This window comes from Felis catus, chromosome B1 (assembly GCF_018350175.1).
Source record: "Felis catus isolate Fca126 chromosome B1, F.catus_Fca126_mat1.0, whole genome shotgun sequence".
NCBI lineage: Eukaryota > Metazoa > Chordata > Mammalia > Carnivora > Felidae > Felis > Felis catus.
This window is the reverse complement of record NC_058371.1, coordinates 194,184,069-194,256,157: the sequence shown is the minus strand read 5'-3', so window position 1 is coordinate 194,256,157 and position 72,089 is coordinate 194,184,069. Positions and strand designations below refer to the sequence as shown.

Genomic DNA, 72,089 nt, shown 5'->3' with positions numbered 1-72,089 from the left:
AGCATCCAACTTCAGCTCCGGTCATGATCTCATGGTTTGTGAGTTTGAGTCCAACACTGGGCTCTCTGATGTCAGCACAGAGCCTGCTTTGGATCCTCTATCCCTCTCTCTATCTGCCCCTCCCCTGCTCATGCTATCTCTCTCTCAAAAATAAATAAACATTAAAAAAAATTAAGAGATAGGTGAGAAGAAACTTGTTTTCTTCTGGACAAACTTGTGTGAGAAGTGGGGGGCTAGCATTACAGCAGCCATCTTGATATCACGAGGGGACATGTCTTGGATGAATGCCAACAGGTTGCAGATGGCAAAGGGAAGTGATGGGAACATCTATGTTCCTGTTGATGACACCTTGCACCATTGGAATAGCTAAACTGGAAACTCCTACCTTCTAACTCTTCTTTATGATGTATTATAAAGCTTTATCAATGTTTAAACTACTCTAATTTGATTTTTGTTTACTTTATAGCTGAAAGTATCCTAATTCATACACGATTATGAAGCACTGTTTCCTTAAAGAAGAATATAACACACTGCACATACAGAAGAGAATACAAGGATAAAATGATGTTGTAGTAGAAGTAAAGAGGATGAACTGAGTATTCTAAGCAGATATAAGATGAAGCATCTTACTCTAATAGCGAAGATCCAGAGGGTTTCATTATATAATATTTAATAATATAACTGACATTTCTTTAAGGTTTTATATACAGCATTATCTCATGTATTCCTCATGCCTATCCCACAGAGAAGGTGCTATTATTATCCCCACTCATTAGAGGAAGAAACTAAGGTTCCTGAGGATAAAGTCACAAGACAGCCAGTGGCAGAGCCAGGACTCTAAAAATGTCTCTCTGGCCCTCAAGACACTTCAGCTCTAGGCTACACACTGTTTCCAATCATGTCCTCCCAAATGAACAGAGAACAAATGGAGATTAAGAAATGGTTCTCTTGTTCTTCTATATTATTTTTGGCAATAGCACAATATTCTTCTCATATGATGGATTGATGGAGAAAGGAAATTTTAAAAAGAAGGGAGGAAGTAAGAAAGGATGAATAAAGGGTAGCAAAATGGGGTGCCTGTGTGGCTCAGTCAATTAAGTGTCCGACTTTTGATATGGGCTCAGGTCATGATCTCACAGTTCATGGGATCGTGCCCTGCATCAGGGTCTAGCTGGCAGCACAGAGTCTGCTTCGGATTCCCTCTCTCTGCCTTTCCCTGGCTTCTTGTACTCTCTCCTCTCTCTCCCTCTCTCTCCCTCTCTTTCTCTCTCTCAAAATAAATACACATTTTTTAAAAGGTAGAAAAACAGAGAGAGGGAGAGATGGAAGAAAGAGGAGAGGAAGAAACGAGGTAGAGAAGAAGGAAGAGAGGGAAGGCAAAAAGGAAGGAATGGAAGAGGAAAAGAAGGATGAAAGATATGGGTAAAGGGGTGGAGAGAAGTTAAGAAGTAGGACAAGAGAACAGAAAAGGAGAGGAAACACGAAACAAGAAAAATAAAACCCAATCCAGAGACTCATTAACCTATGAAGTCAATGCAATCTCAAGTGCATCACACTTCAGAGGGGTCAGGTATTATTAGGCCTATTTTAAAATTTCATGTTTAGGGGCGCCTGGGTGGCGCAGTCGGTTAAGCGTCTGACTTCAGCCAGGTCACGATCTCGCGGTCCGTGAGTTCGAGCCCCGCGTCGGGCTCTGGGCTGATGGCTCAGAGCCTGGAGCCTGTTTCCGATTCTGTGTCTCCCTCTCTCTCTGCCCCTCCCCCGTTCATGCTTTGTCTCTCTCTGCCCCAAAAATAAATAAACGTTGAAAAAAAAATTTAAAAAAAAAATAAAATTTCATGTTTAGAATTAAAACCAAGAAAATATTTTCATTCCATCTTTTTCTTTTTTTTTTTTAATTTTTTTTTTCAACATTTATTTATTTTTGGGACAGAGAGAGACAGAGCATGAGCGGGGGAGGGGCAGAGAGAGAGGGAGACACAGAATCGGAAACAGGCTCCAGGCTCTGAGCCATCAGCCCAGAGTCTGACGCGGGGCTCGAACTCACGGACCGCGAGATCGTGACCTGGTTGAAGTCGGACGCTTAACCGACTGCGCCACCCAGGCGCCCCTCCATCTTTTTCTTTAGACATTCTCTTAACCTATCCTTCCTTCTCTTTCTCTCCTGTGTTGCTCTTCACAATTTATAAACATTCAAGAGTTCTCTTTTTTTTTTTTCACTTGGCCTCACTTCTTTCCTCTTTGCATCTACTCTCTCTTCCTGTCTTCCTTGTCCCTCTTTCATTCTTCCCTATGCCACTTTTTTCTATACTTCTTCTGTTCCCATGGCTTAAAATATTAAATACCCCTTAATGGAGAGTTCCGGGAAAAAAGTTTAAAAACCACCAGGTGTGATGTATGCATTTGGTGAAAATATTTGACCACATATTTGACTACAAAGAGGTGGTTAGGCAAAGTTGAATCAATTTCAGTCACTATTTACTAATGAAGAGGCCACAAGTTTGGGTTAGAAAACACGTGGAACTCCCGTCAGCTCTCTGACCCTTTCCTCATGCTGACATTACGAATCAATCATGGTATTCCATGTCCATTTGGCACTATAGTCAGCCTTGAGATCCTTCTCTCCACAGTTCTGTAAGTAACCACTAATAGCCAATATGGTATATTGGAATGAAGTCTAATTGACCATTCTGAACCCAAAGCCTGGGGTAGGTTCAAGCTGCAAATGGTATGCATTAATATGAGAGTCAACAACTGGGTTGAGATGATAAAGGGATTGTCCGTCTAATTATACACTTGCTTACCCATCCTACAAATTTTTGTCAAATATTCTGTGTTAGACACTGTCATGAATAAGACAGTCTTTCTAGGAACACGTGGGCTAGTTATCAAGGTATATAAGTTAACAAAAAAATCGCAATCCAGAATTATAAATCTTTTGCTAGAGCTAACCCATGGGGGCTGTGGAAGCACCCAATGGACACCACAAACCCAGCCTTAATAGAGTACCTTCTGGTGTAAGGCAATCCAGAAACTCTGACTCGTGGTCCTGCACTGTTCCATTTTATAAAAAGGTACTGAGTGACTGTCTACTTCTGTCTGCCGCTATTGGTGACACACTACCTAGGGGTTCTCTTTGTCCATCTTGTGCACATTTCATTGTATGAGCTCCATTAGTTTCTTTTGTACCTGTTATTCATTCAGTAATTCAACCATTCAGTTAATCGTTCTGAAATACTTATTGAGCTTCCGTTAGGTGTCGGATACTGTGCTGGGCACTGAGAGTTTCTTGCTGAACATGACAAGGCCTCTGGCATCATGGCATTTATATTTTATTAAGAGGAGACAAATGACAACCAAATAAATCAACAAGAAAAGTATCACATTGTGATGAGTTCTGGGGTGTGAGTAAAACAGAGTGATGCGAGAGATAGTGAGCCTGCAAAGCGGAGAGGTTAGCAAAGTCCGCTCTGAGGAGATAACATTTTGGGAAAGGCCTGAAGGATGAGAAAGAGCCAGAAATGTAAAGGCCTGGAAGAAGAGTGTCCCAAGCAACAGAAACAATAAACACAAGAGCCCTGAGTCCTTTCTGTGCAGCTTCTACATCTAGTCTCAAGGTTGTACTGTCTCCTCGGCCAACCTGTTTAGAAGGACAGACCTCAGACTACCCAGTGATTTCAAGAACAGTACCAAGGTCACCTTGTGTATTAGGGTTCTACAGAGAAACAGAACAAATAGGATTTATATGTACAGGAAGATATTTATTAGAGGAATTGATGCATGTGATAATGAAGTCCTGAGATCTGCCATCTGCAAGCTGGAGACCCAGGAAAGATAGAGGTGTCATTCTAGTCCAAGTCCAAAGCCCTGAGAATCAGAGAAGTCAATGGTATTAATCCCAGTCTGAGTGCAGGAGAAAACTGATATCCCAGCTCAAGTAGGCAGACAAAGGGGCAAATTCCTTCTTCCTCTGCCTTTTTTGCTCTATTCAGGACCTCAGTGGATTGGATGATGCCCAGCCACACTGGGGAGGGCAATCTACTTTACTGAGTCCACTGATCTAAATGCTACTGTCATCTAGAAACACCCTCACAGACACACCCATAAATAACGTTTAATCTGGGCACCCTTGGCCCAATAAAGTTGACACATAAAATGAGTCATCACACCTGTCTTCTTTGTCATACATTCTCCATCACATGGCATTTTAGTCATATTATGAGGACTAATATAGCAACACTGGCCATGGATGCATTAGTCTCATGACCTTCACCTATCCAAGGTCATACTTACTTTTCTCTTGTTCTTAGTCCTAGTTGCTCTCTCAGCTATTCAATAGGTGGAAATTTTTACCTTTCCCTGGGGTTTTGGTTGAAAGAGAAGCTAGCATCCTGGCAGTTTTCCTCTAAGAAGATCAACCTATCAATATAATAAGGCCTCGTTCTCCTCATTGCTTGACTTCCCACCTCTTCTTGGATACTGAATGTTAGCCAAGCATCAAAATCATGCTTTAATGAAGAACCACTAGTCATCTCAGTCTCTGATGTGGAAATAAGGGTAAGAGAATTTTCAGCTCTTTATCGCAGTTTGCCCACTAGGTAAGGCTTTTATTCTCCCTGTGGTCCATGGTACCCTATATTAAGCTATGGACAGGAGAGCATGTTTGAGGCATGGATTTTCCAACATGTTATCTGGTTGTGTTGCACAAGGTGTCAATAAGTGTTCTAAACAGGGGCGCCTGGGTGGCGCAGCCGGTTAAGCGTCCGACTTCAGCCAGGTCACGATCTCGCGGTCCGTGAGTTCGAGCCCCGCGTGGGGCTCTGGACTGATGGCTCGGAGCCTGGAGCCTGTTTCCGATTCTGTGTCTCCCTCTCTCTCTGCCCCTCCCCCGTTCATGCTCTGTCTCTCTCTGTCCCAAAAATAAATAAACATTGAAAAAAAATTTAAAAAAATAAGTGTTCTAAACAAAAATGAGAAAAGTAGAAATGAGGAGTTTCTATTGTGCATTGTTCTATACACTTGGAAAATCTTCCACAGGTTTCTTTACTTCCATATTTACTTGCCTCTAGATATACCAGTGACTCTAATAAGACAGTAATATGTCAACATATGTAAAAAACTATGAAAGGTATCTACCTCAGTAAATGTTATCGATTTTATCAGTAAGGATCAGATTATGCATCTGCAACAAACAAGCCCAAAATCTCAATGGCTTAGAATAATGAAAAATTACTTTGTGTTTATTCTACACGTCCATCATAAGTTGGTGTTGGAATAGGGAGTCATCTTCATTGAGGGAATGCCATAAAGACAGGGAGAAAAGTAAATTGTAGAAGTGAGCACTAGCAACTACACACGTCACCGCTACTCACATTTCATTGGCCCAAGCAAGTCACGTGTCTGCACTTAACTTCAATAGCAGGAGATATTCATTCTTTCAGTACACCCAGAAGTGAAGGAAGATAGGGGGACTGGTGAGTAGCAATAAGGCTTATGGCAGGAATCATCTATATGTCTATTGTTTATTACTATCATTATTTTTATTATTTCTACCAATATATAATAACATTACATATTTTCGAAGCTACTCAACAAAACAAACGTTTTCTCTTAGAACACCAATTGATAAGGAACATACCTTGGAAAATGCTTTTCTCTGTAATCACTCAAAATTCCTTTCACACTACTCTACCCCTCCAATGTTTTGCTTATACTTATATCACCCACTTGGCCGTGAATCCTTTGTTCTTTGCCCTGACTTTAGACCTCTAATTTAGAAGTCGCCTAGTCTCCTCTTGGTACCCTGAGTCTTTGTCCACCCATCGATTTCCAACCTCTCCTTTTGTTCCACCTCAGCACTCATCCTGCTCGCTGGTCCCACTGCCATCTCCCGTGTGCACCCCTCAGACACCCCACACATGCATCCCCACATTGACGGGCCCTGTGTCCAACTTCAATGAAAGAAAAAAGAGCAATTTGGATGACCAGCGAGCAGCAAAGCTTTTGTTGCTACGTGTACCAATTGAGGATCACACAAAGAGAATCCAATGTATCTTCAAAAATCTTTCAGCTTCCTGCGATTTCCTGAAATAATAATTGGTTCTCCAGGGGGTGGGAGAAGGGAGAATTTGTGGCCCTCATTACCCCCTCTGCGGTTGGCTATTCTGGGTGGAAAAGTTAGAGGAAACGACTATAACGACACGATGCTGGCCCACTTAAAACTTCTATTATGAAACTGCGTTGCATAAGCTGTAAGGAAATAAGTTATATTCTCAGGAACAAATTCTAGTGAATCAGCTCATTTTAGCCTCACATCTTCATCTGTCTCTGAAGAGGCTTATTTAAATTTTAATAGAAAACGTTCAATGTGGGGCTCAAATGGAGGGAATGAAAATAACACTGTTTATCCCCAAGATAAAATTGTGTCGGGAGTTAAAAAAAAAAAGAGAAAAATACAATGCTAATTTCTTGAAAACAAACCTCCTATGTCCCACTTTGTAGGGACTGGACAAAGCAATATAAAGTCTATTGTACTGAACAAAAGCAACGATGGTACATTTAGAGACTCACTGTCCCTTTCTATTTGGCTTTTTAAAAAATCATTCAAAGAAGAAAAGTGTCCTTGGGGGAAAGTGAGAAAAGCTTTCAAAACAAAGTTTTGCTACCATCCTGGAGTAGTTGCCGAGGGCAAAGGAAGAGAAACAGCATGGGTAACAGGAAAATCTTTAATGGGACTGGAAGTAAAAGATCTGAGTTCAAATACTGTCTTTGCCATTTCCCAGCTGTATGGCACTGGATAAGTGAATTAAAATTAACAGTGCCAAAGTGTAGACTATTTTCTCTAATGAGGAGAATAACAACAGATACTTCGTGGTGCTTCATGAAAAGGAAATGAAATGATGTAAGAAATTATTTGGGGCACCTGGATGTCTCAGTGGGTTAAGAGTCCAACTTAGGCTCAAGTCATGATCTCATGGCTTGTGGGTTTGAGCCCTATGACGGTTTCTATGCTGACAGCTCAGAGCCTGGAGCCTGCTTCGGATTCAGTGTCTCCCTCTCTCTCTGCCCATCCCCCCTCCTCTCTTTCTCAAAAATAAAAAATAAGCATAAAAGAAAAAGAAATTATTTGTCTTGTCCATTCTCTTCCGGCATACCACATCTCAGTGACCTTCACACCCTTTGGACCAGGAGTTGATTAACCATGGCCAAAGGCTAACTCTGGCCTGCTTCCTGTGTTTAAATAAGGTCTCATGGAAACAGAGCCATGACCATTTGCTTATGGTTGCTTTTGGAGAACAATATGAGTAGTTGCAAGAGACCATATAGTCCACAAATCCTAGAATATTTATTATCTGGCCTTTTGCTGAGAAAGTTTGCCAACCCTTGCTCCAGTCATGAAATTTTGGAGTCATCTCAGGCAGATCTGTTTTCTTCAGTCCCCACAACCAATCAGTCATCATATCATATGGAATCTATCTCCAAAATGTCTCTTGTATCTTCGTACCACTCCATCTCCACAGCCACCACCCAAATTCAAGCCACCATCACGACTTCATTATTCTCCCAAGAGGGCTCCCAGCAGCCACTCTTGCTCTCCTTTCCTGCCCATGCCACCACGCAAGCACACACACACACACACACACACACACACACACACTATTCTTCAAATAGTAGCCTGAGTTTTGGAAAATATATTTCATGCCAACTCTCTGCTTAGAACCATTCAGAGGATCCCCATTTCCCATTATCCTTAGGATAAAAATCAAAATCCTGAGAGGCCCTGCAAGTAAGCACCTCCTCACCACCTTTGACCTGAGGGAGACTCTTCTAACACTGTCCTAACCAGCCTTCCTTCTGCTTATCTATGAATAAGAGACTTACTCCTTTTTTGCCTTAAGACTTACACAAAGGATGATTCCTAGTGCAAGAACAGACTTCCCCTCACATCTTCCATCTCTTTACCTGAACAATTCCTGCTCATCCTACAGGCCGCAGAACAACGGTCATCTGCTCATGTATACCTGTCCTGACCTTCAGTGCCATTCCCACTCCAGACTATGTCAGAGCCCCCTGATTTATACTTAACTTTGTACCTAGTGATGTTCAAGACCTCTTCTAAGAATGTATGTTCTTGAGAGCAGAGTAAAATCAGGCCCATGGCCACCTCTCTATTTCTGGCATGTGACATACCCTTGTGCATATAGCAGTATAGTGTCATGGTTAAGAGCAGACATCACTGCTAGGCTACCTGATTTGAAATCCCTCCACTGCTTACCAGCTGTGTGACCAACCATTTAACCTCTTTATGTCTTCATCTTTGTATATGTAAAATGGAAATGACCAGGTATAGTAGGGCAGTATATCCAGTGTGTTGTGAGGATGAGATTATTTAATACATGAAGAACACTTAGAACAGAACCAAGTACATGTTAAGCCCTCTACGAGTGTTTTCTATTCTGACTAGAGAAGGCTGTCATTATAAACAGAATGGAGGAATAGCTAATTTTTTCTGGGGGAGAATGTGTTTAGAGTTTGCTATTTAATTTGAAGTTCACATTCCTGCTCCAATAACCCCAGATACTTGACTTTCCCAAATGCCATCTGTATCGCACCCCCATATGCTTTTGCACATGCTCTTCTCTCGTATCCCCAGTCTGTTCCTCGTTGATTACAGTTCTTTGCAAACCCTACGTTCACCCTAAACCAATTGTTCCTCCCACTCCCAGATCAAGAGACATTAACCTCCTTTTCCTCTGTGGTATAATGAGATAGATGGATGGATAGATGGATGGATGGATGATGGATAGATAGATAGATATCAGATAGGTAGATTTTAGATACATAGATACATAGATAGATGATAGATAGATAGATGTCAGATAGATAGATAGATAGATAGATGATAGAATGATACATTGCTCTTCTTCACAGCTTATATATATGAGATCTTTGGCTCCCCTTCCATTTTTACGTCATTCTCGTGCTATGTACATTCTAGATTCTCTGTTTTTCTCCAGTAGAGAAACCCCAAGGAGAACTGATCAGTGTTTGCAGATATCAAACCACAACATACAAAAATCTTGATAGAGAAACTGTTGAATTATACTGATGATATTACTGAAGGAATGCCCAAGAAGTGGTGTATTAAGGTCAGATTACTTACAACACCCAGGAAATCAGTCCGAAAACAAAGACCTGATTCACTAAGATGAGACATTTTTTTTAAATTTTACATCTATTAAATCCTAGTACTTCTCCCACTAGTTATTGATTTGAGGGAGTGAAGATTTGGGGGAGCCCTGGCAGTGTCTGTTCAGCATGTGAACACCCTCCCTTTCCTAAGAATACCAGGAGGAGTAAGATCAGGGCAGTGTCTCCAGGAACAGAAGCCAAAGGAAGACAGATACTCCTGCCATTCTTTAGTACGGAGGGCACCAGTATAAGACCACCTACATGTGACTGGATGGATGCTTACAGCCTCCACCTTCTAAGACGCTGAACCTCAGAGTGATTTAGAGGCACAGGGGCCACTGAAAATTATTTGTCAAATAGGCTGATTAAAGAACCCAGTGGTGAGGTGGGAAGTGTCCATTTCAGAGATGTTAGAGTGAGCATCCTAGCCCAATGGGTCTGTGGTGGGCTGGTGGCTGGGCATTGCCTCCTTTGGTCCCTGCTTATTCTCCAAAGCTTCACATCACAAGTAGTCTTCCATTGAGTTTATTTTCTAATTAAATAAGCCAGAAATTCTTTTTGTTCTTTGCAAACCAGGAACATGAAAAAGAAATAAGTTCCTGCAATGTACAATTAACTATATTAACTGCTATGTACCTGCTATGTACAATTAGCTGTATTAACTGTATTTCCAATAGAAATATTCTATTTGTTAGAACAACTCTATTGTTTAGATGCGTATGGATTCTAAATGTTATAAGCATCTAAACAATAAAGTTGTTCTAACAAATAGGATTTGTAATGATCATCCATCTATTAAATCATTTCTAATAATGCATGAGTTTGCCATGGGTCATCATGCATGGGAATAATGTGACCCAATGGACTGAAATAATGTGAGCCCAATGGGCTGTCTGATGTATGGGTGGCATCCTGTGTGCACACCATTAGGGTTCCTGGTCACTTATGTGTTTTGGGACAGATAAAATCTATTCTGAGGCTTTGAATTATAGTTGTGTAATACACACCCAATTTCTAAATCTCCATGATAATAGAATTTTTAAAAAGCCAAGAAAAAGTCCCAACAGAATGTACCCAGAAAATATTGAGGCTGGATCAAGCCAATCTCTCTCTCTGTTATTATCTACTCTTTTAGGGTTGACAAACCTATACTTCAGAAACAGTCCTATAATGAAATGCACCAAATCCCAGACATTCTGGATAAATGGCCTCCTTCATTTCTACTTTACATCTGAGGAACCTGAGGATAAGATGGGTTGTATAAATTATGTTTGAGACACTACACTACACTAGTAAATTTGAGACATGGTGCTCCCATTTATGTTTCCTATCTCTTTGTCTCTCTAAAGATAATTTGTCTAACTTCTAATTCGCTCCCTTTTTCTTCAGGTGTATTTGCAAAGAGCTTAGAAGAACACTGAGCATACAACAAGTAATATATACCTCTCAACTGTCAGATCATCATTGTGACACATCCCTTTTTTAACCCATCCAATGGATTTTAACCTCAATCATTGCATTTTTCTCGCCAGCTTTCATTCTTTTACCAAACCTGCTTGGTCATGATTGATAGTCTCTTTTTTTCTTGCTGTATTTATTACATATTTTACTTCTTCAAACATGATATTCTTAGGTAGTATATCTTCTGTATCTGAGGATTCCAATATCTGAAGACCTCTAGAGTCGAAACCTGCTGGTAATTGTTTCTGCTGAGTATTATTTATGATGGCCTGCTTCCATGCATATCTGGTCATTTTCAATAAGAGTTTTTGTATTTGGCTGAAGTTAACCTATGGGCGTCCTGAAGGCTCTGAGATGAAGATGCCAACCCCTTAAGAGAATTTGCATGTGGTGTTTCTGGACACCAGGGACTGCTGTCAAGAAAGGACCACTTTAATTTCTTGGTTTTATTTTTCCTGATGCCATGGATGGTGCAAAATAACCCTAAGTTCACTTGAGAAGATGCCTGGATCAGATCTAGCCATCTCCAGACAGGCACGGTCATTAATTGAATTCTATCCAGAGTCACAGCAGAAACAAACATAATTTCTTGTCAGTTGCAGAAAGATATCTTCTTATACCAGCTATTCGCTAATCATACAGATGCTTTGAGAGTCATAGTTTGTGACGTCTTAAGCCCAGTATCTTCCCTGTTGCATACACCCCAGATCCATTTCTCATAGTCTGTGTGATCAATAATCCTCAAAACTTCGGGTACCTGGTTGGGTCATTTTACCCAAGGTTATTCTGTTTTATGATTACTCATCTCTCTGGTTTCAGTTCATGGTGTGTTGGCTTTAAGAAATTCCTTAGTGGGGCGCCTGGGTGGCTCAGTCGGTTAAGCAGCCGACCTCGGCTCAGGTCATGATCTCACAGTCCGTGAGTTCGAGCCCCGCATTGGGCTCTGTGCTGACAGCTCAGAGCCTGGAGCCTGTTTCCGATTCTGTGTCTCCCTCTCTCTGACCCTCCCCCGTTCATGCTCTGTCTCTCTCTGTCTCAAAAATAAATAAACGTTAGAAAAAAAATTAAAAAAAAAAAAAAAAAAAGAAATTCCTTAGTGCTTGTGGGCTCAGTCACACACTGGCAAGTGTGTATTTGTATTCTTTTGTTCTTTCTTTCTTTCTTTTGTAATTTATTCAACGCATATGCATCCCATGGCAGAAGAGCTCTTCAGGCCATCTTGTCCACACATAGCGGGAGGAGGAAATTCACGCAAAACACAGGGATGACTGCAGTGATAATGACTGTGTTCTAGCCAAAAGCAGCCTGGGAGAAAGAGGACCGTACACAGAATTTCATCCCTCTTGCTCCCACCCCTTTCAAATGCACCCACAGGAGTCCTGCCAGGCCCTAGAAGGGTGTCTCCTAAGCACTCTGTGAATTACCTGACTTTTAGCTTTTTCTCTTGTCCTCTCTGGATCATGATGCTGCTATTACCAGTCACAAAAGACACCAAAGTGGCCACTCTGCCCCTTCCCTTGTCAAACGAGGGGCCTTTTGCTCCTGCTGCTCCTGCTGAAAGCCAGGACACCGACTTCAGGACCAAGAATGTGAATGCCAAGGGTCACAACACCATCCCACTCACCCAAGCGGGTTCACCCCTGTGACCAAGGCTACCATGTCAAGGCTATTGGCATCTTGGTCCTCAACCCCTACAGTAATCATAGAAAGATCACTTGAATAATTTTTTTAGCAGTGAGGATCAGGGTCAAAGTATTCATTATCCTTGGGAGTAGCATCTGCTGAGCACGCTAGGCCCTGTGTTATTTCTCTGTATACATTATCTCATTCATTCCATGACAATCCTACTGTCTCCAAACAGGATCTGCCGATCCAACCAAGTGTCTCCTACTTCTTTCAAATGAGCGTCTAATTCACATCATAGCTAAGAACGCTGGCTTTGGAGCCTCACTGTGTAGGTTTGAATTCCTGTTCTGCCACTTGCTAGATGTGTGTCTTTGAACACACTGTGTCACCTCTCTCATGGGCTCAGTCTTCCTGTCTGTGAAATGGAGTGGATCAGAGGACATGCCCCCATAAAGTTGCCATAAGAATAAGAAAATCGCCATAAATGTTTGACTCCATGCCCGGCACATCCTAAGTGCCAGATGCACGTTAGCCATTTTTTTAAATGTTTATTTATTGTTTGAGAGAGAGCACGCAAGCGGGGGAGGGGCAGAGAGAGAGGGGGACAGAGGATCCGAAGCTCTGCGCTGAGGGCAGAGAGCCCGATGTGGGGCTCAAACCCATAAACCATTAGACACAAAACATGAGATCACAACCTGAGCTGAAGTCAGATGCTCAACCAACTGAGCCACCCAAGAACCCCCTACACCTTAACCATTTTTAATGCCTTGCTATTATTGTGTACATCAATATAAGAGTTAGTGAACTCAGGATAAATTTTGCTCTTTGTGACTTTTTCATTGAATGGATACTAAAAGCGCAGTTAATGTGATCATTTTAGCACTATAAGAGGGACCATGGATTCAAAGGACTATAAACTCCCAGCCTAAGGAGACCCATTCCTACCACACAGGGCTGTGGTAAGAATTAACAGAAAAATGGAACTGGGTTATGGTAGATAGGGAGGGGTCATACCCACCTGTGCCCTCGATGAGAGCAAAGCCTCACCGGGGGTGAGTGGGTTGGGCTCTGGAATAAGAGCAGGTTCCATGACAGAGATGGGTCAGGGACTATGCAAAATCCCTTTCCACATTCCTGATCAGAGATTCGAGAAACCCCACCTGTGTGTTAGCATTCTAAAACTGTCGGGAGAGATTATAACACCCAAAGTCAAATTTTCTAAGCCCAGGATCTCACAGTGGGTGACAGGAAAATGGATTCAGGAATCTCTTATTGTCTGATGATTTTTTAAAGGATATATATGAGAATAACACAGAAGAGAAGAACAAAGGGAAGTCAAATGAATGGCTCAGACTTGAAGATACAACAGGGATGTTATATTTATATCTACATTGATACCCACATCTACACCCTATCTATATTTATATCTGTGCTTTTATCACCAATCTCATCTTCCTCATGCAATTAGGAGTCATCTTCTGCCGACTTGGCAAGCAACATGAGATTCAAGGATGGCCCAGAAATATAAAAACCCACAGCGATAATTGCTTATTTTCCATCTCTCTCTCTGTGCATGCTGCTTGGCTTTTCTCTTTCTTGGGACACGGAGTCCTCATTTATACTCATTAAAATGTGTTAATGAGAACTTTGCAGAGTGAAAAATGAGGAAAGTAAGAAGGGGAAAGAGAAAAAAAAGACACATCGAGGGATTTTAGCTTCTAGTTAATAAGCAAGACAGAGCAAAGTCGAACAAACCCAAAGTTGTATTTTTGGCCATGAGCATACTGTTTGCTCAGTAAAGATGCTTATTACTCCTCCCCTAGTTTTTATGAATCCATGGAACACTCTTCAGTGGCACGAGCTGGTTTTCAATTCAGCAAACCTATGTTGAATACCTACTGGGCAGAAGGCACACAGCTGGATGAGTTGGAAAACCCAAAGCTCAAAAACATGTCTCTTTCCTTTATACTCATGTCTACTCAGGTCAACCATAATCACCCTGCAAGGCTCCCATGGGCATCCTCTGGTACACAGGGCTTGCCATATGGTAGCTATTCAATCAATGTTTGCTTAGTGAATAAATAAATTGGTCTACCTGGACACCCAAACACAATCAAGGCACACCACAGTCCCAGCGGGCAGGACCACGACTCTTTCTTTAAAAAGAGCTCACGCCAACCCATACATCACTGTTCACATGAAAACTTGTGTCTCCTTCCTTTGAAATACCATCATTTGGGGATTTCTCTTACCTCAACCCTCTTGGTAGCTGTTTATCCCCACCTCAGCCCCCCACTCCAGTTCTGGTCCCTTCCACCACTGCATGCTATTAGCACAACTCTTCAAACCACTGTCAATTGATTCTGACCTTGCTGTAGTATTTCCCATCAGATCTTTTGGCCTGGGGCTGAGGTGAGCTGTCAGCCGTTCGGAAAGGAACCTCGGGCACATGCGAGGTTTTGGTCCCACTCAGGCCTGCCTTTCCGCTGGACCCCTTTCAGTTTTCAAAGGCGGTGTTGACGTGGTCAGAGCTGTGTGCTTCGGGGAGAATTACCCCAAAGGAAATGGGGGATTAAAGGGAAATTAGACTGGAGGCCGAAAGTTAAGAATCGATCCAGTCTTCCAAGTGAGAAGAAATGAATGTCTGAACTAAGGTGGTGATGGGAGAGGGTGATGGGACAAGGAGGACATGAGAGCTACATTAGGGGAGGCAAATGGCCCGGAAAAGTGATTGGATGAGATTCAGGCTCAGCAGCCTACGGTGAACTGGTGATTGTGAAGCATGTGCTGTATCAGAGAAAACAGCCTTCGTGGGTACAAGCTGTCTGGGAAGGTGGCTTAGAAATGATGAAATGGGAGCGAGTCCTCAATGACAAAGAATTTACACAGCGGCACAGGAGTGAGGAGGATGGGACAAATGGCCTTGGACCCTGCAGTGTCCTTAGCACTAAGACTAACCCATAATAAAGGTACCGTGGACAGCTGTTGTTGGCCCACTACTCGTGGAGCGCAACATCACCGTGAATCAGGGATAGTTGACCACCCCCTCACTCTGACTACCAAGCGAACAAATAACTCAGACCTACCTAATGCGAGGATTCTATCACCCCGGCCTCGGTGATTTGTTCAAGTTTGGACCACTGACCACAAAAGATCCAATAAGAATTACTCAAAAGATTAAGATGACATATTCTGGGGCATCAGGATTAATTAAGGTTTCTTTTTTCTATCTCGAGTGTGAATGTACTCTACTTTTAGCACTCCTCCACCCTACACGCCCACTGTGGCCGGCACAGTGATCTTTCAGTGGCATGTAATAAAAGCCCAATGCCAACTAGCTTAAGAGCTTAAGCCAAAAAAAAAAAGTATATATACACACATATATATATATTAAAAAAAGTATATATATACACATATATATATACATATATATATGTATATATATATATATATGAACACACAGTGCTTGGCATATGGTAGCTATTCAAGTATATATATAATTATCCTGGTTCCCAGGCTAATTTTCCTTCCACTCTACCCTACTATCTTCATTACCCTTGTAGAGACTCGGGCAGAGTTGTGTAATGGAAACATTTATCCCTTCTGAGAAAAGAGATTTGTTCTAATTACACAACTGTCCTCTCAACATTTCTGCTGTTACCTCTTCACACAATTTTTTAAAGATAGGATAAAAGATAGTGTTACTTTACAGTATACACACATACACCCATGCCTTTGAAAAGTGCTACTAGCTTTTATATGTGGCTGTATGGCTGTTTTTATCATTCTCGTTCTTTTCTCGTGCTGGGCTTCTGGAGGCAAATTCAACTTAGAACTGGGCAGAGGTCAGGGATGAACCAGTAGAGCATTGAGTAAATACCCATGTTTTCTGCACTAAAGACACGGGGCTGTGCTAGACCCCCGAGTTTACAGAATGACTGAGAATTGGTCCGTACCTACTAGGTACTTTTAAAGGACCTAAGCCTGTCTTGCTCAATTGAGATGCTGGACACTTCTTCTAATATCACCTCTAAGTTTAGCAGAAGGTATGTCTGTTGTTGAACACCTTTCATGAGGCAAATGGCTAGATCTGGTGTTCACACAGCCAACACAAACCCATTTCAATGGAGTGGGGTTTTGTAGGTTTTTAGAGAAGCACATTTAGAAACTGCGTGGAGTGATTTGAATAGGAATATTTAAATAAGCCCAAATTTTAAAAACTCTATTAAAAAATTGCTACTAAACTTTTAGGGGGAAATCAGAAAACTCGCAAGAAAATTTGCTACACCCAGGAATTAACCTTAAAAACTAAAATTTAAAAAGTCTAGGCTAATCACACAATTACTTGTATATTTTCTAGGCTTTTTGCAGAGATTTCAGTCACAGGCTCTTATTTGAGTCAAAGAGAACAAGCACTATTATTTTTATCCCCTTTTGGCAGCTGCTAAAATTGAGGCAAGGAACGGTTAAGCAAATTTCCAAAGGTCATACATCTAATAAATGGAAAAGATATGACTCAAAAAGCACTCTACCTTCATGTCCAGGAGGCAGCAGGAAAGAAGACGAGATCTAAAATCTGGGCTCCCCAGACACTGACTAACTCTGTGACGTTGGTCCAGTTACTTAATCATTTTAACATTTTAATTGACCTCCTCATTCATGAAATATGGATAACACTTACCTGGAAGTTTTACTTTAGGGACTGGATAAGACAATGTAAGTTAGACACCCAACCCATAGTATATAGTCAGTGTTGGCTCCCTTCTTCCTTCTTCTAGAGAACGTTGCAAATTCAATACGTACCACCGCAGTAATTCCAAAGCCATGCGCCATATGCAGATGCTCACGTATTCAGAATAAAAACCACAGGAGGTCCTCACCCATCAGTACTCTCTGTCTCCAACCCCATCCCTGCCACTACTCCAAAGTGTGTACCTCCTTCATTTCATGTACCAGCCAGTGACGCTACCATTAGGTTCTCCAAACCTGAAACCTGCAAGGCAGCCCATGCCCCTCCTTCCTCTTGCCCTTGACATCCCACTGACCACTGGATCCTACTCATGTCCCATGTAAAAATGTTTGCTAAATGTGCTTTCTCCTCTCCATCACCACCTCCAGTGCTCTAACATGCATCCCAATCTGCTTCTGTATCAACCCCCTCTTTTCTGTCCTCCAGGGCACTCTCCACTGCATGTCTGTAAGAGACTGGTCTGATCATGCAATCGGCCTGCACCAGCTTACCCCACCTCTCCAACTGCCTGAGGACTCCATGGTCTCTAGCTTGGTACATAAAACCCACCATCAGCTGGTCTTCACTTTGATCTTCTGTCATATTTCCCATCCCTCTTCCAGGAACCCCCAGGACCTCATCTAACTATTATAATTCCCTAAAGGTGCTTTGTCCTTTCTCACCCTCCTTGGTTGATCTCTCTTCTTGGAAAACTCTCCCCACTTTATTTGCTGGAAAAATATCTTCATCATTGAAACTCGGCCCACTATCATCATCTCCTCTAGGATACCTTCGCTAATACGCCCCAAGAGCTGGGTTATGTGTACCCTGATGTACTCCTAAAGCATCTTATGTTTGCCTCATGCTCTCAAAGCACCGTTCAGAGTGTACTGTGACTTGTAGTGTTTAGATCTCGATGAAGATAGTTATGAGGTACAACATTCTATTAAGGTTGAAGGCAAGCTCTAAAGCTGCCTGGGTTAGTCTCCTGCAATGTCACTTACCAACTACGGGATCTGAGGTAAGTTTAAATGACCCTTCTGTGCCTCATTTTGTACTTGTAAAAAAAATATATGTGTGTGTATGTGTGTGTTTATTTCTGATGACTGCTGTGACAAATTACCACGAACTTGGTGGCTTAAAGAGGAAAATGTTATGTTCTCACAGTTCTGAAGACCCAAAGTCTGACCTCAAGGTGTCAGCCCCTTCTGAAAGTTGTAGGAGACAATCTGTTCCCTGCCTCCTCCAGATCTTTGGCTCACAGCCACATCACTGCAATCTCTCCCCCCAGAGATTGGATTTTATAAGGACATCTGTCATTGGATTTATGGCCCATCTTGAAAACCCAGATGATGTTCTATCTCAAGATCTTTAGCGTAATTACATCTGCAAAGATGTTTCTCCAAAGAAGATCACATTCATTCACATTCATAAGTTCCGAGGATTAGAACACAGACATCTTTTGGGGGAGCCACCCTTCAACCCACTCCAAGGTGCATTTAGCCTGGCTTTTATATGTCTTAGAGATATTTTAAGAGATTATGCATATAAAGCTCTCAGGTCAGTACCTGGCAGAGAAGAAACGTTCAGTAAGTAATAGCCATTATTATTGTTATTCTTCTTATTATTATTCAGTGACAGTCATGTGCATAGTCCTTAATGGTTACTTTCCTATTTTTAAAACTTGCATTTCTTAGGCCAAAAAAAGTTAACTAGAATACTTGAGACATACTGCAAACAGCAAGGGTTTAAGTGAGTTTCACTAGTTAATCTTCCCTTTAACAGGAAAACTCAATCAACCAGAATTCTCATCCCCTATGTCACACATGAACTTTGACAGTGATTCCAGCAAAGGAAGCTTATCTATGCCAAGGGCATGGAGTTCTTTTCCCTGTGCCAGTACCCAAATAAAGAATGACTTTATCTGAAATAATTTGGAGAGGTTATGTGTAAGTGATTACAGACTTGGAAAAGCTAGGGAAGCAACCATCAAATAACCACCCTGCAAGATTAGAGATGTGAGAATGGACCAAGGTTGGCAACGAAATGTTTTTCTTTAGGTCTCTCCTTGAGTCGGTGACAAAGCAGAGACCAGAACCCAGGTCTCTGGATTCATCCCAGCCTTATTCCCACTGGCGATCTGTCTCATCTTATTGATAACAGGCAGTACAAAAAGTTAACAGAAATAATAATGTTAACTGTTTAAAAGAATCTAGAGGGTATGGAACCAATTTATGGGACTTAGCACCATGTTAATATCAGAAGTTTTGCAAATTCTATTCCAATAGCCCCATGTCATGATATTGATATAACCTTCACAAACATACTTTGCTTCCCTTTGGTAACAGCAACAGAGTAAAGCACTGTGGTATATACCAATCACCTTATTTTGACACACAAGACCCTCTACAGTGTTCCTTGATAATAATGATCACCTTGTCCTTCCCTTCACGTACCTTTTGCTCCAATGAAATGAAGTGTCACTGACTCCATATTTATTCCCTGCTTCCTCCAATCCACATTTTTCTTCAGTTCTCATTCTCTGTATCTTGAATACTTCCCCCCTTCCCTGTTTCTATAGCTCCGAAGTCCCGCCATCCTTAAAGGTTCAGTCCAAATTCTAGGTAATCCAAAAGCCTTCCTGGTTTGCTTCCACCTGGAAATGGCATTTATTATCTCTGAACTCCCCTGCTTATTTTTTACACTTCTCTTGTATCATCTTTCATTTTCTAATTTTTACTCATTTATCTTCATTTTGTGTCTTTCCTCTTCATGTATTAAGGCCTCAGAGACATCCATGAAATGATAGTTAAATAATATTTATGTTAGGGAGCTTATTATGAACCAGGAAGCCCACATGTCACAGGACTTTTTAAAACAGATTAAACATCTGAGCCCAATACCTTGGTCACATGTATGTGGACCAAGTTGGAAATCCAGTTCAAGATCAGCTGATCCCTAAACTGACCGGAAACTATGCAGTGGCACACAGGGGTGACCGTGATATCCTGGAGCTGACTCATACTGGTTCTCAGTTCCATTTTCAGGATTTGAGGAGTCAGGTGACATCATGTTGATAGCTGAAATCAACCACAGTGGGATTATTTGCACCATGGAAATCGGCAAACAATACAAATCAGGGCTTTCCCCCCACCCAGTCCTCCCACAGACAGCCCATTATTGAACATTAACCAGCACAATACTGCTGCTAACCAACTAAATCTTCTCCCTCGGCCGTTTGAGTGTGAGACCCACGGAAAGAGCCGGTGGTCTTTAACAGAGACAAAAGCAGAAAAACTCAGAAGAGAAGGCAGTGAGCAAAGAGGCACGAGGTAGCAAAAGCCTCAAGGCAGAGAGACAGGAATAGAAAGAAGTTAATCAGTGGGGCGCCTGGGTGGCTCAGTCCGTTACGCGCCTAACCTCAGCTCAGGTCATGATCTCACAGTTGGTGAGTTCAAGCCCCGCGTCCAGCTCTGTGCTGACAGCTTAGAACCTGAAGCCTGCTTCGGATTCTGTGTCTCCCTCTCTCTCTGACCCTCCCCACTCGTGCTCTGTCTCTCTCTGTCTTTCAAAAAAGGAATGAATGTTAAAACATCTGTATAAAAAAAAGAACTAAGTTGGGGCGCCTGGGTGGCGCAGTTGGTTAAGCGTCCGACTTCAGCCAGGCCACGATCTCGCGGTCCGTGAGTTCGAGCCCCGCGTCGGGCTCTGGGCTGATGGCTCAGAGCCTGGAGCCTGTTTCCGATTCTGTGTCTCCCTCTCTCTCTCTGCCCCTCCCCCGTTCATGCTCTGTCTCTCTCTGTCCGAAAAATAAATAAACGTTGAAAAAAAATTAAAAAAAAAAAGAAATAACATTCAAAAAAAGAACTAAGTTAATCAGTAATGGCAGGTTTGGTAGAAGCAGAAGCAGAAGGTGGTGAGGCTGTTTTCATGACGAATTCCTGGAGTAGGAAAAACCAGATGCCTCCGCCTTGGGATGGTGACTAACTCCGGTGTCTGGAGTCATGCTGGATCCCATGTGACCTTTTCTGACTCCTGCTCTTCTGGGATTCTGGCTCTGTGGCGGTTCCTGTTTTTCTCTATTGTCTCCCCTGAAAGATAAATCCTCATCACAGAGGCCCCAGAGGAGAGGCAGAGTGACATGCACAGCCCTTCTCGTGGGTAACGCTCACATAGGGGGCGCATAGGCCACCGACTCTGGTGAGCACCAACCAGCGCGAGATGAGGAAGCTGAGGCTCAGAGGACCTGCGGGACTTGCCCAATAACGTGCAGCCAGCAAACAGCAGGGCCAAGGGAGAACCCCCCAGGCGGCCGGCGTCAAGATCACGAGCTTCCTCCACTTTGGGCCTGGGTGATCTGTAAGAGCCACGTAGGATGCGCACCGGTCTGACGCTCTGCCCACCCAGGTCCCAGTCTGTGTATGACAAGCAGGGCTGGGCAACAATCAGAAGGAGCAGAGAGGCTGAGAGGTAGAAACACTGAAAGAGAAGGAGAAAGGGAGGAAATGTGGTTTAAAAGTTTGAGAGTTATGTACGTATACGGGTATATACACATATATACACGTATGTGGTATCACGTAGACGATATTTCATGTATATGACATGGCATCAAACACACCTCAGTTAAAGTCTCAGCTTTGAGGCACCTGGGTGGCTCAGTCTGTTGAGCTTCTGGCTTGGGCTCAGATCATGATCTCGCAGTCCGTGGGTTCGAGCCTGGCATCAGGCTCTGTGCTGACAGCTCAGAGCCTGGAGCCTGCTTCGGATTCTGTGTCTCCCTCTCTGCCCTTTCCTTGCTCTCTCTCTCTCTCTCTCTCTCTCTCAAAAATAAATGCACATTAAAAAAAAAATTTTTTTTTTAAGTCTCAGCTTCCTACTGATTGGACACGAGAACTTGTACAAGTCATTACCCCTCCGAGGCTTCACCCATAAAATGGGTATTAACTTCTCTGTCTACCTCCTAAGATTCTGGTAAGGCTTGGTTAGAGAATGTATATAAACCACTTGGCCCAAAGCCTGCCATGGAGTAAGTATTTTATATATTTGGTATTTAGTTGCTATTATTTTAAGTAAAATAAGAAAAAAATCATGAATAACTATCATAACTTTAATCTGATTTGCTCCTATTTGACCACCCATAAAAGGATTACTACACATAAATTGATGGTATTCTATACATGCACATAGGCTGCTCTGAAAAAAAAATTTAAAAAAAAAGAAAGAAAAATTGGAAACATGCAAGGCTCAAAATTAAATGTCTTTAAATAAAACATAAAGCAAAACCAGCTGCTGTTGGAACTTGGTCCCTAGGCAGATTTGATTTTTGAAAATGACAAAGATGCCAAATTGTGCTTCGATCCCTGGGCTGCGTGAGCGTAGCAAACGTGATTGCCTCCTTGCCCTGATTGCCTGTGCGAGGGAAAGATACAGATGCTTAAACAAAGGATATTGTATGCTGGACACACAGCTCTCCGGACCCCCAGCCAGCAGGGGATTCTGCAGCCATACCGCAAACAGTGTTGCCGAATTTCCTCCCACTTTCTGAAATGGCAACACCATGAATGAAACACCCTAATGGGTGCCATAAAAAAGGAAAAGAGCAAATTCGTTAGGCTGATACAGGATAACACTTCTTGCCATTACAGAGAAATCACCTATATTTCTACAGACCTCAGCATGGGGCCTTATGATTTACCAACAGAGCCTCTGCTAATACAGTACAGGCCAAGACTAATGCCACCTGGGAGATGGGTTTCTCGGGCTGTGACCTAGAAATGAGACCCAAGCTATCTTTTTAATATAATTCAAATACAATTCTTTTTAAATATAATTTTAAAGTTGGTAAAACAAAACCCAAGAAAACGCATAACGTAGAGGCAAGAATAAAATCCACCATCAAACACATCACCCGGACAGTTACTGCCTTTTGCCTACACGTTTTCCAGGCTTTTTGTCCCCACACCACACGGTCGCTTTTACAGAGTATCCCCTGATTCTGCAACGTGAATTTTCAATCGCTAGGCTGGTGTTCTGTAAGGTGGGGTCGGATAATAGCAGGGGACCCCACCCACCTACCAGGGTACCAGGAAGTACCCCATAGAGGAAAATCATTTCTTTCGGAGGAAAGGGATTACTGATCCAGGCGCTTCCTTCCTGCGCCCGTGGGAATATACCAGGACTGAAAATAAGAAATTCTCCTGCTTCGTGGCCCCAGCTTACCTTTCCTGAATCCCCATATCACGTCCTCCAGCATGCCCCGTGTTCCCGGCACAGAGAACTGATTCACAGTGAACTGGACCACCTCTCAAGGTGTTCACTCTGCCTGAAACTCTCCAGGGTACAGCGAATTCCTTTTGACCACTCGGGCCTCATAGGACACCCCCTCCTCTAGGAAGCCTTTGCCAAACCGACCCGACCCACCACCGCGGACAGAGGAGGTGATTCGGCACACCACAGCTACCTCTTCAGGGCACTCATTACACTACTTTATTTTTGGTTTTTAACCTCTTTCCCAAGGGGGGGAGACATGAAGTTACATTCAGAAGGGAAGTTAAGGACCAGGAACTGGGCTTGTGCCACCACCTGCAGTGTGCATGTAGGCCATGGTCATATGTTTATGAGCAGCAGGAGCCTTTGCCCAAGAGTGAAGCGTGAGCTATTCGTTCCAGGGGAAAAGCCACTCTGGAGACTGCAGGTATGTCCATCTGAGGAGATCCCGATGGTTCCAGGCTAAGCTCAGTCCTTAAAAGGCTCACACCTGAAGAAAAGGAATCTTCAACAACTAGGAGGAAAACCGTCACGATCAAATGGCTCACAGAAAGGATAAGGAGTCAACGCGAGTCCTTGCTGTCACACACACGATTGTAGGGAAGATTGAGAGGGGGAGGTGAATGGCACCCCCAGTGGAGTCTCTCTTAGGACACAGGAAGCCCTCTCTCTTAGGCAGGAAGCCCTGCCCTGTGGAGACAAAGAAAAAACCAGAATGAATACAAGGCTATGATTTTCAGAGCTGAGCCTCTACAGAAAATAAATAGGTTAGAATTGCCACCTTCGGTCCTCAAGGGTAGATAGTTTCTCTGGGTGACGGACTTCCCAAATAGTTTATCTTGTACGCTTGTGTGACCTGCCCTAATAACACCCAGAGTAAGAACTGGTAAGTGGAAGGCACTGCATAGATATTTGGTTTTTTTGTTGTTGTTTTGGGTTTTTTTTGTTTTTTTTTTTTTTCAACGTTTATTTTTGGGACAGAGAGAGACAGAGCATGAACGGGCGAGGGGCAGAGAGAGAGGGACACAGAATCAGAAACAGGCTCCAGGCTCTGAGCCATCAGCCCAGAGCCCGACGCGGGGCTCGAACTCACGGACCGCGAGATCGTGACCTGGCTGAAGTCGGAGGCTTAACCGACTGTGCCACCCAGGCGCCCCGGCACTGCATAGATATTTGATGGATGGAGGGAGGGAGGGAGGGGTGGAGGGAGGGATGATAGTGCAATGCTACTCCAGGGTTACTCAGACGTAACTGTGTCTTAGAAAGTAATACGAGGGGCGCCTGGGTGGCTCAGTCGGTTAAGCGTCCGACTTCGGCTCAGGTCATATCTCACGGTTTGTGAGTTTGAGCCCCGCATCCGGCTCTATGCTGACAGCTCAGAGCCTGGAGTCTGTTTCAAATTCTGTGTCTCCCTCTCTCTCTGCCCCTCCCCCTGCTCATGTTCTGTCTCTCTGTCTTTCTCGAAAACAAATAAACATTAAAAAAAAAAAGAAAAAAAAAGACAGTAATGTGAAAACAGTTCACTTAGAGAGTCGCCACCTCAGCCAGGGTCTGGAAGGACAAATTCAAAAGCAATGCAGGACAGTTCCAGAAGCACAGAGGAAGGCAGAGGGACAAGTACCCCAAAGGAAGCCTCACGGGCTGTGATCCCATTCCACAGATGCACCCTGCTTCTTGAATAGGTCCTACCTTAGGGAATACTCAGGGCAGGGTTCCAGCATCCTTGTGTTCCAATGAAGAACACTGTGGAATTTTCGAATCCAAAAGAGTCCTGAAAAGAAACTATTGTAGTCCCTAAACTAGTTCAACAGTTCAGATATCCATAGAGGAAATGAACATTGTCTAAATTAGTTTGGCATGGATAACCTCAGTGCTGTCTTCCACAATGGCTGCACCAGTTTGCATTCCCACCAACAGTGCACGAGGGTTAGGCCAAACATGCTGGGAGTCACAAAAGTGTAAATGAGTTAACTCCTCTATTAAAGGACAGAGTCTGAGATTTTTGAAAATACAGCTTCATGTATCATAATGCACACTCCTAAAACAAAAACATCAGTGAAAAATAAAAGGTTAGAAAATAATATGATAGGCAAAAATTGACAAAAAGAGAACCAGGTATAACAATATTAATATGTCGTTCACTTACTTGAGGTCTAAAATTGCCTCTTTGCTAATGATCAGGATTTTATGAACACAATGAAGTGTTAAGACTGGTCATCTCCTGCTGACTAGCTAGCTATTCTCATTGGCATTCGAGTCTCTGATGTACCTAAATCGAAGTTAAATAAATTAATACATGTACCACTATCACTTTGCAAATATAAAATAAATTAACAAAACCAATATAAACTAATAAAAAGCAAATTTTTATTTACTTTATTTGCTATATCCCTCGATATATTTGGCAATAAAGTCTTTCAAGACATAGGTTCTGTGTGGCAAAAGTAAATAAAAGGGGAGGTGTTCTGCAGAGAAAAGTATGGACACTCCAACTTAGTCCAAAGTTCTCAAAGGATGGCACTGAGGCTCGTAGAATTTCTGGAATCTGCCCACAGGCACACCACGGGACTCTGACTCCATCGCTCATATTCTTTCGCACTCAATCAGTTGCGTCCTACAAAATGAAAATCCTGCTGCAAAAAGCCAAGCGGCTAAAAACCCTGCAGCCTTTCTGCGTAGCCCAGCTTGACGCTCAGCCGGACACTCAGCGGGCCATGGGGTCTCCCTTCCAAGCCGGTAGTCAACTACCAGATGCCCCTCCAATGCCACTTGAATCCAAAGTCTGGAAAATCGAGCAGGATTTCTATGTTGTAGTCGGGAGGCAGAATTTCTTCTTTGGGAAAACTCAGTCTTTGCTCTGAAGGCAACTTAAGAGCATGGTCAGGCTCTAGCCAAGTCGACTCATAAAATTAACCATCACGGCCACACTTACACCAGCATCCAGAAGGCTCCCGCAGCAGAAGAAAAAGGGCTCTTGGCTTTGAAAATGCCAACTTCTTCGGCAACTTCTTTGGCCTCCTTTCCAGATTCGGTAAGGTGGAAATAATGCACTGGAGGGGAGAGAATTACCAGTTTTTTAAAATACTGACAAGGTGTAAATGGTCTTCTAACTGGATGGTTAGTGCACAAGGCAGAGCTACCCAGGCACCACCCTTCACAGAGCACTCCTGCACCCCAGGCACGATCCACCTGCCCTGGAGCCCTGCACCTTGTGGGGCCCGTGGAAGACCTAACCATGTGCAACGAAAAGGAGTCATTTTATCGTTAGATGGAACTCTTGCCCCAACTTGTCACGTGGAGCTGGACTGGGCCAAATGGATTCCATTTCCAGGTTGTCATAAATGTCTTTTCCAGCCCTGAGCCCCATGTCCTTTCTGCTTAGCTGCATTTTACTGTCATGGGAAAGCAGTCGCACACCCCTTCCCTCCGTGGGCCAAAGAGAAGCGCCCAGAACAGGCTGTGGGAAACTCTGGTTTAGATGTCCACATCTCTAGGGCCTGGCACTGGCTGAGGCACAGAAGACCTCGCCGGTTTGACTCGTTGACTCAATCATGCCCCGACCTGAGAAACCAAGCCTTTCCTTTTATTGCCTTTTTTTTTTTTTTTAAATAAAGGCATCCGTTGCCTCCAGATGTGACACCCCCTTCTGCTCTCTGCTCTCCTGCACCCCTATAACAGAGTTGGCGGCAGGCTCAGTGCAGGCTACTTTATCTTTCAGTCCCTCACCTGGAAAGCAGGAAGGATAGCACCTATCCAGAGTCCGTGGGAAGACTACACAAGATCCTGGGTTCTGAGCGCCTGACATCGCCGTGCACGAACAAAATCCTTTTTCTCTTCCCCGTGTTCAGTGCCGTGCTCCACGTGTTTGCCCCCGTGGCTCACACGTTCCCCTAAGCCAGGCTCGGATTCCCATCGGCTGGCAGAAGTGCAAACCGGGGGTCGGTCTGCCATCCTTCTTTCTGGCTTCGGGGTGAACCAAAGGAGGACATGCCGTGTGCCTGCACACAGCCGTTAGCGTACTCAGGCCTTTTGTTTCACAACAGATGGGACACAGGGGCAGACAGGTGTCTGAGAAGGTGACAGCAAGCAACCAAGACCGACAGGCGAGAGCAAGCCGCGGGGCCACCGCGAGCAAGTCCCAGGACGCAAAAGAGGGCGGCAGAAGAGGGACAGGGTGGGACGTGCAGGGCCAGGCACAGGGCGGGTGTGTGGCAAGTAGCAGAAGGGGGCAGGGGGAGCAGAAGGAATGAGAATCTCAGCCACACAGGTGGAGTGGGGGAAAGGAAAGTCCACCTTGTGCAGGAGAAAGCCATTGCTTGAGGTTCTGTAAACACGTGTGAGAGGCCGGCTGTCATCTGGTGAGAGAAGCCACGCGGGGAGAAAGGCGACTCTTCCACTCCCTGGCTTTGCCGAAGCCACCATCTAGCTCGTCTAGTTTGGAATGTTGCAACAGCCTTTCAGCTGGTCTCCTTGCTTCCGACCCGGCCCCTTTAGCCCTGGCCTCTGAACAGCGATCGGAGAAAGCCCGTGAAGCTTGAGTCAACTTATGTCACTCCTTTGCTCCAACCCTGCAGTGGCTACCATCTCAGAGCAAAACCAAAGTCCCCACAAAGTTCTGCAACAATCTTCATGGTCTCCTACGATCTGCTCTCCATCCCTCAGCATTCCTGCTACCTCCCACGTGTGTTTGGCCCAGCCAAAACAGCCACCTTGCCTGTCCTCACGTACACCAGACCTATATCCATGGCCTGAGGGCTTTCATTTAGCTGTTCCTCTACCTGAATGTTATTTTCCCAAAGATCTGCTTGGGTAACCCCAGCACTCCTGTGTCACACTCGGCCTTGCTCGAATCTTGTATTTTCAACAAGGCCTCCCCTGCACATCTTTTCTCGTGCTACGAATTGCCCCCAGACCCTACAGTCTCTGTTTCCTTTCCCTTCTCTTCTTTCTCGTTTGTGTCCACACAGGTCGTTAAGATTCTGTTTACTCTGTATTATCAGTATTGCGTCACTAGAATGTCAGCCACACAAAGGCCACAATCATTGTCTGTTTGCTCCTGATTATATTCTAAGGTCTGAGAATGGTCCCTGACAACAATAGCAGGTGCTCCATAAACACAAGTTGAATGAATGAATGAATGAATGAATGAATGAATGAAATAAAAGGGACTTTGGAGCCAGATGAACTCAAAGCTTGAATCTACCTCCATGCTTCTCCTCTTGGGCAAGTAGATTGAGCTTTCTGAGACTCAGTTCCCTCATCTGTAAAATGGGAATTAGAGTTGGTACCTCCTAAGGTTGCTATGGGAATTAACTAAGAGAACTTTGTAGAAAATACCTGTCACAAAAAGGCTCCCAATAAACATGAATTTTCTTAAAACATTTCCAGAGACAGCAGTTTCTAGAATGAGAGATTGCTTATCTTGATATTCTGGGCTGAAAGAACTGGTAAACATTTGTGAACACGAACTCTGTGCCAGGCTCTATGCCAGGCAAGTGAGTAATAACAGAGAAGAAAGTGTGCCCTCAGGGAGCACAGAGTCCTTCTGAAAAGCAGATACCCCAGTCCTGACTTCTATCGGAAACATTCAGAAGGTGTAAAAGGGAGGGGGGGAAACAGCAGAAACGAACTAAAAATTTCTTAGTTTGAAATAACGTTAGATTTAAAATAAAAGCTAAATAATTCCGAGCGTTTCCATGTCTCCCTCCCCAGCTTCTTCCAATGGTAACATCTTAGATAACCAGAGGCCTCATCAAAAGCAAGAAATTGACATTGGTCAGTTTCTACTACAGATCTTATTCAGATCTCACCAGTTTTTACCTGCTTTCTGGGTGTGTCTGTATATAATACTATGAGGTACTATCACATGTATAAAGACGAACTATTAAAATCAGAAAGGATTTCACAAAAGTAATGAATATCTTGCTTATTTCTCGTTACATTCCGAATTCCGGGATTTAGCATTTCCGTTTAATAGATAATATGGTGCTCAGAAAAGCTCAGCGACTTGCCTAGTGTGGCACGGTTCATCCATGACAGAGCTGGTACCTGCAGTTTTCTGACACTCAACATGTGCTGATATGAAAAACCTTAAGGGCAGAGGCTCAGGTGTGACAGTATTAGAAGGAGTTTTCAGGGCTCTGGCTCCAGACTTAACCTGCCATGGACACATTTGCTGCTACACAACGGCTGTTTTGTAGGGACCACATTGCTCTTTCCTTTGACACTGCTCCACTATCTGGCTCTGGAATATCTTTCATAAAATGCAGGGGGGAAAAGCCCATGACATATCAGTATTTTCTGGGGGAAGGATTCCCCCCAAATTTTACCCCTACTCTCCTGATACTTCCCAGCCAGAGTCACCTCTGGGGCTGTCAGCTGGAATCCTGCAGAGCAAAGAAAGCAGAAAGGTTTAAAATCAAGGGACACGGAGAGAAGCTTAAACAGCTTGGGAGGAGTCCTGCAGAAAGAAAGTGACTGTTGTCCTTCCTTCTGAAGCTCTTTTTTGTTGCCCAGTCTGGCTGAAAGCAGCAGGGTCTGAACCTCAGCCAAGGGACAAAGGGCTTTTTTGGCTAAGAGAACTAATTGTGGTCACGATGGGCCAAAACAGGAGGGAAGTATTTTATGTGGTAAAAGGGCCTACCAAATGTCAGAATCGGTGCCTGCAGGATGTAATTTAATTCTGCAAGCATTTCTAAGCACCTGCTTTGTTCCAGGCATACTCACGGGACTGAGACAACCCTACCCCTCCATGAACTCCCAGACTGGTAGAGAAGTCATTCATTCTGTTCGTTCGTTCATTCGTTCATTTGTTCGTTCATTCATTCATTTAATCTCTCACTCCTTTGGCCATATAATTTAGTCATTAAGAACATAGCCTCTGGGGGCGCCTGGGTGGCGCAGTCGGTTAAGTGTCCGACTTCAGCCAGGTCACGATCTCGCGGTCCGTGAGTTCGAGCCTCGCGTGGGGCTCTGGGCTGATGGCTCGGAGCCTGGAGCCTGTTTCCGATTCTGTGTCTCCCTCTCTCTCTGCCCCTCCCCCGTTCATGCTCTGTCTCTCTCTGTCCCAAAAATAAATAAACGTTGAAAAAAAAATTAAAAAAAAAAAAAAGAACACAGCCTCTGGGGCGCCTGGGTGGCTCAGTCGGTTAAAGGGCCGACTTCAGCTCAGGTCATGATCTCATGGTCCGTGAGTTCAAGCCCCGCATCGGGCTCTGTGCTGACAGCTCAGAGCCTGGAGCCTGTTTCGGATTCTCTGTCTCCCTCTCTCTGACCCTACCCTGTTCATGATCTGTCTCTTCCTGTGTCAGAAATAAATAAAACGTTAAAAAAAATTAAAAAAAAAAAAAAGAACATAGCCTTTAAATAAGAGAAACAAATTCATTCATTTCTTTAAGACATATTTGTTCTGCTAAGTGTCCAGCACTGCTGAAGGCACTAGGGAAACAAAAGTAGAAAAAATAGAGGTCTCTACTCTCAAGGACATTGATTGGCTTGAGGCTGGAGAGACAATGAACAATAAACATAACAAGTAAATTATATAGTCTACTAAAGGAGAAGGTGGTAAGTGTTGTGGGAAAAAGAAAACACGGAACGGGGCAAGGGGCCTGGGGAATATGGGGCCAGAGAGTTTCACCTGCAGTGTTCAATCAGGTTGTCCAGCCATGCGTTGGTAGCCATGTGCATATGGGGTGGGGAGGGGACATAGTGCAGGTAGGGGAACAGCTAGAGACCAAACCCTAATGTGGGGCCACATCTGCTCAGTCCAGGAACAGTCAGGAAGGCCATGAGGTTAATCACAGAGAGGGAAGGGAGAAGAGGAAGAGAGTTAAGACTGGAGGTATACTGCACAGGGCCATGGTAGCATTTCTGCCTTTGTTGAGTGAAGTGTGTGGCCATGGCAAGGTCCTAGTAGAGGATTAGCATGATGTAGCTCATGTTTCAGTGGGAGCATTTCAGCTGCCATGGTGGGAACAGACCTTATGTGTACAAAGCTAGAGGCAGGGAGATCAGCCAGGAGACCATTTCATCCAGAGAGAACTAGTTGTGATGAGCACCGGGTGTTGCATGGAAATGATGAATCACTATATTGTACCCCTGAAGCTAATGTTACACTGTATGTTAACTAACTGCAATGTAAATAAAAGCATTTTTAAAAGGTGAACAGAATAATAAAAACAACCATCGGCAAGGAGAGTATGGCAAACAAATTTTATAAATTGGATAAATTAATAGTTGGGTTGAAAGCCTCAAAATTGGTTTATCTCATGCAGGGGAAGTTAAGGTAAAGCCAAAATTCAATTCTTGTTGCGGAAGATATTTTCAACTTCAAAAGTTGGAGAGGTAGGATTTCTACATTCCTGGCTTCTCCTTAATGATCAATTAGACTAAATGTGTCTTTTTCTTTTAATATTATGAGAATGCCTGAAAATCTTCAACTTCAATCACTTTTGCCTTCTCTAATAGAATTTCTATAAGAATTTTCTTTACCTTTTCTTTCTCTACCTTCTCCTGACTTAGATATCTGTGCATGATGGCTTATACATTTGTTTTCCCCTAAAACCATATGCTGAAACCCTAACCCCCAATGCGATGGTATTTGGAAAGGAAGCCTTTGGAGGCAATTAGATCATAATAGTGGAACCTTCAAGAATGAAATTAATGACCTTATAAAAAGGAACACAGAGAGCTTCTCTCTCTCTCCTCTCTCTCTCTCTCTCTCTACCATGTGAGAACACAACGAGAAGGCAACCACCCACAACCCAGGGAGAGAGCTCTCCCCAGAAATCAAATCAGCTGTCATCTTGTTCCTGAACTTCTGGCCCTCAGAAGTGGAAATAAATCTGGTTAAGCCATGCTTCAGTCTGTGGTACTTTATTATGGCAACCTGAGTGGACTGAAGACAATGTGTCTCCAGTCTGTTAACTTACCAATCAATCTCTGACTTCTCCATTCAAGTCACCTTTGTAAATCCACCTCTTATAAGCAACAGTGCTGATTTGGCTAATGCTCTCTCTTCGACACTAGTCCAAAAACAAGAACTATCTGTTGGTCAACATCAACAGTCTATTCCACTCGGATATCCTATCACTAATGTCCAAAATAAAATTAACCATCCCCCATTTCCTCCTCCATACTATCCTCCCTTCCTCACTTCTTCCCAGTCACCCAGGTTAACACACCTGAGACGCTGCTTTACATTTCTGTGTCTCTGCTCCACAAATCCAATCAGTTGACCATATATTAGTCCATAAACATCCTATATAATATCTTACCTTTGCTTACATCTCGTCTACTCCATTTCCACCACCCTTTTCTAGCTCAATCCTGGTGACCTCTCCCCTGGACTACCGTGTTAGCCTTTTAATTTACTCCTCTGGCTTCAGTCACTCTCTTTAAGACCATCTTTCACAAGACATCCTGATAAGTCATCTGCCAGCGCAAAGCTCATCATATTATTCCTCTACTCAAAAACTAACAGCCATTCTCCCTGCTGGTGGAAAAAAGTCGGACACTTGTTTCTCACCAGCTCCTCCTGAAAATGTGGATCTTGTCTGCCTTACTATCTCTAATTCTCACTATTCCCCTCTATGCACTTTATATGCCAGTTTGCAGGAGAGATTCACTATGCACTGAACACTGTCCTCACTTGCTCTGGCTTCTGTTCTGCCTGCAATGCCTCCCCCAGCTTTGCTGCATGTCCAAATCCTTCAGATCCAGACAAAATCCTTCCCTCTGATGTTATCCCTTCTGGTCCGCATTCACTCGCCTTTAAATACCCTCAATATTTGCACCAGACCTTTAAAATGCCCTAATTTTGATGGTACTCTAAATTTTACCCGCTTATGTTTCATCCCAGGAAACTTCAGCATTTCAAATACTTTGTTTGTTAGGATAATTCCAGCTGCTGTAACAAATTAGCCCCCAAATTTTGGTGGCCTAACACAATGACGATTTCTTTCTCAGGTAGGAATCTAATGTGGGAGTTCCTGCTCAGTAGGCAATTTTTCTCCATGTGGGAACCCAAGGGCCCAGATTCTTTCCTTCTGGTGGTTCTCCCATTTCTTGAGACCCCCCAAGCTCCCTGCTTCCAGCCAATAGAAGGGGAAAAAAGAGGGTAAGAAAAAACACATTTCCTAATCATCGTTACCTGGACATACACCACTTATATTCATAGTCTGTTGCAAGAACCGGCACTTGGCCCAAGGTCGGGGGAGATATAGTCCACGCCTGGGCCAGACACAGCTCTCTTTGATAGAAGAGTGTGGAAGTTTTGGGTGGAAACTTAGTCTTCCCTGCCACACTCTGGCACACAGACGACATTTTACATCAAAAACATATAGTTGGAGCTAATAATACATAAAATGTTCACCTTTTAATGATCACTTACAATGGGCCCTTTTGTGCTAAGAATGATGTATTCATTATCTCCAACATAAACAGCAACACTGCAATATAAAGATAACAATCATGCCTTTTGAGATGGGAAAACTTTGTTTCAGAGAGGTGAAGTGATCATAATCATAAGCATAATAATATTTAACGAACATTGATTTTAACATTAAGAACTTTACATACAGGATGACTCAAGATGATAAGTTGTTGAGCAAGCTTTTGAACTCAGATATCTGAATGTAAAGACCACGTTCCATCCATTACTAGTTCAATCTCTCCTTTATGCTCCGCAGCTAAAATGTACCTAGTAATAGAAGTTGACATTTGTGGGGTGCTTCCTGTTATATACATTTATATATGTATATACTCAATTATATACTCAATTATATACATTTAACATGTATTGAGGCACTGTAATATTTAACTTGCATTAATATATGTTACAACATATTACATTATTTTATAATTATATATGTATTTATAATCCCATTATATGCTAGTTATTATAAATATGTAATTAATATGTTACAATATGTTACATTATATATTATACATGGTGTTGCAAGCTAAATATTATGATACCTCAATACATGTTAAAGGTACATAATTGAGCCTGGCACACAGGAAGCATCATAAATGTCAAGTTCTATTATATGTAGCAAAATATTATCATATGATGTGATATACATGTACGTAGATACCATAATATATACTGTGTGTACACTATATGACATCACCGTCACGTCCTTCATACAGAGGAGGAGACTGAAGCACGAAGTGGCTAAGTGACTTGTTCACAGTCTCACCGTGAACAATGGCCCCTGCAGGTGTGAACCTGGGCACCTGGGTGCCACAGCCAGAGCTCTAAGTACAAAGGTTGGCCACCTGTGCTAATCCTCTTGCTTCCCAGACCTGTTTGTTTTCCCAGACATCAGACCATGAGGCCATGAAATACAGGCACTGTGCGGTATTCATCATTTCACTCCAGTACCTAACATTGCCTGGCACACTCCAATAAATATTTGTTGAGCCCAATTGATCAAGTTCAGGGAACACTGCTACTGAGAGTAGGACCAGAGTTTAGAATCTGTGAGGTTAGGGGAGGAGCGGTAATTTCTGCCAGGAGAAGAGAATAACCTGGCATTCCAAGAGGCAAAGTCCAAGTGTTTCATGAACTTCTCACTATTTGTCTTTCAGGTGAACTTCTGCATTCCGGGCAGTAGGTCAGGACTGGAGAGCCCGTGCCGTAAGAATTCCATCCCAGCTCACCCAGCCTGTCGAGAACACCCTTGTAACTCTCTACTTGCATGTTTCTGTGCCAAACACTACTCAAAAGCTCAAGAGACAGGAACATGTGTTTCTGTTTGCATTGGAAGTTTGGGAAATATGCCTGAGACAGAGAGAAATCCCAGGTCTGTACAAGTTTATCTTTTTGTCTGGGACATAAATAAAAATAAGGCCTGTGGTGTGAGAAAGGGCTTAGGATTTCCTAATCAGATGGCATGGCCACGTAAATATAAAATAAATAATTAGGATTTGTGAGGGGATTTAGCTATCACAGAGCACAGTCATATATAGTGCCCTGCTTAGTCCTTCCAAACCACACCCAATCAAATCTTCCCACTTTTTACCAAGCAAAGGGAATGGTTTTTCATTTGGTTGTTGGCTTTGTGGTTGCTGTTCTGCTAATTTTTAATGAACCGGTATTTAGACTTTCTGTGAAGAGAGTGTATGGAGTTCACACTTTGCTCCTCTGTTCCAAACAAGTAGAAGTGATAAGGAAAAAAAAATGCACACACACACTCACCCACACACACCCCACATATGAAAGACATTGCCAGGAATAAATGGGAAAAGAAAAGATTACCTTTCTTGGATGAGGAAAGGAACAAAGACAGATTAGTGAGAGAAATGCAGCCAGAAGCTTCCTGGGCTCTGAGTCTGAAACAGCGCTGTGGGTTCAGCTTCCACAGTGTGAATGAAATAAAAATGAAGCCACCATCCAAGATGGGGAGCTAGGCCCGTGATCCAGGACTAGGCCCATGACTCAAAGCCAGTGGATGGATACATAGGATTTTCCCATAGATGAAAAGGAGAAGGGCTGCCTACCCCTACCCAGAGCTATAGATTGTAGGAAGCTTCAGGCTTGAGAAAGGCCAGAGGACACAGGCACCGTCTCTCAATAAGGAATGAAATCAAGAAACATGCTAACTTGGAGACTGGATCTACAACATTCCCTTTATTGTCGTATGTGGAACTGGTTTCCTTAAATGCTAAGGTAAGACATGGGGATCTATACATGGGCCTGGGAGCAAGAAGAAGGCAACTATCAAATCATTAGGGAGGATGGGATCAACAAAGGTGGAGGGAGAGAGAGAAATATAATTCCTTTTTAATTCTAAGTCTGACTCCAGTTTTCCTTCCCAGCCTAACCCTGATGGAATAGAAACCAGGAATTGGAAATGCTGGATACCACTGTGGTTGGAGATACAGTGGAGCAAATACTAGAAAGAATAATTAAAAGTATATATATATATATATATATATATATATATATATATATAATGTTCTACACCCAAATATATATATACACACCCAAAGTGTATGTGTGTGTTCTACATCCAAAATGACAGAATTAATGTCCAATTCCACTCATCTCCAGGGCCACAAAAGACTGGAAGTATAACATTGGAGCTCTGAATGAAAAGGCTCTGGATTCAGGGACACCAGGCATAGCTGAGGGAAGGTGCAGAGCTAAAAATGCTGAAAATAAAAGCCCAGCACCTATTTTCACTCAGCTCCTACAAAGCCATCTGCCAGGCTTGTGCCCACAGACAAGATACTGGAGGATACTAGAATTCCATAGAAGATGGATAATCCAAGTGAAAAGACTTACAGTTACTAAACAGAGATTCCACGAGGAAATAGTGATCTACTCAATTGGTCAGTAGTGAAGCCCACCATTCAACCAGTCCTGACTCCACAAGCTGGATTTCAATGAGCTTTTAAATGATTTTTTTTCAATATAAACGAACAGCAAAGAATCACCAGCTTCTTGAAAAATACTTATAATAAACAGACCAATACAACTATAAAAAAAAATAAAACAAAGAAATGGATTAAGTACAGGAATCATGATATCGTCTTTCAAAAGCATAAAAATTCTTATAAAGGTAAAAGATATTACAACTATGAAACAAGAATGAGTACTATTGAAAAAGGGACAGTCATAAAATAAACAAAGAAAGACTGTTTTCAATTTTTAATTCAATATAATATTTGGGAGATATGCTGAGTCAATCTCCTGGAACCAAAGCTCAAAGAACTAAATATAGGAAATTTTTTAAAAGAGAGGATCTGTTTAGGAGGGCCAACAGCTAAGTATTAGGGATTTGGGGGGTGGGGTGGGAAGGACAGTAGAGAAATACAGGGAAAGAAATAACCAAAAACATAGTACAAGAACTTCCCAGAATTGAAGAACGTGAGCATAGAGATTGAAGGGCACCACTGAGTGCCCAGTGCAATAAATGAAAAAAGACTCACACTAACGCATCGTGTTTTAAAATTTTAGAACACCAAAGGTGAATACAAGATCCTAAAAGCCTCTAGAGGGGGGAAAAAGAAAAAATTATAAATACTCATACATCAAAGTGGCACTGAAATTCTTTTTAGTAACACTTGATTTTAGAAAAAAATGGAGAACTATCTTCAAAATTTGTAAGTGGAGTGATTTTAAACTTAGAATTTTATACCAGCACAAACTATCAGTCAACTGTGGAGGTAAAGCAAAAAGTTTTCCAAGCCAGCAACATCCTCTCATCCGCCATGAATTCAGAAAGATAACAAGAGGTGTGTTCTACCAAACAAGGTAGTAAACTTTAAAAAAGAAAACAGTGGATACAAAAATATAGGGACTTCAACCCAGGAAGGATGCAAAGGTAATTCTAATGATGATGATAAAAGAATATCCCAGGCAACAGCTGCTCTACAGGTCCATAGATCAGAGCAGATCAGTGCACAAAGATGTAAGCCTTCAGGGAAGACACACCTGTCTTTTTCTGTTTGACCATTCTCTCTCTCTCTCTCTCTCTCTCTCTCTCTCTCTCTCTCTCACACACACACACACACACACACACACACACATATATTGCTTAAAGAGTATGAATATACTAAAAAGAGATTACATTACACTTTTGTGAGTCTTAAAAGGAGTTAATAGTAGCTGTACAAAAAAACTAAGCAATAAGGAATGTATTAACTCTAGAGAAAACCATATATAAAGTATATATGTACACATATAAACAAGAAAGGAAAATCAATCCTAGTATCCTACATTGCTCAGTGGAGAATAATATTTATGCAACATAATATAAATACTCATTTAAACAAAAAATATGATATAACTATATTAAAAGAGTGATAGATAGAAAGAAAATTATTCATTCTCCAAAGTAACAAATAAATAGATAATACCTAAAGCTTAAAAGTAGCGATATGTTAATATCTAAAATTTAAAAACCAAGAAACAGCAATATATTAATATTATTTAGAAATATGGGGGTAAATACAGAAACACTGAAATATTTAAAAGAGGTTGCCCCTGGAGACCAATAAACAGAAGTGGATTCTGCTACTATAGAACTGTTTGAGTTTTAATACATGTTCATAAGATACTCTGATAAATCAAATTAAGAAGGGAAAATACAAAAATCCATTAATGTAATATACCGTATTAAAATATTAATGACATTACTTTTTAATTAAAATTTTTTTCAAAACCTTAATAGATATAGGAAAAACATCTGAAATAACAGAAATCATTCAAGACAAAATGCTTAAGAAACTAGTAGTAAAATAAAATATATTTAACCTAAAATAACAGCAAATAGCATATTTAGTAAGTGTTGCTTTAAAAGCATTCAGGTTAAGTGAAGAAACAAGATGATGGTGTTCCCTTTCTCTGTTTCCATTTGACACTGTATTGGAGGCCCCAGACAATGCAATAAGATAAGAAAAAGAAATAAGAGATATAAGTATTGGAAAGGACAAATTGTCCTTATTTCACACAGTAAAATTCTGTCACAAAACATCAAGAAAATTTATAAGGCGGGCATTTAGAATTAAAAGAAGAGCACAGCAAAATTTCTGGCTATTATATCTACATATCAAAGTCAACAAGAAATTCTAGGATAAGTGCAGAAGAAAGACCTCTAAAAAAATGCTCACTAGATACATGTTTATTTCAAGAAAATGTCAGAAACCACTAGGATTGCCTGGATGGCCCAGTGGGTTAAGCATCCGACTCTTGGTTTTAGCTCAGGTCATGATCTCATGGTTCATGAGTTTGAGTCTCACCTCAAGCTCCCTGCTGATAGCACATAGTCTGCTTATGATTCTCTCTCCCACTTTCCCTGCCCCTCCCCCTCTCTCTTTCTCTCTCCCAAAATAAATAAACTTAAAAAAAAAGAAACTGTTAGAAACCACTTATATTTATCACTAGGAAATCACTAAACAAATTATGTAATAAATTATAAACAACAATAACAAGTGTATGAAAATGGATAAATGTCAAAAATGTAACTCCAAAGAAAAAATAAGTTGTAAAGTGTTAAGAATAGTATTCTAATATATTTAAATGTAAAAAATATGTTCTCTATTGATATGATAAAGATTACAGTTAGAGTAAACTGTTAGACACAAGGACTGAAGAAATAACAAGCATGACAGTCTATGTTTTTCTCATATAAAATATATCCAGAGAGATAGACCATCCAAGGTCTATATGGCCAACCTCTGAAGTAATTAGATTCCCAGTCTTCTTCCAGCTGTTCCTCTGTCATCAGAGAATGTCTCTGATCCTTGGGGTTCAAGATGTGCATTGTAATTCTGACCATCACATCCAACTTCCAGTAGCATGAGGAAGAAAGGAACAAAGAAGATGTTTTTTTTCTTATTTGTAAGAAGATTTCCAAATAGTTGACAAAACACTACTGCCTACTCTTTATTGGCCAATTCTTAGTACTAAGAGTACACCTATTGCAAGGGCAACTAGGCAACAAAATCTTCCTTGTAAAAATCGAGATTCATCTGTTCCAAGGACGAAAAGGAGAATGGATTATGGTAGGCAAGGAGGTAATAGCAAACATCCAGTTTACAATAACATTCTACTGGGTTTTAGAAGTTATCTCTAATTAATGAGGAAAGGAAATGGCATGTGAGCACATCATGCAGGGAGTTTGTTTCTGTGATAGTTATTTCTTTTTTCTTTTAAGTTTTTATTTAAATTCCAGTTACTTAACACACAATATTAGTTTCAAGTGTACAATAGAGATTCAACATTTCCATGCAACACCCGGCATTCCTTACAATGTGATGGTTATTTCTTAAAAAACATTTGAAACAAATGTGTCAAATATGTAAACATTGACAAAGCTGGGTAGTAGTCTCATGGATATTGTCCTATCATTTCTTTTTCCTTTCTCTAAATATTCCACATAATTTTAAAAATCAAGTTAACTTTTAAAAGTTTAATTTATTCACCACAGTTCTATTAAAATCATTCTTTTTTTAATGTTTTAAATGTTTATTTATTTTTGAGAGAGAGAGAGAGACAGCACATGAGCGGAGGAGGGGCAGAGAGAGAGGGAGACACAGAATCCGAAGCAGGTTCCAGGCTCTGAGCTGTCAGCACAGGGCCCAACATGGGGCTCGAACTCACAAACTGAGATCACGACCTGAGCTGAAGTCGGACGCTCAACCGACTGAGCCACCCAGACGCTCCTAAAAAAATCATAGTAAGCACACATGCCCACATACACAAACAACTTGAAAAATAATGATACCTAAAAGACTCACACTTCACTACAAATTCTCTCCTACCTGGAGGTCCAGCTATTTTAATTTTTATAGTAAGATCTCTGATTCATCAAATTACTAAAATTTTGACTACCCCGATAAATCATCATTGCTGTTAACCAGCATTTGTTGAATTCCTACTACATGGAGGTAACAGTGTCAGGCTTTCTTCTAAACAACACATTATCGAACATGTGCCCGGTGTCAATTCACTTGTATTGGCTTGTGAATTATGAGGGATTCTCTAAATTTCTGATTCCATGTGCAAAGACCAATGGACTCCCCTACTGATTCAAACAGTTGTTCTAGTGAGAAAAATGGACATGACACCTTTTTCAGAAGCATGCAGGCTGTGAGCACATTCTTTCACCCCTCTGCCAAAAATCTATTGAGCAGCTAAATTGAGCCCCCTGGCTGCACAGATCTCTGCTTAGTTGAGAACTTCCACTGAGGAGCATTTTATGATACCACCACCCATTAGATGGACATTAAATTAGATGCCCCTTTCTTTGCTTGCTTATATCTTAGAATGCTTCCTTATCTCACCTCCTTCTCTATATTCTGAATGCCTGTTTACTTGTTTATCTGCCCCCAAAGACAGACCTCTCTATGGGAAGATGCACCATTTTGGTCACTGCGGTATTCCTAACACATGGCCCAGGGTATGATACAGAGTAGTTCAATATATATATATATATATATATATATACATATATATATATATATATATATATTAATAATTAAATGCCATTGACCGAAACACTGGTGTTGCTACTTGATCAGAACAAAGACATTTGGATTCTGAAGACTTCCTTTATTACTTCTAATTTACAAAACTATAAAACACTGCCAAGTGCACAACTCACAGAAATTAATCTCTGAATATTAATTTTACAGTAAGTGCTCTTGGAATTTGCTTCAACTGAGGTATCAGAATTTAAAGAGTTCAATTACTGGGAAAATATTCCTACTACCAACAGAAGAATCACAAGGAACAATCTACAACTAGGCTGGCATACTGAAAGATTTAGTGTGAAGAATGGATTTTCAGAATGTCTACATCATCAAGAGAAATAGCAAAGGAAAACAAAATCTCTGCCCAAATGTTTAGGCGCCTCATTCATTTCCTGGTTTTCCAGTAAATTCGCATTAGACACAACCCTTAACCTTTTCAGACCTTAGTTTATTTGGAGATATATGAGGCTTCCCAAAGCTTTACAAAATCAGTGCCTGAAGCCTCTTAGGACACACTGTTCCTTAATCTTTTCCAGCTAATGCCTCTCAAAAATCACACTGTTAAAAAATCTGGGTTCCATCCACTTTTTAAAAGAAGGCAATGACCTGCACACATGTCAGGAAACCATTATTCTATTTATCATCTGTAATTTTTTTAATTTTTTAGTATTTATTTTTGAGGGAGACAGAGGGAGTGGGAGCCGGGGAGGGGCAGAGAGAAAGGGAAACACGGAATCCAAAGCAGGCTCCAGGCTCTGAGCTGTCAGCACAGAGTCCAACGCGGGGCTTGAACCCACGAACCATGAGATCATGACCTGAGCCAAAGTCAGATGCTCAACCGACTGACCCACCCAGGCTCCCCTATTTATCATCCGTATTAAGTTTAAGGACTTAAAAAGCACTAGAGTAGTGTTGTTGACAATATTATTATTGCTGTTTGTAGTAGGTTATATAGCATTTCCCCGAAATTCACGTTCGCTCAGAATCTCACAATGTGTCCTTATTTGGAAACAGGGTCTTTGAAAATGTAATGAGTTAAGGATCCCAAGATGAAATCCCAAGGGATTTAGGGTTGGCCCTAAATCCAACAACTTCTATCTTTATGAAAGGAGGAATGAACTGAGAGACATTCAAAGAAGAGGCCACAAGAAAACATGGAGGCAGAGATTGGGGTTATAGCTGCCATAGCCAGGGGCAGCCAGGGACTGTCAGAAGCCACTGGAAAGCCCAAACAAGCAAAGAAATATCCTCCCCTAGAGCCTCTGGAGGGAGTGAGGCCCTGATGACACCTGGATTTCAGATTTCTGGACTCCAGAGCTGTGAGAGAATAAATGTCTGTCATTCAAGCCCCCAGATCGTATCACTTTATCATGACAGCTTAGAAAACTAAAACACTATTGGCTTTGAAAACACCAAACCAATAATTGCATCACTGGTGAAACACAGTAAAATTATCATGCTATGGCGAAACACAATCAAAAGTAATTTTATTACTGGGAAGGATATAAGGAAGCAGGAATTCTTAGGAAGCATTAGAAAAACTGGGCTCTACCTTGGCCACGGCCAGGCCCCATGATCTGCGACGAGTACAGAACAAAAAAGCGCTGATTGGGGCAGTAATCAGTGTTCCTCTCAAATGCCCAATAAAAGTGGTCAATTACATACCATGTCAAACGTATTGTTTTTTCTTAACTGAAAAAGAAGTTGGAAATTGTAGAACTCCATAAATACAGTAAGACTTGAAATTGTTAGCACTTCTCAAAGTCTCATGTTTCAGACCCTTCCCCAGTATTGGCTTGTCACCACCCTGTGCATTACGTCGACCCTGTTTTACAGATCGCACACAATGGGTTGGAAGCTCCGCGAATACAGGGAATTTCACCCATTTGTTTGCTGAACGTTGCTCAGCACATACCAGACACTCAACATATACTTGGTGAGTTAAATGGACCTGAGACTTGCCCAAAGAAACACAGCTAGTGAGCAGTGAAACCAGGAATCCAGGGTTGCACCCGGGTAATAACGGCTTTCGGAATCATATTCTTAACCAGCTCCCCCATCCTACCACTGACAATGCAAGTGGAGACTTAAATTTCAAAATCTTTATTTATTTTATTTTTTAACATGTATTTCTTTTTGAGAGAAAGAGAGACAGAGCACGAGAGGGGGAGGAGCAGAGAAAGAGGGAGACACAGAATGGGAAGCAGGCCCCAGGCTCTGAGCTGTCAGCACAGAGCCCCACGCAGGGCTGGAACCCACGGACCGCGAGATCATGACCTGAGCCGAAGTCGCACGTTTAACTGACCGAGCCACCCAGGCATCTCTCAAAATCTTTAAATAAACCAAGACAAGCCATTCCAGAAAAATTGCAAAACAGTGAAAAGAAAATAATCAGCCAGTGATCTACTACTTAGTTGGTGAGCATTAACATTCTGTTGATATTTCCTCCTGGGGCTTTGTTCTCTTTGTGTTACATACGTCTTATCCCAAATTTACGTTCAAACTTAAATACACATTCTGGTTTTTAAATTTGTCATTGTAGCAAACAATATCTCTACACCATTATAAACTCTTAATGGACAAAACCTCATATATTCTATTGAGAGATTGTTACATAATTTACTTCAAGTATTCCCTATTTTTGGACATAGGTCATTTCCATTGTGTTTTTCACTACAAAGAGTTCTCCAGTAGATACCCTGGCTCATAAGCTTTTAACAGTATTTATGATTATTTCCTTAGGCTATGTTCTAAAAAAGGGTGCCTGGGTGGCTCAGTGGGTTGAGCTTCTGACTTCAGCTCAGGTCATGGTCTCACAGTTCATGGGTTCGAGCCTCATGTCTGGCTCTGTGCTGACAGCTCAGAGCTTGGAGCCTGCTTTGGATTCTGTGTTTCCCTCTATCTCTACCCCTCCCCCGCTCATGCGCTGTCTCTCTCTATCTCTCAAAAAAAAAAAAGTATAAGTTAAAAATTTTTTTAAATAAAAATAAAAAAAGGATATGTTCCAAAAAATAAATCAATAAATAAAAGAAAAAGACTCCTAGGTCAAAGGGTATCAAAATTATAAAGGCCATTTTTACTATCTTCTGATAAAATACTTTCCAAAAGGGGCATACCAGTTTATATTCCCACCAGCAACGTATGAATGTAAGAATGGAATGGAATGGCTACTTTATACACTAAAATATTTACTAATTTCATAAGCAGTAAATGATACACTATTTTAATTTGAATTTCTTAGAGGCTCGAATATATACACGCCTATGCTATGACCCACCAATTCACTCCCAAAGAAATATTTAAGAGAAATGAGAAATGAGTGTGTGTGTATCTACCCTAGGAGTTCTGTTCATAATACCCAAACACTGGAAACACAAATGACCACCATTGGTAGAATGGATAAATCAATTGCGTATTTTCATAAAATGAAACGCTGCAAAGCAATTTATAAAGAATAAACTACTACATGCAACAAATGGGAGCCTCTCAAAGAAATTATGTTACATAAAAGAAGTCAGGCACAAAGAGAAAATACTTTACAACTGCATTTATATTGTGCTCAAGGACAGGCAAAACTAACCAATCATAATGTAAGTCAGGCTAGTGATGGGGGAAGATTGAGTGTGAGTATTGACTGGGAAAGGACATGATGAAGGCTTCTGGGTGCTGGAAAGTTTCTAAATCTTGATCTGCACGTGGGCACATGGGTGTATACGGGTGTAGAAATACATTAAGCTTAAAATCAGTTCAATTTATTATTACAAAGGTTATATACCTCTATGGAATGGAAAAAAATGTGAAGATAAAAACAAATAACAAAGCATGAATTTTGAAGGACCAAAAAAGTATACGAACCCTCTTGTGAAGGTCCTTTAAGGTAAATGGTTCATTGCTCCATTTTATGGGAGTGAGAATTGGTTTTTGGATGATATCATGCTTTGCTGTTCAGGGAGTTAGATAATGAACTCACTGAACTATTTACACATATGTTTGAAGGTTACAGAAAACTGGAATGGTGCCCAAAAGACTCAAAAAGTAAAGGAAGTCATTTTAGCAATTACCATCTGGCTAATATACCACTTCAATTATTATTTAAATTACTCTTTTAGGGACAAAAACTGATAAGCATAAAAAGAGAAGAAAAGCAGATAAAAGTCTTCAATAACTGGGAGTGGACGACACTAGGAGTGAGAAGAACTACATTCTCATCTGAAATTTTCAGTATCCAGAACACCACGGTTCCCTGGTTTTCTTCTACCTTCCTCTTTTTCTCGTTCTCCCTTAGGTGTCAAATAAATGTCTCAAATTTAAGATCTCGATTTTCCATACACCCCCGACTCCCCCAAACGACTGCCCTCCCAGCTTCTCCAGCTCAGGACAAAGTAACAACACATCGCTCAAAGATCAAAATCCACACACAGAGAAGGGCCATAACACGGGAAAGCCCTCTTCCTCATTTGCTTTCGTTCATACCACTTATCACCACCTCCCATGTCATATATTAGTATTTTTATTAACTGTGCCTCAGAAAGAAGAATGAAAGGGGTTTTGGTTCATTACAGTCTCACCAGTGCCTGGAACAGCACTTGGCATGTTGTAAGGCACCTGGAATATGCTGGCTCAAGAATGAATCATATATTGTACATCATATAATCTGATTGAAATAAATTTGTAATAATAACAAAAAGGACCATCTTTAATAGTGCTATCGTTTACTCATTGGGTTACTGTAAGGTTTAAATGAGATAGATTACAGAAATTATCTTTTATTTTTTTGGGGGGGGGGCTTGGTCATAAAATTGCAGATTGCTCAGCTGGTCTCTGCAGGATGATGGCCTCACAACTCTGACACAGGCATTTGTAGTTGGTAGTCAGAAAGTGTGTGTCCTGACTCCGTCCCTGATTATTAACTGGAGACCCTTAGGGTATATGTATAATCTCGCTGAGTCTAGGTACTCTCATCCATAAATTGAAGATAATTAAACTTGCCTCGCAAGGTTATAATGCAAATTAGTTTAAATGATGCAGTGTTTATGAGCGTGCCAAGCAAGTACAAGGTCCTCAAAAAAAAAAAAAATGACAAAAAACACGGGTGTCTGCATTTATGTAAATTATACCATTGAGCATTACACTTTCTTGAGGGACCAAGTATTACTCCTAAATAATATTTATTATCCTTTTTTCTCATTATAAAGACATACTAACTATAGAAATTGTGAATCCTCCATAGATAGGACAGTTGCTTAGAATTCTACCTCATTAAAGAACATGACTTATAAAAGCTGTATTTCTTTTTTTTTTGAGGTTTCATTGGTAGTATATAGAGCTGATTTACATGTTTATAATTAGAATAATACTGTTAATAAAATTTTTGTGATTATCTCCCTGAGTGAAATCCCCAGGTGGAATAACTGTATAAAAGGGAATGGAAACCATTGGAACTTTGAATGCACTTTGCCTAATTTTCTCAAAAAAAACATGGCATTAATTTATACTAAAGTCAGCAGTATGCATTTGTCTATTTTCCTCACAGCCTCATGAACTAGTGAATTGAAGCATGGGGGAAAAGCACAAATACCATCGTGATACACAAACAACAAATCTTACTATTATTTATTTTTATATTTAATACTATATTTGATTACCATTTTTGATAATGACATCATTACATTTGTAAAAATAAATATTATTTTTTTTTCAACTCAAAATGTAAAACCCCATCATCCAATAGTCGTGGTTTCCAACTCTTGCTGCTATGATTCCAGACATCTCTCTCTGGATAGAAAGATATAAGGACAGGGAGGTATTTAGAGAACAAAGGAGAGAAGGAAGAAGGGTGAAAATAGGTGCTATTTCATTATTCCTGGATTCTGTGTTGGTGAATTTGTCTACAGGCTGTATTGTGGTGATCATTTTACAATATGTATAAATATCTAACCACTATGGTTTACACCTGAAACTAACGTAATATGTCAATTATATCTCAATTAAAAGGATTTTTGATAAAAATCTGCTGTAACCCCAAAATCAATACTTACTGCACTTACTTAAGTATTCACTGACGTGCACGAAGCAGCAAAAATGTTGAGTCACACAACTTGAACGTTCCCAGCTGAGGTCAAACAAGCAATGCTCTGTCTTCCTGTTTCAGAGTAAATAAGTGTCCTTTGTGCAGTCCATTTAGGGCCAAAGTTCTTGCATTTTTTTGCTTTTTGTTAGTGATTTCACTGCTTAAAATGGCCCACAGGCACAGCAGTAGAGTGCCATCCTGTGCTCCTAAACTCGAGAGGGATATAATGTACCTTATGCTGGAAATGTGTATGTGAGATAAGCTTGTTGCAGCCTGACTTACAAAGCTGTCAGCCCTGAGTTTACTGTTAGTAAATCAACAACATACGTTAAATGTTTGTAAACGTTTAAACATTAATGTAATGATTGGTTGATGAGAAAATGCTGTGATCAGAGGCTCGTAGGAACCTAACCCTGTATTTCCCCTAGGAACAATGGTTCTATGTTTGTTAATTAAGTGTTTGCAGTAACTTTACAGAACATACCTACCATGGATATTAAGAATCGACTGTACTTAAGAAAACTTAGAAGTAAGATTTTATAATCTTATACTATTAGTACTCCTATTAATAACAGCATTAAATTTGTTTTTACTTGACTCAATGGTAAAAGTATAAATCATGTAGAATTAAAGGAACTGCTGAAAAGTTCAATTTTCTTCCCAACAAGAAATATCAATTCCTAAACAATCCCTCTATATTATTAAATCTATAGAGATTAGGGGCACCTGGGTGGCTCAGTCGGTTAAGCGTCTGACTTCAGCTCAGGTCACGATCTTGCGGTCCGTGAGTTTGAGCCCTGCGTCAGGCTCTGGGCTGATGGCTCAGAGCCGGGAGCCTGCTTCCGATTCTGTGTCTCCCTCTCTCTCTGCCCCTTCCCCGTTCATGCTCTGTCTCTCTCTGTCTCAAAAATAAATAAACTTTAAAAAAAAATCTAGAGATAAAAATGATTTTGAACTTACTGAAAGGCTCGAGTCATTGTGTTTTTAAACTAGGCTTCAACTTGACCTTTCCTGGACTCTCTGATATGAGGCTATTGGAACACTTATAGCTCCCAACACACACGTCTTCCCTGTACCTCCCACCCTATATTTGTTAAATTATTATTGTGTCATTGTCAAAATCTGGGTCATTCGTGTTTGGAGCTGTGACCATAAATTCTAAAGTTTTTCAGACTTGATCCATTTATAATCTGATTTAATACTCTTCAACAATGCTTTGGAGTGTAGTTTCTCCAATCCTGGACCCTGACTTTGCAATCAAGTGGTTTGGTATTCTTGTTCCTATTATTCTTATCATCATTTCTATTAGAATAGTACTGTGTTGTTATCCTTAAGACAGAGGGACATGCCTTTACAATGAGCACAGAGCGCACACACACACACACACACACACACACACACAGGCATACAGAATACCAAACCACATCATGCGTGACCAGAATCACCTCCTCCTGATTCTCCCTTACACCCCCTAAGCAGTCCCTCTCACAGGTCACAGCAGACCTGGCAGCAACAGCTACCAATGTCAGGGAAAGCCAGCCACCCTGGGAATAACCGTTTTTGGATCCAGGAGCCACACTCCATGGCACCCATTGGCAATCTGAAGCTTCCCTAGAAAGAAACAACTTCCTTGCTATATTTCACGGATTCTAAAATACATTTTTTTTCACATTTTCACATTTCTGAAAATGAAGTGATCATGAATTGATGCTATGTCAGAATTTAATTGGCAATGATTTTTGTTTGTTTCTTAGTGATACAACAGAAACAGTGATGGCATCTTTAACACACTACTGTGGCACAGACCTGAAAGGCAGCCTGTGAAGAAGGGTGGGGGAACTGCGGGTGATCAACAGAGACAGAAGGAGGTTTGGGTAATTGGGGCAGAAAATGGCAAAGGTGAGTGAGTAGGAAGATTCAGAGTCACGGATGGAGAATATTTTAGTTGAAACACCGTGCAAAGGTCACTTGTCCATGATCATCATCCTCAAATATTTGAAGGGCTGTCATGTGGAAAGAGAGAACACACCCGCTTTGTGTAACTCCTGAGGGCAGAATAAGCACCAACAAATGGAGTAAATGTTGCTGTTTGGGGCTCCAAAAAATAAGGATTTTCAAAGTTTTGTTTTGTAAACAAATTGGATGAACATCCACCTGAGAAAATGAGGTTTATTGGAAGGAGTCGGGAAGAGACATGTTGCTTTCCAAGACATCCCTGCCTTGCATTTGAGATTTGATGTAGCAACTTTTTTTCCAGTTTTAAGATTACAGAATTTTAAGAATTTATGCCCGGTTTGGCCTCCACTAGGGAATTATTTTATGTAAATAAATAATTTTACATAAAAAGAATAATGGAAACGTGTAGAAAAATATTAATTGTAAAGTAAGAAAGATTCCGTCAATATATCCATTCACTGGGATATGGTTAAATAAATCCAATGTGATAAAATATACAGCTGATTAGAATAACCACTACGAAAACCATGTACCAGCAAGGAAAACTATGTGGGAGAAAATCCTCAGTGGGTGAATAAATCACAACGATACATCTTCACTGATTGTATGTAAAAGTATCATGTCTGTAAATGGACAAGGACTAGATAGGAATAGATCAATGAAACAAGCGATTTTATGAGGGGCAGAGTTCTAGGTTAGTCTTTTCCTCTTTTTAATTTTTAACCTCCTGTTGTGAGAAAGTTAGCTCTTGTTCTGAGGGACATAACCTGGGTCCCTTCTAATATGAAAACCTTCCACTGTATAAGCTCCTGGCATTCCTTCCCAAAGCACTTATATCTATAAAGGATAATCTCAAGCTGTTTGGACCTAATTAGGTAATAAACAGACGTGCTATTTCTTTTGGACTAGGGATCCCATAAAGAAATGACTGAGACAGTATGGGCAATGTGAACCAAGAGATTTGGGGAAACCTCTCACATAATCCCTGTGGACAAAAAGCTCATCATCTAGTGGCAAAAACTGGACCATAAATAATAAATAAAATAGCATAATAAATCATACAATGTAAATGAGCACAAAATAGGGGAGGGGGATTCAGCAGGGAGGAGACAGGAAGTAATTTAGACCTGATGGGAAACATCAAGAAAAAACTACCCAGGAAGAATAATTGCTAAGGTTGTTGCTTTATTTTATCTAAATAATAAATGTCCCTGGGGCGCCTGGGTGGCGCAGTCGGTTAAGCGTCCGACTTCAGCCAGGTCACGATCTCGCGGTCCGTGAGTTCCAGCCCCGCGTCAGGCTCTGGGCTGATGGCTCAGAGCCTGGAGCCTGTTTCTGATGCTGTGTCTCCCTCTCTCTCTGCCCCTCCCCCGTTCATGCTCTGTCTCTCTCTGTCCCAAAAATAAATAAACGTTGAAAAAAAATTTTTTTTTAAATAATAAATGTCCCTGTTTAAAATCAAATAAATTGGTTTATACTGAAAAATGGTAATCTACTGCCCCACTCTCCATCAGATCCCCAGTCCTAGTCCCTAGAGCCAACCCCTTTCAAGTAGTTTACCTACTTCTCCCGGTAATCATTTCCCTATCTCTAAATAAGATGCTTATACTGCTGCGTCTTGTTTTATAAATTTAAGACCTTGTATATTGAATTCCTATTATAGAAGTTAAGCATTTGGCTGTTTTACACCATCCTCAACTTCTTAACTTTTATATATCAAACAGACTTAATTATATATCAAATACTGTGGTTTCAAATCTTTTCTCATTGAACTTATAGCTTTTCCTGGAGTTAACTGACTTTTTAAAATGTGTTCATTTTTAATGTATTTATCACTACTTTTTAAATTGTTTTTATTTTAATTCCAATGTAGTTAATATACAATGTGACATTAGTTTCAGGTGCACAATATAGTGATTCAACACTTCCATACATCACCCAGTGCTCCTCACAAGTGCCCTCCTTAATCCCCATCACCTATTTAACCCATCCCTCCACTCGCCTCGCATCTGGTGACCATCAGTTTGTTCTCTATAGTTAAGTCTCTTTCTTGTTCTCTCTCTCTCTCTCTCTCTCTCTCTCTCTCTCTCTCTCTCCTCTTCCTTTTGCTCATTTGTTTTGTTTCTTAAATTCCAACTATGAATGAAATCATATGGTATTTGTCTCTCTCTGATTTGGTTCACTTAGCATTATACTTTAGCTCCATCCATGTTGTTGTGAATGGCAAGAGTTCATTCTTCTTTATGGCTGAATAATATTCCATATACATCACATATTTATCCACTCATCTATCGATGGACACGGGCTGTTTCCATAATTTGGCTATTGTAAACAATGATACTATAAACATAGGGGTGTATGTATCTTTTTGAGTTAGTTTTTTGTATTTTGGGGGTAAATATCTAGTAGTGTGGTTGCTGGGTCATAGGGTAGATGTATTTTCAACTCCTTTTTTTAAGAAAACGTTTATTTATTTTTGAGAGACAGAGCGTGAGCAGGGAATGGGCAGAGAGAGACACAGAATCAGAAACAGGCTCCAGGCTCTCAGCTGTCAGCACTGAACCCGAAGTGGGGCTCGAATCCACGAACTGCAAGATCATGACCTGAGCCGATGTGGGAGGCTTAACCGACTAAGCCACACAGACACCCCTATTTGTAACTTCTTGAGGAACCTCCATACTTTTTTCCGCAGTTTGCATTCCCACCAACAGTACACGAGGGTTCCTTTTTCTCCACATCCTTGCCAACCTTGTTCTTTTCTTGTCTTTTTATATTAGGCATTCTTACCACCACTTTTTTCCCAATTACCCCAACACAAATGCTCAACCACAGTTTCAAACACTTCATCCATTTCTGCCACCTGCCCTCCCTTCTTCCACTCACCCATCCTGCATCCTCTTTCCCAGTACCCTCAGCCCTCTGTTCCTGTATGGACACATCCATTTCTAGGTCTCCCATACAGCTTTCATGCTTTACCTTCTTTTTTCCACTCCTCTACCCCAGGTGTTAAACACCCCTGTTTTTTAAACCCATGTCTTCCTCTTTCTTCACTGATTCCTCATTTTATAAAGCACATCCTTTAGTAGCTTCCTAAAAAAAGATGTGTAGTGGGTAAAATTTTTTAAGCCATTCACGTCAGAATATATCTATATGCCACCTTACACCCTCAATGAATAATTTGGTTGAATACAGAACACTATGTTGAATAGAATTATCCCTCTGAATTTTGAAAATATTGCTCTTCTGTTCTCGCATCCAGTGTTGCTGTGGTTAAGTTTAAAGCCATTTTGAATCCTGAATCTGGTTTCTGTCTCTTTATCTCTGTCTTTGTCTCTTTTTTATCTCTCTCTTTCTTCATCTTGGATTCACTCCAAATGTTCTAAAAATTTACCATAATATGCCTTGGTGTATGAGGGTTTTCTTGCATATAAGAAGGAGTCAAGGAGCCTATCAATGTGGAAGCTCACACACTTCCATTACCAAAGACATGCCTACATTAATCCTTTGATTGTTTCCTTCTTTTCATTTTTTTTCTCTTTCTGAATCTCCTAATGTATTGATGTGGAAGTCCCTGGATTGAGCTTTTAAATTTCCTATCTTTTCCTTCTTCGTGTCCACAACTTTTGCTTTTGTTGGGCAACAAAGGTGTTTTCAATATTTTGGTGAACTTTTTAATTTGGGGGTGGGGGAGAGTATGAAATAAAAACATCATCTCTTATCCTCCAAGAGTTCTTTACTGTTCTGATGTTTCCTTTTCCAAAGCATCCTACTGAAATTTTCTCAATGCAGCAAATCTTCTTACTTTTCTGAAGACACTACTTGCAGATTTTTTGAAGTCTTCCTCTGCTACCAGAATTATCTCTATTTCACTGAGTTCCTTTTTCATTACTGTTTTGTTGGGTTATTTATTTCACTGGTTGGTTGGTTGGTTGGTTGGTTGGTGGCTTTTTGTTTCTATTTTTCTTTCGGCCTGTCTTCATCACTTCCTGTCGAAGGCCTTCCTCAAATGCCTAGTTATCCTGGGTTGTCCATTAGCTTTTTAAATGTAAAGCACCAAAAGTTTTGTGTGAAGCACTATAAGCGCAGGCACAGACTTAATCTGGGGGTTTTATGTGGGGTAATGAAAGGGCATGCCATCCTTGTGAATGAAAAACTCCATATGTCTGTCTCTGGAGATACTTTCTCTGGAGCTACTTCGTTTCTCCACAAAATGATCTTCCAATCTGATGCTAGAGAGATTCAGGAACGGGATATATGCTTGGACGCTGGCCTTCCATGGCAATAAGGGAAGGGTGCTGAGGGTCTCATGGTTTGTTACATAGATCATCCTTAATCCTCTGCTCTGGTCCCATTCCATACCACCTTGCTCTCCCCAGATCCTGGTGACCCTGAGACCAGAGTCTCGCTAGTTTAATTCTCCAAAGGCAAGAAAGAAACTGTCTTTTGGCTCTGAAGGACCAAAAGGTCTGAAGGACCTCGGTGTCTGCCAGCCACCCAGTTTTCCCCCGTGCCCCCCCAGATCGTCTGGTGCCCCTGGTGCTGTTCTTGCAGAGCCTCTTAGAGGCTCCATAGCAAGTCACCTGCAGGCACTTAAGTGGGAGCGTCCCCTAGTCTTCCAAGTTCTTTGCTGTGTCTTCATCTGTCTTCTATCTTCAGAATAGTGGTTGAGTCATTCCATTCACTATTGCCTTCCCCCCCCCCCCGGTTTTATTGTCCTTGCCATATCTACCCACTGCTACCACTATTTTAAGGACTAAGCGAAGGAGAAGAGATCAACCTGTGGGGACAATGTGCTATGGTTTACTAGAAGCCTGTGTCAATTTCAAAGGCACACTGGAGTTATCTAAAGTGGAGGGAGTAGAAGGAGCAGTCCAGGCCGATTTCTAAATGATGGTCTTCTAGAAGATATATAAAATAATCTACCCATGGATAAGATCTTCTGCCTGCACTCAGTTTTCAAGGTCAAGATCTGGAAGGATACACACGTCATCCCCAGTCTCTTACTGTGTAGCTGTGGACCTGTTGGGAAAATATTTGGATTTCCATTTCCTCATCTGTCAACCATGGAGAGTAACCGGACCGACTCATAATTTTGCTGAACCAATTAAAGGAAATGATGCCTTGTGAAGAGTTTAGCACCACATATAGCAAATAGTAAGCACCAAATAAACATCAACTACCGTCATTAACATCACCATCTAATCAAATACACAGGATCATCTACACAAATACACAGTAGTAAGGGAAATTTGGCTAAAGAGACTGGCAAAAATAATTTAGATAGGCAGAGCAGAAAATTGTATGAAGAGTCAGTGATGGAGGTATATGAGAGCCTTACGTTGGATTGTGTTTCCTGACCGAACTAGAGTCATTTGAAAGGTTAAACTAAGCGTGAGTACTTGTGTAAGGTGTTATTTAGAAACTCTCACACAGGTACTTATTAAATGGCAGCTATTTTGTTATCATTGTTAACTGTGGTAAGAGTGGGACAAAGAAGGCACCATCAAAGCGCAGAAGTGGGAAGCTGGGATTACCTTGCAAAGGAGATTGACTGTCAGGCTTAAAAGGTGGCCTAGAGGCACTCTGATCTGCCAGGCAATCCCCGGGAATAATGAGGAGCTCCACGGTGTCCCCTACAGGGCCTCGTACTTGCCTCAAAACCTCTCATTACCCGTTCGTCTCTTTTCCTCGAGAGACTATAGTTGTGAGTGGGAAGCACCCAGTGGGTCTAATTCCCAGCTCCTACCACAGTATCCAGACACAGCAGGTTTTGCTAATAAATACAAACTGCTCAAATTCCCTCCATAAACATTTTGAAGAAGAGCGTGAGGGGACAGGAAGGATAGAAAATAGCTGGTTTGACATGCTTTTCATTTCATGCTCATGCCCCTAAATAGTCCATGTCGAGGCCTTTTTAAACAAAGTTTGTAATGCACAAAGTAGGCACACTGAGCGTCACCTAAGTAAGCAACCCAATTTGACTCCAACTCTTTTCACACATCCCCGAGGCTGGCAAATCCCACAGGAGCCTCCCTGGCAGCACTGATCTCCCACTGTACAAAAGAGTTGATAGCAAAGTGTTTCAGGAAAAGCCTGCAGTGCTGACTTACTCCTTTTTACCTCGTGCATTTAGCATTCTTTTCTTGTTAGCTAGACATTTTGTCACAGATTATTACAATGAAACAATGCTTGTTAAAACAAATGAGGAAAGATGCTCTCTGTAATGTCTTGAATGTTACTCTTTATAGACTCACCAAATTGCAGGATTCAACAATGTTCCCTGTCACGAAAGGGAGCGAGTAACTTTTTCTGCATAGTACCCAGGGTTGAGAAGCAGCCCATGGTGGAACCTTAAGCTTTGAAGGTGCATTTATAGTTCTCCAAGTGTTATCGTGTATTTATATCATTTGGTTCTAGCCAACTATCCGGTGGGAATAAGTTCCATTCCTGCAGTGGAAAAGCAAGGACTCAGCGAGGTTTGGGTCACTCAAGCCAAGGTCACACAAGGTATTGAGAGCACATAGCATGGCAGAAAAGTAGCTGGACGACTAGCAGTCTGGGGAGAAGGAGACCTGAGTTCTCTTCCTGGCTGTGAATCTAATAACCTATGCAACCTTGGGAGAGGTACCTCATCGTTGTGGACCTCAGATTTCTTATTTGACAAATGAGAAGGGTAAGCTAAGAATTCTCCCAAACTTAATATGCTGGACTTTCTGAGCTCCTTCCAAAGTACAGGACCAGGTAGCTTATCCTGTGGGTTTAAACCTCTTCTATTACTAAACAACCCGATACATCTCTGCTCCTTGATTTCTGTTGCTTACCTTGGACAACGAACCACATACAAACCGTGTGAGCATCTGCTATTGGTCAGGCATTATGCTGCACAGTCATGATGCCAAGGTGAAGAAACCTTGTGCCTGCCATCGAGAAACTTACTGCCTAGAGGAGGCACATAAGTGCCATGAGCCATGTCAGGGAGGCAGTAATGAAGAGGCGATGGGCAAGGTGCTGAGGACGTATTTTAAAAAGCAAGCTCAGGTCTGTCTTCCTGAAGTAGTGATGTTTGGATAGACTCTTGTTAACCAACAGGAAACAATGGAGACTAGCAAGCGCACTGTCAAGAAGGTAGAATGCAACCAGAGAACAGCCAGTCCTAGAATCGGGACAAACGTGCGGAAAGAAAAGAGATATGTAACAAGAGATACCATTCACCCTTGTTTTAGGTATGTTCTGCCTTGCTCCCAAAAGGATTTGAAGTGGTTTAAGTAAGAATAGAAACAAAGCAGCAATAACAAAACAACAATTCAGAATGGCTTAAATAATAAGGGACTATATCTGGTTCAGAAGAGATGGCAATGAGAAATAACAGAGTTAGATCTTTCTAATTTGTAGATTCTGGTACACACACACACACACACACACACACCTAAAATTTTTGAAATAATAGTAACCTTTTCTAGATACCAACGCATCTTTAAAAACTATGTTGATGAGACTCTGGAGTGGATATCTATTTTTAGTTTTATTTTGTGCCGAGCAGCAAAGGAGAAGCCTAGAGACCAGTGAGACCTCAGGATTCACTAACCGAGAGACTCTAGCTCAGCTCCTCTGCATTTTGTGATCATCTTTTCCTTGGTGTTTTTACTTCCCTCCAACTCCAGTAGTTTCTATGTGGAGATAGAAATGCCTGGCCCAAGAAAGTAAACTACCCCTCGTCTCTCTGGCCTGAAATGGGTCACACACCCATTTGTGGGTCAGCCCTCAAGTCCAGGGACCTGCCAGGTGCTGACTGTCTTAGGCCTGCATTCCTGAACCACTGTGCCAGCACTGGAGGGATTAGCCCTGGACTGTTCAGTCCATCTCTGGTGCTGAGGACGGAGCCAGCCTCCCTGAAACCGCGGGCTGGGATGGGAAAGGGTACATCAGTGAATGCACAGGGGGATAATTTACAAATGAGGAAGAAAAGGACAGATACGAGATATATAAACAACAATGTCCTCTGCACTTAGACTACATTAAAAAGCGAGGGGCGCCTGGGTGGCTCAGTCGGTTAAGCGTCTGACATCCGCTCAGGTCATGATCTCGTGGTTTGTGAGTTCTAACCCTTCGTCAGGCTCTGTGCTAACAGCTCAGAGCCCGGAGCCTCCTTCAGATTCTGTGCATCCTCTTCTCTCTGCCCCTCCCATGCTCATGCTCATGCTCTGTCTCTCAATAATAAATAAACATTTAAAAAAATTTTTTAAAGAATACGTTAAAAAACGATATAGACACTATGATGCAATGCAATACTATTATATCATATATAACCATATATACTATGTAATAATACATAATGGAATTATGTTATAAATAAAAAAATAAAGGTGAAAGGATAATAAAGATAAAATAGTAAGATGCAAACAATAAGAATGATACTAGACAGACTCCAAACAGTAAAAGTCCCATACAGATATTGAAGATTAAATGGCAATTTAGTTTTGAGCTTCCTGGCAAACAAAGCAAAGAAGGAAGGATGATCAGTTAAAAGGAGTCATGGTATACTTTGGAAGAGCAAAGCTATTTCTGGCCCCAAGACCTCAGAGAAATTCTGTTTTTCCCACAGGTTTTCAAAAAAGGATCACTAAATGATATTATGGAGCTCTTAGTAACATCTCTACCGTGGACATAGTAGCACATTTTAAAACATCTATCAAGGCCAACTCAAATTTAATTTAGGCTGCTCTGAGGTTTGTAATCCACACCAAAGCAAATCCAAACTCTTGAATGCCTAGGATTAATCCAAGCATGAAGTCTAAACTTATCAGAGCCGTATTTTTCAAACCGGGATAAAATGAGCACCCCAGGGGATACAACAGGAGATAAAATGGCATACATTCCTGGTGATAGGTAGGAAACCATTTAGGCCTGGCTTTTTCTTGCCCATAAAGGATTTAAAACATTAACTGTTTATTTTTTTTAAAAAAACCAACACACATATATACAGAATAGAATATAAGTACATAAATGCTTTGAAAAGGGAAGCATGAAACCTCAGCAAAGGGAATATCCCTCATGTGTGAACTGCCCTTGGTTTACATGCCCTGACCCCCAGAGGGGGGCTATCATGCACTTTCCCCCCTTGTGGTTTGTGCAGGGGAAGACTTGAAACCACTTTCCCCTGCAACCCCTTCGCTGGCCACCTGCTAGTCACCTCTTGTACCTTCTGGTATTTCTCCCATTATGTCACTCCTCTCATTTTATTGCAGTTACTTGTTTAATATCTCTCTTCCCTGTTATTAAGTGAGGGATTGGCTGCCTTGACACTTCATTTCCCGGTACAGTGGCTGGTCTGGCATAAGGGGTCAATGGATTAATAAGTTAATGAACTAAAGATTTCTGCTCGCTCTGGGTTGAATTGTTTCCCCCCAAAATTCATAAAAAGTCCCAACCGCAGAATGCGACTTTATTTGGAGATAGTCTTTACAGAGCTAACTGAGCTAAAATTAGGTCAATAGGGTGGGCCCTACCCTAATCCAGTATGACTGGTGTCCTTATAAAAAAAAAGGGGGGGGGGATTTGAAGAGACCTGCGCAGAAGGAAGATGATGTGAAAGCAGAGCCAAGAAGAGAAGCCTGGAAAGGATTCTTCACTCACGGCCCTCAGAAGGAACCAACCATGTTGACAGATTGATCTGGAACTCCTGGTTTCAGAACTTCGAGACAATGACTTTCGGTTGTTGAAGCCACTCCATTTACAGTTCTTTATTATGGCAACCCTAGCCAAGGAACACAGTGAGCCCCAGATCCTTCAGATGACTGCCCCCTCCATGAATAGGTTTCCTCCAAAAGGGCATGTGATGGAATCAAGTCCTTTGCAAAGACAGTGAGGATGGCATTGCCTTTCTCCGCAGCCATTGTTGTGGTGAAAAGGCAAAGTCTGTTTGGGGAGATGGAGGTGTGCTCCAGGAACAAGGGCTTCCTTCTCCCCTCGTCCCCGTTCCAAGCCCTGTATCTGATGGATGCACATAGACCACCTCGTTCATATATGAGTTCTAATGTTAACTAGCTGTGTGACTTGGGGCCAGCTGATCAACCTCTCCCTGTCCCCTCATCCTAAGGAAGAAAATATATGATATACCTAAATAAAAAGCCAGAGTACAGCATGTAGAAACTCCTCATATGGTGCTCGGTATGTAATAGAACTCCAGAAATGTAAGTCTCCTTCCTTGCTCTCTCGCTGACCTTGTAAATGGGATCCATAGTTCCCCACAGAAGGAATAAACAGACTTCTTAATACAATTTCAAGACACCTTTTTCTTTTAATATTATAAGCTGACTGCCTTCTACATTAGGCAGAAAATCAAGGAGATAGTTTGAGTAAAAAGGTTAACAAATAAGTGCCATTTTATTTTGGAAAGAACTAAATTATTATGAACTAAACATCCAAACCAGTATCTTAAAATTTTTCATTATAAAACAATCCTGGTCCATTGAGTTTCCTTATAAACTTTGGCTGAGGTTCACACTTCAAACAAATGTTTTTAATTTCATCATACACTACCAAACCAACCAAATCATTGCATGTGTAAACTCAACCTCCATATCTTGCAAATGTGTTTTTTTTTTCTAATGCCTTACTCTGTGTGATTTTCATTGTTCAATTTTTTTTTCTTTTATATTCTTCTCAGTAGCTGAGTGTTCCTTAAACCAAGCAGAGACCAAAAAGGAATAACATTCTCAATCATGGGTTTGAGGCTGTTTGATTCCAGTGATTACTTCCTAAAGGTTAAAGCCAAATAGAAACTCCTTTTCCAGAACTAGCAATAAATAGATGATTTGGGTACAAACTGGTTTGCCATGAAGGAATATATGAAATTCAGTACTATTATATATTCCAAGCCCTACACATCTTTGCAAGAATATCAAAAGCCCAGGTTAACATTCTGTTTCGCTTAGTATGATATTATTAATTATTCAGCAGGGCCAAACACGATGTAAAAATTAAAGAATTCTACTAATACATACTTAGCATCATCTATAAGAGCATTCAGTTACCTGCCACACATTTGAAATTCAGGTGTATATTGTAAAGTGTTCAACAAATTTAAAGTCATTATTGCACTAAATGCCAACTAACTTCGATGTAAATTTAATTTTTTTTTTTTTAAATAAGAGAAGGCAAGCCAGGGTCACTCAAGGCAGGGACATTTAGAGTAGAAGAAGTGCTAGTTGACATCCTTACAACAAACAAGGGAGACAGGAAAACCACAGAACTTGGTCACAAGCCCATAAAACCCCAGCATTCATTTCTTATAGAGGCACAGAGGGCTAAATGTATCACAGGCCCCAGGACATGACTATGATACAACCCAACAGAAAAAAAAAAAAAAATAGGGCAGCTTCAGAGTTTCCTTGAAGGGCAGGGGTTAGGAACCATATACTCTGAAGGGCCCCTGATTAGCTAGGTCTCTTGAGAATAGCCATATAATCTCTCAAAGGCCTTCTCTATCTCTAAAATGAAAATAGTGATTCTGTCACTGCTTACTGCACAAGCTTGTGGTGGAGATCAAAAGTAAGTGAGCCCTGTAGAGTCACTGACATGATTTCACACCTTGACCTGCCCTTTCTCTTCTCGGCTTCCAGGACCCCAGACTGTCCTGTTTCCTTCACATTTGTTGGCTAGTCCTGCTCAGCCTTCCATGCTGGTTCCACTCTCTGATCTCTAAATTTTGGAGTACCCTAGAGTTCAGTCCTCATTCTTTTTCTCTTCTCTATCTGCAGTCTCTCCCTAGGTAATCTCCAAGCTTTAAGCATGACTCATTTTGCTGGTCATCTCCACATTTATGTTTCCAGTCCTAACTTCCCTTCTGAACTCCAGACTTCTAAACCCAACTACAGACTTGACATCTCCACTTGATGTCAAATAGGTATCTCAGACTTTAGATGGCTAAAATAGACCTCTTGATTCTTCATCATCCTAGTCCTCCCTATTTTAGCCAATGCCATCCACTGAACTGCTCACACTAAAAATATCTAGGAGTTATCTTGAGTCCAGTCTTCCTGTCTTCTCTCTCATCCAATCCATCGGCAAGACCTAGCAACACTATCTCTGAAGCAGATCTCAAATCTGTCCACTTCTGTCTACATCTTCCACCACTGCCCTGGTTCAGCCCACCATCTTTGCTCATCTGAATGTCTATAATCAATTCTGAACTAGTTCCCCACTCTACCTATTGCCCTCTGCAATTTTTTTTAACATTTATTATAACTTTTATGTAAATCTATTACTTATAAACAATGTATACAATAAAGACAGAATTTTAATGTAAATATCTACCAAACAGTAACCAAACACATGCAAATATGCATGTGTATATAGAATCATAAAAACTGAACAAAGGCTTAGAAGGATACCCACAAAATCTATGTTGCATTTAACTTCTTAGACAGAAAGTAGGGTAGGAATGAAGGACAAAATGGACTTTACTTTTACACATAGTATTCCCTTTTTTTTATTAAAAACTGTAAGAACTTTAAATGAACACATAAGTATGTTAAAATGTCAATTCTCAGTTGGACATTTGGATATTATTCTCTGTAAATTTATCCTAATGTTCTCAATAAAAAGAACATAAACACATAGAAGGGAAGATAAAGAACAATAAGTTAAAAGGGAAAATATCCCTGAGCCCAAGAATGCATTAAAAATTTAAATATATTCTATGCATAAACAGCTGGCAAAATATTTCAACTTTATGAAAACAAAAAAGGAAAGTCTTGCTCTATTCCTGATTTTAATTGGAATGTTTCTATTTGCCTCCACATTGTACAAAATCTTGAAGATGTAAATCATATCATAACCTGTTTCAATCCTCCAATGGCTTCCCAGCATGTTTAGAGTCAAATTCAAATTCCTTCCTGTGACCCACAAAGTCCTACCTTATCTGGCTTTTGACCATCTCTCCAACCCTCCTCTGCTCTTTTAATTATCTCACAACCTCATCTACTTCCTGGCCATGCTGCCCTTCTCTCTGTCAGGCGCATGTTGTTTTCCATGTGAAGCTTCTGGCTTTGGTCCCTCCTCTGCCTGGACTTCTTTTTTCCCCAGAATCTTCTTGTCATGCAAACCTTTCCAGATATGGCGACCTTGAAGAGACTTCCCTTGATCGGGTGATCTGAAGGAACCACCCTGACATTCTCGATCATACCACCCCGTTGTAACTCTCTCCACAGCAATAACTGCAGCCTGATCTTTCACTGTATGTTTATGGATTGGTTTTTCCTTCACTGCATCCCCTTCAGCCCCCTCCTCTTCCCAGAACATAAATTCAATGAGTGCAGAAGCCATATATCCCCAGCACCAAGAACTGTGCTTGGCACATACAGGGTTTATTAGTGTATTATTGGTGCATAACAAATCACATCATTTTAGTTCCTTAATCCAACACCCATTTATTACTTCACAGTCCTGCAGGTCAGGAGTCCAAGCCCAGGGTGGCTAGGTCTACAACCTGCTCAGGGCATTAGAAGCTGAAATCAAGGTGTGAGCCAGGCTGAGTTCTTTTCTGGGTGCTCTAGAGAAGAATCTGCTTCCAAGTTCATTCAGTCTGTTGACAAAATCCAACCCCATGAGACTGTAAGATTGAGGTCTTCATTCCCCTGCTAACTGTCATCCAGGAGCCATCCTTAGCTCCTAGAGGCCACCCAAGTTCCTTAACATGTGGCCTCCTCCACGTTTAAGGCTCAACTGCACACTGAACCCTTCTTGTGCTTTGAATATCTGACTTCCTCTTCAATAACCAGCTGGAAAACTGTTTTCAAAGGAGTCATGTGATTCAATGAGGCCTACCTGGATAATCTCCTGACCTTAAGGTCAACTTGTCAAGGAATATAGCCCAATTACGGGAGCAAAATCTATCATATCTGCAATCCTGGGGACTATATAAAACATGTACACTGGGGGCAGGGAATCTTGGCCCCCCATTGTTGAATGAAAAAAGTGAATAACAGATGTGCTCATTTAAAATCATAAATAACATCGCAAATGTTAGCATTAAAGTAATTATGATTCATAAAGACGTCCCTGTGACATCATGAAAAGGCTAAAGTGGGTATGATTGCCATTGTGCCATTGATAGTCCATCAAGGCAAGGTTATTTTTTTTTAATGTTTATTTATTTTTAAGAGAGACAGAGACAGAGACAGAGCACGAGCTGGAGAGGGCAGAGAGAAAGGGAGACACAGAATCTGAAGCAGGCTCCAGGCTCTGAGCTGTCAGCACAGAGCCCAACGTGGGGCTTGAACCCACGAACCAGGAGATCATGACCTGAGCCGAAGTCAGACACTCAACCAACTGAGCCACCCAGGTGCCCCAGGGCTATTTTTTATTTAAATTTGGGGGCTCAGAAAGATAGACTCTAGTCAGCTGGCAAAGTTAAAAACGATGAAAATGAATACAAATAAACAAAAGCCATAAGCTAATCAACAAGGGTTGGTTTCTATTTGGCTCAGCTACTTGCTAGCTCTGACTTTGGGCCATTTATTTTATATATTCAGTTCAGGTTTCTTCTTCCTTCCCTCCCTCCTTCCCTCCTTTCCTTTTTCCTTCCTTCCTTCCTTCCTTCCTTCCTTCCTTCCTTCCTTCCTTCCTTTCTTTCTTTCCTAAATGTTTATTTATTTTGAAAGAGAGAGAGAGCCCGTGCATGTGAACAAGACCAGGAGGGGCAAGAAAAGAGGGAGAGAGAATCCCAAGCAGGCTCTGAGCTATCAGGGTAGAGCCCAACACAGACCCTTAACTGACTGAGCCACCCAGGCACCACTGAGGTCTCTTCTTTCTAAAATGGGCAGCAATTTCACAGGTGGTCCAGGGGTTTAAATTACTAGAAGCAGGTACATTACCCAGTGCATTTTCCAGAGAATAACATTTGCTTGCTAATTATCCCCCAGTAGTCTGGAGAAGTTAGCTGTATACAATTCACAGACTTGCTTCATCCAGGCAAGGTTTTCTAGTGGAGTTGCAGGAGTAGGCTCTAACGTCAGAAAATTAGCCAAAATTCTTGAAAACATTCTTGAAAATCCCTTAGGATGTTGCCACATTGAGAATTTTCTGTCTTAGCAAATTCATTGCAGCCAGTTTCCTTCTCATCTTGGGGGGAAACTCTTATTTCTTTAGCTGGGTATCATGCAAAGTAATGGAGCAAAATTTAGTGAATATATTTAAAAGGGATGGGGGGCTAACTAAGAAATAGATTCTTAACTATAGAGAACAAACTGAGGGCCACCAGAGGGGAGGTGGGGGGGATGGGGGAAATAGGTGATGGGGATTAAGGAGGGCACTTGTGATGAGCACTGGGTGATGTATGGAAGTGTTGAACCACTATATTGTGCACCTGAAACTAATGTCACACTGTATGTTAACTAAGTGGAATTTAAATAAAAACATACAAAAAAATACTTATCTTTAAATACTGCAATCTCAGCTTAGTGAAGGACTCCTAATATAAGAGACAACACCAGGCAGTGGAAGTAAATTTTAGCCCTGCCACACTAGTTCTGTGATGTGAGACAAGTTCACATAATCTCTCTGTACCTCAGTGTTCTCATCTGCAGAATGAAAATAATTCACCGCAGAGCTGAGGTCAGGACTAAGTGATTCAGCATACGTAAAATGCTTAGAACTATGCCTGGCATGAAATAAATGCCACAGAACATTTATTGGACAAAGATTCCTTTTTTTCTCCTTTTTTTTTTTTTTTTTGTGAACTACTGTATCAACTCAGGCTCTCTGAGAGACAGACACCAAGAATGGACACAAAAGTCTTCCTGGGAAGAACACCTATAAGATAAGGGAGGAGGGAGAAGAGGGAGAGCATTCAGACCATGACACAAGTCAGACGCCAGTGAAAGGAGAGAGGGAAGGAAGGAGGATCCGTTGGGAAGAGCCTCAGACCACAGTGTGATTCTCAGAAAGTCTCAACCAGGCCAGCGGGGGTTCCACAAGCTAACACTGCCTGCTGGAGGAACCCCATGTCAGGGAGGAAAGACCTGGCTCTTGTGCCCCTGCCATGCTCAAATGTTGGCTAGGAATCGAGGGGAAGCAGGGCCATGGCACTATCAGATAGGAAAAGTCCAACAGCTGCTATCAGCTGAGGTCCCCACAGCAGGTTCTCTGGAGGGAAGGTCCGCGCGGCATACCTCCACACCGCCATCGCCCCTGTGACTGCATTTAGACGAGTGGAATTCACACATGATGCGATGTCTGCTGAGCAAGGTTTGGTTAGGCCATCATTTAAAGAACATCGCTGTGAGGTTGGCACTGTACTGGGCAGCTGGCAGGCTTTACCACACGCCTTATTGCTCTTGAAGGACCAGCCGGGAGGAAGCAGCTGAGGCTAGTGTTGGTCCTCTGGTGGGATCCAAAAGTAGCTACGTTGCCAATTGAATGTGTCTAGAAACTAAAGCATTGAACCCTTACCGGATGAGGCATTTGCTGAGCATGGACTCCAGGGTTGAGCAACCCCCTTTTGTATGAAGGCGAATTCAGGCATAATACGTATGTATATACGTATGGGATGGTTATGTGGATATGGTGTGTGTGTGTGTGTGTGTGTGTGTGTGTGCGTGCGTGTGTGTGTGTGTGCATTATTTGGAGGCCATGTTTCTTTCACTCAAAAGGAAAATAGCCATATTGGGCTCCACAGAAAAAAAAAAAAAAACATCTATTCTTGGAACTTGAATTACCTACCCACTTTATTGAATAGAAGAACGTTAACTTTAGCATTGCTTTTTAGCCACCAAAATTATAATACCTACATTTCTTTGAAAAGCATCAATAACACGGCAACTCTCTAAGTTTTCCCTCTTGAAATGAGCTCATGGACCATATTCTGAAGCTCAGCAGCCCCAGCTGGCCCTCGACACTGTGTGTTGACCACAGTTCTGTTCTATACCTTGCACTGCAAGGGCATAGGCATACAAAACCCAAAGACTCAGTGCCACACGTGGAAGGACACAGCGTATTGGGCAAAACAGACAAGGAAAAAAGAGCTATAAGAGGTCTTTGGAAGGACTCTGGAAACTCAGAGAATAGAGCCACAAGTAGTGATTATGGGAACAGCAGTGATGAGCTGAGACCTCCAGACAGCCGCCTGCTCTGCCCTGACAGCCTGCTGCACACACCTGACAGCCAACTTTTCCTCATCGTACTCTAAACCTTGGCTTCTTGCTTCACCTTGGCTCTCTCACTACAGACAGGGTCAGTGTGATCCTTGCCACCCCTGGTTCCTGAGTGATGCTGTCCTCCATCCATCCATCCATCCATCCATCCATCCATCTTTAATCAAGGACATAATTAGGCACAGGATTCATTTATATCACAATTTTGTGCTAACATCAGGTCCCTTACACAAAAAATATCTATTTTGCTATGTTAATTTGTAATATTAACCATTCATATCACTTGGAGAGTGAATGGAAAGATAAGGAAATAAATTCCAGTAATTATAAGTGACCTGTTTTCTCAGCTATATTTTGCAGAGATGGCAACTCAAGGTTGAAAGAGCGTGAGCGTAGTGGCGTAATCTCAGAATTTCCTGTAGATAACCTGGACAACTTTCTGAATCTCATTTTCTCGATCATAATCTGAGAAGTAGAGATAATGCCAGCCATCTTGCGAAGTAAGTGTTAAATTCTATATCAAAGGGAAAGCATCGTGATTGGATTAGAGTAAAGTAAAATGCAGAAAATACACGTATATATCTGCAAAAACAGGGAATTTTAATTTTTTTAAAATAAGCTGGAGGTAGGACAAGCCTTCCTAAACAAGTCAAAAAGTTCAGAAATTACAAGGGAAAAATATAATAGATGTGAACATATACAAATTATTAACCTCTATGTGGTAATATATACATGAACAAAATTCTTAAGCATGTAACAGACCAGGAAAAAAATAGTTGCATCGTCTATAACTAACAAAGATCAATAACCATAGTATTTAGTGAATTCCTTCCAATTAATAAGAAAAATATAGGGGCACCTGTGTGGCCCAGTTGGTTAAGTGCCTGACTTCGGCTCAGGGTATGATCTCACAGTTGGTGAGTTTGAGCCTCGCATTGGGCTCTGTGCTGACAGCTCAGAGCCTGGAGCCTGCTTCAGATTCTGTGCGCCCCCCCCCCCCCCCGCCTCTCCCCAGCTCACACTCTGTCTCTCTCTGACAAACATAAGTTGACATTAAAAAAAATTTTTTTTAAAGAGAAGTACAACCCCACAGAAAAATTACCATTATGTATCAACAATTCACAGAAGAATTACAAATAGCCAATAAATTTCTGAAAACATTCTCAACTTAGTTCTTAAGGAACATAGACTTAAATGATAAGGTGATATCATTGTTTTCACCCACCATACTGACAAAAAATCTTAAATATTGATAATATACTTTATAGACAGATATATGGGAAAATGGGTACTTTTATATGTTGCTATATATGAGATACTGTAAGTCAAGGTATCTGCTGTACAGCAGGCTTCACTGTTATGACTCTTGGTTCCAAATATGGAGGAAAGCCAGCTTCGACTCACTTGAATAAACAAATTTTAAAAAGGCATTATTATTATAATCAATGGAAACAAATTGGGATATTTGCCGAATCTCAGTGCTCCTGAAACACTGGGAACCAGGCATTCAAACTGCATTTGGACTCTTCCCTTCTTTCCTCTCTGCATGTTGTTTTCAGATTTCTCTTTCTTGGTGTTGACTGGCTTTCTCCATTTGGTGGAAAGTGGAGAACTATGAATTTTATGTCTTATGGATTCAACCAACCGAAAATGACTAACTCAATTTTTGAGTTCCCCAGGTCCAAAAATCCTAAGGAAGGGATTCACTGATCCGGATTAGAACCCATGATCACGCCTGGACCAATCATTGGTGACCTGAGAGAAGGGCTTCCAGGATTGGCCCACCTTGAGTCTGGTCCCACCCCTGACACAACCCACTGCAACGGAAGATGAGTTCGTTTAACTTCGCGATTCCCATCAGAAGGAAAAGAGAAGGCATACTTCCTAAAAGAAGGGAAAGCTATTCTCAGAAACAACAAAATGTGCTGGCCAGATATAAAAGCAGTTAAAACACACAGGCATAAAAAATATTTTTAAATTAATTAGGCAATTAAATGATGAATTAGTAGCCAATTAGAAGTATTTAACACTGTGTATCAAGGCTAAATTCATATAACCTTATGTCATTTACCCTGAAAAATTAACATATATACACAAAAGGAGATTAAGTTTTTAAAAGTGTGTATTTATTTTTGGGAGAGCACATGCAGGGGAGGGGCAGAGAGAGAGGGACAGAGGAACCAAAGCGGGCTCTGAGCTGACAGCAACAAGTCCGATGTGGGGCTTGAACGCACCAATCACGAGATCATGACCTAGATGAAGTAGGACGCTCAACCGGCTGAGCCACCCAGGTGACCCAAAAGAGGTTAATTAAATTATTAATTTATTCAGCAAATATTTTGTGCATACCATGTGCCTGTGCTCTTTTAAGAGCTGAAGCAAGAGTAGTACAAGACATAAAAGTTTCCGCATTTATATTTGAGTGGGGAGCACAGAAGATAAGCAAGTGATTGGCACATTGCAATTGTTTATTATTAAGCATTCTGTCCAATTTCGATTTCTAGACTTCACAATCTCACAATATAAATGTATTTTCAATTTATGCTCAGGGAGTTTTCATTATCTTCAAAGCTCCATTTGTGATACCACATACACTTGCAATTGGAAATGGTATCAGGTTATGTCTAATTTTTATGGAATTGTACACTTTACAAAGAGCTTTCACATTTACTATCTCATTTCTCTCGTGCACCAACACTGGGACTTAGGGAAAGGCAGGCATTATTATTATTTTGATCAGTACTGAATCCCCAGAGCCAAGCAAAGTGCAAGGCATAAAGCGTACAATAAGAGTCTGTTGGAGGAATCAAAATTAAGAGGCACATAGCAAGTCTTCTAACTTAGAACTGCTAATCCAAATTCTTGAATTTTTCTAGCCACACGATGTTTGCCATTTCTAGAATCGTCTAATCATATCCCTCTTAGCTTAAGGACCTTGGAGTTTTGCTTTTTCATTCTGAAATAGATAGATATTTTGTTGATGGCCAATTTATAGAACATGAACTACTCTTATAAAAGCTGGGACCAACAGCAACTAGAGCTCCAAGTATGGAGTGTAGAAAGTAATGCTGGCAACTCTCAGACCTGAGCCTCCCGAGAAATCTGAGGCTTGTGTTTTCATTTTAAACACTTCCTTGTGACTTGGACAAGTCACTACCTCTCTGTGAAATGAGGTCATTATTCTAATTGAATGCTGATCCCTTCTGGCTCTGAAATGTGACGGTGCTTCAGCTTTTTCAGCCACGCCTGCTGCATAATTGTGGAGATCAAGGTTGTGTTTTAGTTGACTCTGAAGGGCAGGGATACACATTGCAAAACGAAGTCATTCCAGGCAGTTGTGTGAGCAACTGAGTTGCTCCACAAGTTGCAAACTGATGGTGAAGAACAAGTATGAATTCTTTTACATGATAAAATGAGTCAACAAAGGAGGGTTCGTTTGGGCCCACCCTCCTCCTTGGAGAAGTAAGACTCATTGTACACCAGGACAAGACTTTGCAGATGCCTACGTAAAGGCAATGGATGTGGACAACAGAAAAGGAAAGTCTGCTCTTAGGCAATCACCTTGTACTAAAGGTCTGCTGACTGAACCAATCCTTGAACAGGATATAACACCATTAATGACATCCTTCCAGATTACCAAGAATAACAAACACACATAGCCCCTCACCTAAATGTTCACGACAGCCTTCCGCAATGGAAAGTGAATGGGTTTTGGAATCTCAAAAAACCCGAACTGCAAAGTCCAGCCTCTGCCCTGAATAACCTTGAGTAAGCCATTTAATCTACCTACACCTCAAATTTGTAATCTACAAAACTATGATAAAAATTAGCCTTATTGTGACCATCGCTTCTTCACAACGCATACAAATATGGAATTATTATTATGTTGTAGTCCTAAAACTAATACAATGTTAGGTGTCAATTATACATCAGTAAAAAATAAATAAATGATAGGAAAAAATTGGTTTCCGTACGGTTATCTTGTATTCTATCTTCTTTCTAAACTTACTTTTGAGTTCTAGGGTAGGTCTTAGGAGGGGGGTTGGGCTTTTTTGTTTGCTTTTCGTACCTGCTCTGAGATTTTCTATGTAGACGATCGTATCATCTGCAACTGACGGCAGTTTTATTTCTTCCTTCTTGATATGTATACCTTTTTTTTCCTTTTCTTTCCTTATTCACACCAGCTAGAACTTCAGTATTATATTGACTGAATGTGATAAGTACTAACATCCATGTCTCATTACCAGTTTTAAAGGGAAAGCTTTCAGTCATTCACCATTAAATATAATGCTAACTGTAGATATATTGTCAGTTCTTTTTATCAAGTTGAGAAAGTTCTCTGGTATACCTATTTTTCTGAAAAAAAAGTGTTTTAATCATGAAAGGGTGTTGAGTTTTGTGAAATGCTTTTTCTGCACTCAATTGAGAAGGTCATATAATTTCTCTTCCTTACTTGTTAATATATGGTTACACTGATTGATTTTCCAACATTGAACAAGTCTTGCTTTCTTGGATAAATATCATTTGATCATGAAGCATAATTCTTTATGTATGTTGCTTAATTCTATTTGCTAATATTTTCTCTAAGATTTTTATGTTTATGTTCATGAAAGATATTCATCTATAGTTTTCATTTTCTATACTGTCTTTTTTGGATTTTCATTTCAGAGTTATATTAGCTTCACAAAATGAATAAGAAAGTATTACCTTCTAATTTTTCTCCGGAAGAGGTTGTGTACAACTGACGTTAGTTATCCTTAAGTGTTTGGTAGAATAATCCAGTGAAAAGATCTGGACTTGGAGGTTTCCTTTCTGAGGGTTTTTAAATTACCAATTCAATTTCTTTAAGTATTTTGGGATTCTTCAAATTATCTCTCTTATTGGATTAGTTGTGACAGTTTGTGCTTTTTGAGGAATTGATACATTTCATCTAAGTTGGCAATTTTTTTCTGTGTGGACTCATTCACTTATTATCTTTTAAAGCCTGCAGGATCTATAGTGATATCCTGTTTCATTCTTCATACGGATAATCTGAATCTCTTCTCTTTTTTGTCAGGCTTGCTAGCGGCTTCCCAATTATATTGATCTTTCCAAAGAGTCAGTTTTTTGTTCATTGATTTTCTCTATTTTTTTCTGCTTTCAATCTTATGAATTTCTGCTTTCATTATTATTATTCACTTCCTTCTGTTTGCTTTGGGTTTATTTTTCTTTTCCTTTAATTTCTTGATATGAGAGCTTAGATTATTAATTTGAAAATTGTCCTATATTCTAATGTAAGCAATTAGTGCTATAAATTTTCCTCTCAGCACTTTTTTAGCTGCACTTCACAAATTTTTACTTTTATTTTCTGTTCATCTAATATGTGCTTTTTAAAAATTTCCTTTGAGAATTCCTCTTTGACTCATGGGTAATTTAAAAGTGGGTTGTCCAGGGCAGTGGGCGGCTCAGTCAGTTGAGCATCCAACTTCAGCTCAGATCATGATCTCAAGGGTTCCGGAATTTGAGCCCCACATTGGGCTCTCTTCTGTAAGCACAGAGCCTGCTTTGGATCCTCTGTTCCCCTCGCTCTCTGCCCCTCCCCTGCTCACACTCCCTCTTCCAAAAAATAAAAAAAATAAAAGTGTGTTGTCTAGTTGTTAAGTGTTTGGAG

General features: G+C 41.2%; 1 long non-coding RNA gene across 4 annotated transcripts; it reads right to left on the bottom strand.

Moving 5' to 3' along the window:
• Positions 1-23,471: 23,471 nt before the first annotated feature.
• Positions 23,472-48,068, bottom strand: LOC123385112. Of its 4 annotated transcripts, XR_006597218.1 has the most exons (5): positions 47,308-48,068; positions 39,462-39,573; positions 26,208-26,325; positions 25,422-25,544; positions 23,472-23,965 (listed from the first exon to the last, which is right to left on the bottom strand). It is a non-coding gene; the product is annotated as an uncharacterized LOC123385112 (long non-coding RNA). The 4 variants fall into 4 exon arrangements; XR_006597215.1 differs by lacking the exons at positions 23,472-23,965; positions 25,422-25,544 and having other exon boundaries at positions 25,621-26,325; XR_006597217.1 differs by lacking the exons at positions 23,472-23,965; positions 25,422-25,544; positions 39,462-39,573 and having other exon boundaries at positions 25,621-26,325.
• Positions 48,069-72,089: the final 24,021 nt, after the last annotated feature.